We start from the raw sequence: 72,089 nt of genomic DNA, 5'->3' as shown, positions 1-72,089 counted from the left end.
TATGATCGTTACAAAAACTGCTCGCTGTGCAGAAGCCTTCAACCCGACGGGCCGACCCGTAACCCGAACGGGTCAGCCCGCCTAACCCGACAACCCGAATGGGTCAGCCCGAATGGCCCGATTTTAAATTCGGGCTGCGAAATTATAACCCTAACCCTGTATTTTTATCGGGTTATTCGGGTCGGCCCGCGGGTTCGGGTTACATTGACATCCCTAGCCGCTCTTACCACCTCCCAAACTTCTCAATCTTCTCCTTTCACAGGTACTACTCTGTATCTTCCTTTTACAGCAAATGTTAATATTCCTCAGGTTGTATGGCTCCTTGATACTGGAGCAACACATCATGTTTGTTGCAATCTATCATTGTTTGCATCTTCTTACCCTGTGAACAATGCCTCTGTGAACTTACCAAATGGTTCAACTGCTTCCATTTCACACATAGGAACAGTTTGCTTAACACCTTCAATAACATTGGAATCCGTTCTCTATGTTCCTTCCTTCAGCTTTAATCTCATCTCTGTTAGTTCTCTGACCAGTTCCCTATCTTGCTCCATAATCTTTACTCCAAACTCTCTTGTGATTCAGGAAGCTTCTCAGGAAACTGTGATTGGGAGGGATAATCGAATGGGGAACTTATACACTCTTCAAGTGGATTCCACCTCAGAAAACTCCATATCTGCTCAATTTTCTTCTCATTCTTGTGTCAATTCTGTAATTTCTATTGATGTTTGGCACAAAAGACTTGGACATTTATCCTACACCAAATTGAAATCTATGTCTGAAATTCTTGCATTCAGCAATAAATCTCATTCATTGTGTGAAATTTGTCCTATAGCTAAGCAGCAGCATCTGCCTTTCTCTAAGTCTGATTCTGTTGCTTCTAACCCTTTTGATCTCATTCATTGTGATGTTTGGGGACCCTTCAATCCACCAACTCATCAAGGATACAAATATTTCCTCACTATTGTTGATGATTGTTCAAGATTTGTTTGGACTTTTTTGATGCAAAACAAATCTGATGTATCCACCATCCTTAAACAATTTTTCAACACCATTTTCACCCAATTCTCCAAAAAGATAAAGGCCATTCGTTCTGATAATGCTCCAGAGTTCAACTTGGCTTCTTTATACAGTTTTTTTGGAACTGTGGTGCAACACTCATGTGTTGAAACTCCCCAACAAAATGCCCGTGTTGAAAGAAAACACAAACATCTCTTGAATGTTGCTAGGAGTTTGATGTTTCAGTCACATTTGCCTATTCAATATTGGGGTGATTGTATTTTAAATGCTTCATACCTAATAAACAGAACTCCTTCCTCTGTCCTCAATGACAACATGACCCCTTTTCAAGCTATTTTCCTTAAACCACCATCATATACACATCTGAGAATCATAGGCTGCCTTTGTTATGCTTCTACATTGGACAGAGGCAGAACCAAATTTTCTCCAAGAGCCACAAAGTGTGTTTTATTAGGATATCCTGCTGATTATAAAGGATACAAGTTACTTGAACTTGACACTATGCAAGAAATAATTACAAGGAATGTTGTCTTTCATGAGGATGTCCTTCCTTTCTCTCATCTATCTCTGTCTGAATTCCCCACTAGAGTTTAGAATTCATCACCTTTTCCTCAGAATACTCCTTTTCCTAATCTGTCATCATCTGGATTCCCCACTGGAGTTCAGAATCTTCCCTCTACATCTTCATCATCCTCAAATATCCACAATAATGCTTCTGATTCTACCACCACAAGAACAGGCAGACTCTCAAAACAACCTGCTCACCTCATAGATTACATATGCAATTCTGTGTCCTCTTGCTCCTATCCTATCTCTGCTCACTTCTCTCTTGCCAGACTCAGCCCAGATTATCTGAAATATATCATCCTCATGTCCTCCATATATGAGCCACCTACCTATAAACAAGCCTCAACCATTAAAGAGTGGCAATTGGTAATGCAAGAGGAGCTTTCAGCTTTCATAAGAACAGATACTTGGTATATAACAATCCTTCCTCCAGGAAAATTCCCCATTGATTGTAAATGGCTATATAAGGTGAAGTATAATGCAGATGCATCTGTTGAAAGATATAAAGCTCGGTTAGTAGCAAAAGGCTTTACACAACTTGAGGGTATAGATTTTCTAGACACCTTCTCTCCTGTTGCTAAACTCACAACTGTGAAGCTGATGCTAGCCTTGGATTCAATAAAAGGGTGGTCTCTGACTCACTTGGACATAAACAATGCTTTTCTGTATGGAGACTTGGAGGAGGATATATATATGACGCTTCCACCAGGCCTTGAAGTAGATAGGCTGTCTGTTGAGGGGGCAACTCCAGAATCTACACTTGTATGCAAGTTGAAGAAGTCTCTTTATGGCTTAAAACAAGCCTCAAGGCAGTGGTATTTGAAGTTATCAGAAGTTCTTAAGGGTTTTGGTTTGCATCAGTCAGCCCCAGATCATTCCTTTTTCTTCAAGTATGATGGAGCTGAGAAATTCTTTGGAATAGTTGTGCATGTTGATGACATCCTAATTGCTACATCTGATCCAGAGACAACTAATGACTTCAAAGATTTCCTCACAAAGCATTTCAAATTTAAAGATCTTGGAGTTCCTAAATACTTTCTTGGACTTGAAATTGCTGGAAATAAAAAGGGAATCCAGATATCTCAAAGGAAATATGTCATGGACTTATTGAAAGACACTGGTTTTCTAGGTTGTAAACCAGCTGCAACCCCCATGGATCACATAAAGAAGCTGCAAATGGAAACAGGAACAGTTTTAGATGAATCCTCAAAGTATAGAAGATTGATTGGAAGACTTCTATACTTGTGTATCACAAGACCAGATATTACTTTTGCTGTTCACAAATTGAGCCAATATGTATCAAAACCATGCATAGAACATTGGCAAGCAGCTGAAAGGATCTTGAGATATCTTAAGAAAACCCCAGGTCATGGACTATTCTATTCTAGCAATTCAAAACCGACTCTCAGCATATTTTCTGATGCAGATTGGGCTTCATGCCCGGATACAAGAAAGTCTATGACTGGTTATTGTCTCTTCCTTGGTAATTCTATAGTTTCTTGGAAGGCAAAGAAACAAAACACTATTTCCAGGTCCTCTGCTGAAGCAGAATACAGAGCCATGGCTCAAGCCACATGTGAAGTTGTATGGGCCGTAGCTATATTGGAGGACTTTGGGATAAAGATTGAGAAAGCAGTACCTTTATATTGTGACAATCAATCGGCCATATACATTTGTTCTAACTCGATATTTCATGAAAGAACCAAGCACATTGAGATTGATTGTCACACGGTTAGAGAAAAGTATCTAAAGGGAGTCATCAAGCCTCTACACATAAGGAATAATCTCCAATTGGCTGATATATTTACGAAGCCTCTAGGTGATAATGCTTTCAATTCTATCTTGGACAAGATGAACTTTCACAGCATATACAGTCCATCTTGAGGGGGTGTGTAGAAAATGAAGTGCATGAGACTACACATGAACATGCACGTATCTGAGCATGCACAACATGGAGCCTATGGACATAGGAAGCTTCTGGAGATGATGAGCTGGACTTCTGACGTGGAGTTAGTTAAATGTCAGTTAGGCAGATATTTTAGAGCTGAGTAGTATAAATAGTTAGCTCGTGTATTGTGTGAGATAAGTCTTTGTATTCCCTTTTCTGACTATCAACAAAATTACTCTTCTTTCTTCCATTAATGGAGCTTAGATATTTGGATTGACATTTTCTACACCAAGACCCACTTGCACATCGACTTCATATTTGAGAGCATCAAACTCATAGTTGAAGTTCTTTTTTGTTGTAATGACACAGCTAACTCCTGCAACTTTAGTTACAATAGTTTCCTTCACGAGCTTGTCCATAATATCTTCAATCAAGACCACTAAAATGTGAGGGGAATTTGAGAGGAAATCATCCGTGAGGTCCACTATTTCAAGGTGATAATAACCAATGCATTCCTTCACCTGTCCCAATTGTTGTTCATTGGTTGCTGAATCCTGGGTATTATCTTCATCAATTGATGCATTATTGAATATTTCCTCGTCGTATTCCTCATTGTCATCGACGTCCATGCCCTCGTCTTCGGCAGCGTCGTCAAATTTTACGGAAGGAGGAGGGGATTTGCTCATCTCTCCGGGGAGCTCATTGAATATACCCTCGTCGCATACGGGCTTATCATACACTTGCATCGACAATATATCCTCGTCGTATACATGCTTATCATAAACCGACATCAACAATATATTGGTGTTACTATTGTTCGGTTGTTCGGAGAGCTCATAGAATATATCTTCATCGTATACAAGCGTATCATACACCGACATTGAAAATATATTGCTATTACTATTCCTCGATGGTTCATCCGCATCATATGATGTGAACACGTCGATGAACAATGGATCATCTATCGAACAACGCTCCGGCGCAATAGACCTCATCGGGTTGGATTTCCCCCGACGCTTCTCCAGTAGGTCTCGAACCTGTTGTCGCTGTAGGTCTTGAACCTGTTGTCGCAGATCACCGTTCTCGATGTCGCGCTGGAGGTCTCGAACCTGTTGTCTTAGATCATCGTTCTCGATGTCGTGCAGCCTCTTCATTTGGGAGATCTCCACGTCCCCCACCACGACCACCGCCACGAGCATCGTCACGTCTACCGCCGTGTCTACGTTCAACCATTGATCATCAACCTGGATAGTGATACCAAATGACGCAAAAACGTACGGAGAATGACTGAACTGGTAGATAAAAAACTCAACTAAATGAGAACTCTGGAGTATAAAAACTCAATGTAAAATTAATAACCAAAGTCTGTCTTTTAAGTTCAACAATGAATCCTTTATATATGCAAAGAGAAGTCCTAAACTTATGGAAAATAAAACTAGAAGGAAAATAACTAAAAGGAAAATAAGAAAAAAAAGGAAAACCTAATTTGGTAGAAGGAAAACAATTAGAGCATCCACAATGGCAATAGGCCAGCCATAGCCTAGCCACAAACTCCTCCTGCCACATCATCAGGACAAGCAACCGGACAAGCAATAGGCTAGCCACAATAAACAAAATTATAAAAGTAACAATCACACAAAATACAGAATTCAGTTTACGACACAGACACGGGAAAATGCAATAATTTTATTTAAATTAAAAAAAGGTACATTAAAAAAATTACATAATAATAATAAAAAATAACGCCGTGCACTCCTCCACGCCCACAACTCTTTAATTAAATCCTTTTGGAGTCGAATATGAGCTTCCACTTGGCGCATGTCGGCATGTGCTTGGAGGCGGCCGACTTCATCGTGAGGTACCCCCACTTCGTACGTTGGGGGCAGCCACGCCGTGGCTTGGACCGGCTTCATTATCGTAGTTGGCCCAACTAGTCAGTTGTACACATTCATCTTTGACAATCATGTTGTGCATGATAATACAGGCGTGCATTATATCAACAATGCAGTCGACGTGCCAGAAATGCGTTGGACCCCTAATTGCCGCCCATCGAGACTGGAGCACACCAAATGAGCGCTCCACGTCCTTGCGCGCCGACTCCTGCCATTCCGCAAAGTAGGCCTTCCTCTCATCTGATGCGCATTTGATCATCTTCACAAAGACGGGCCACCTAGGGTATATCCCATCCGCCAAGTAGTAGCCCATATCATGATGGTTCCCGTTGGTGATAAAACTGATGGCCGGACCGACGCCGTGGCACTGCTCGTTGAAAAGGGGTGACGAGTTAAGGACGTTGAGGTCGTTGTTCGACCCGGCTACCCCAAAATATGCATGCCAAATCCACAGCCGGTAATCAGCTACGACCTCGAGGATCATCGTGGGATTCTTTCCCTTGTAGCCGGTCGTGTAGAACCCTTTTCAGGCAGCGGGGCTGTTCTTCCACTCCCAATGCATACAATCTATGCTGCCTAACATACCCAGGAACCCATGCTTCTCCCCGTGCATCTGCATCAGCTCCTGGCAGTCTTCGGGGGTAGGGCTTCGAAGGTACTGTTCACGGAATATTTCAACCATGCTCTGACAGAAATACTTCATACATTCAAGGGCAGTCGTCTCACTGATGTAGAGCTACTCGTCCCACATGTCTGCCGCGCCTCCGTAGGCCAACTGCCTGATTGCCGCAGTGCACTTTGAATAGGTGTGTGGCCGGGTCTGCCAGCCGCATCGTGCCTGAAGCGGAAACACATATATTGACGCTCCAAAGCGTCAACAATACGTATAAACAGGGCCCTGCTCATCCTAAAACGCCGCCTGAAAAGGTTGGCGTTAAACCACGGCTCTGGTGCGAAGTAGTCTTCATATAGCCGCTGATGTGCAGCTACGTGATCCCGCTCAATCACTGCTCGGCGGTGGACAACGGGTCGAGGTTGAGGTACCGCCGGCTGCAAGGCCCTTTGTATCAGCCGGTTTATCTCATGGGATGTATAGGCCTCCAACTCTTCGTTCATTCGCCATTCGTACTCCTCAGCATCCCACCACTACCACCACTATTACCTCCCGCGTTACTCATTTCGCGTTGTTGATCTTGTACAGAAATTAAGATAGAGAGAAAACTCGTTAAAACAAGTGGTGCGAATGAAAATGACGTGCAAATCGCGTATATATAGTGTTTCGAAAAAAATAAAAAATCGGCGGGCCAATCGCTCGCCGATCGGGAGCCTGCAATGGCGGCCATCGCTCGGGAATCGGCGTGCGCTCGCCATTTTTCTCGGCGATTTGGCGCTCACCTGCTGCAATGGTTCGGCGAGCGGACCGGCCAGCGCCGGGAATTGGCTAGCCGGTCCGCTCGCCGCCATTTTGGATGCTCTTACTCCTAATATTTTTCCTTCTGCTAATTCTATTAACTAGGAAATAAATAAAACATAAAATATAATTTACTTAGCCTCCAGGTCTTATATTCTATAACTGCATCATGGAGTAGTATATTTTAGAGATTAAATATCTCACTTTCATTCGACACGAATTTTAAGAAATGTCAAAGAAGGTGAGTGGAAAAAATTAATAAAATAAGAGTCATATTTTTGTATATTAATTTATGAAGTAGTGTGATAAAATGTTTGTGAAATAAGTTAGAGGAACGTAATCCATTTACGTAAAATAGAATATCAAAATTATATAATAGCAAACGACGGATGGAATGTTGATGGATTTATTTATACAACAAACATGTTACATTTAACTAGTCCATTTAAAAATATTATAAATCATATCTACATGACAAAGCATTTAAAAAATGGGAATGATTTAAGACATCTTTTAATGTTCAATTAAAGTTTTCAGCAAAATTTCGATCTTAAACTTTGATGAAATGAATAAGTTTGTCTTCAAATTTCGCATAAAGCCACATTTTGTAGAAAACATTTAAAAATTAAAGATTTTTTCATTATTAAAATAATTTCACAAATTAATTATAGATTATATTTTACTAGTATACTACTTTATCTAGAAAATCGAACACCACATTAGTAGCGTATGAATTTTATCTCATGTACCCCTTGCCCTAGGCTAGGGATATGTATATACAATTATACACATGATTTTCATTAAGGGTGGAGGAAAAAAGAAAAGATGGAATGTAAAGTGTATACTACGGCTATAGACTATAGAGTAGAGAGGTTGGAGAGTGTATTAAGGCATGCGCGGATGGGCCCACATGCGGTGCTGCTACACCATTCACATTTAAATCTACTAATCAAATGTATGTTTAAAGCAACCACTCTTATTCTTTCTCAATCTGGACTTATGTTTCATCAACTACATCATTCATTTCCTCACCAATGCTATTCCAAAGTGGATTTAGAAACAAAACAAGTCTGACAAAAAATAAAATTATGATTCAAATTGAAGATTTCCAGCGTATATAACAGCATCAGTTAACCGTATACTATGATTTTATAGAAAATGAGTAGTAACATTTAAATACAATAAATGTGGTAGTTTAATATGCTTGAGTGGACAACCTCTAACTAAGAACATGTAACTTAAATTAATTATGCAGTTTTATGGACGTTGATCTTATCAAAATTAGTTGCTAGTTATTGTTAGTGCAACTATGAGTTATAATTTTTGGTTATTTTAGTTCAGAACATATAATGCTGAATTCGTTGAATCATCAAACATTTCCATTAAAAATTTAAATTACTAGTAATAGAAATTTATGGGTTCCATTCTAAAATCAATTGGTGATAAGAGGAGTGACCCATTAGAATTATATAGTGGTTTCAGGTCTATGTGAACACTGATGTGGGATATATAGTTATTATTTTATATCTAATTTCAATTGTCAACACTCTCCCTCAAACCATTCAAGGTGAACTTGGAGGGGCTGGATTTTTTTTTCTGATCGATTGGACAACTGACCCAATTTTTTTCCGATCGATTGGACTACTAGCTCAAATTTTAAGCCAAGATCAGTCATTTTTTTGGATTCAACCCAGAAATATTGCTGGGTCAGTTAAATTTGACCCACAGTCGGTGACCCGCTCTGATACCATGATATAAATCCGTAGGTCTCATCCTAAAATCAATTGGTGATAGGAGGAGTGGTCCATTAGAATTATATTATGGTTTCAGGTCTATATGAACACCGATGTGAGATAGTTATTATTTTATATCTAATTTCGATGGTCAACAACTAGTATATTAGTTACATGAGAATAGATATTATGAAATTATTGGTTTTCGTCTAATCACCAATAAATTGATAATTTAGAGAAATATTCCGCTAACTTATTTATTTTGAGATATTGTTAAATTCGGATTTCGTCAATTTTTACGGAAAAATCAGTTTTGGAATGACTATACGGAATCCTGTCAAGGTTCAACGTTTTGCTGGGGTGTTATTGGACTGGCCACTGTGATTCAGCGAATTGCTGAGTTCACGAGTTGAGCGAATCCAGTGACTCGTTGGCTAGCCATTGTAATCCAGAAATTATCAACCACTCGCTAGCGAGCGTTTGTATTCGGTTTTAAGTTTTAAAAATTCAATTTTTTTTGTACATCTCATGTTCCTTTATTTTTGTGGTGATTAATAGGTGATAGTTATTCAGTTTTATGTAAGTAGTGTGATGCCAAAATGTGGACACTATTTGACATGATTTTATTGTAAGTGTTTGATCAATATAAGGATGTTGTCACTTATAGGGGTGGGAAATTATACCGAAATACCGGACTTACCGTACCAGAAAAATACCGAAAATACCGATTTTTCGGTATACCGCAGTTTCCGGTACGGTATGATACCGTACCGCAGTGTTTCAGTACGGTAATGGTATCAATTTTTCTATACCGCGGTATACCGAATCTTCGGTATATATCGAAAATTCGGTATACCGCGGTATACCGATAGATTATATATATATATATATATATATTAAATATGTTATAATATATATTATATTAAAAAAATTAAATGTAATATTTTGGATATATATTATATTAAATTTTAAAAAATGTATATTACATTTATATATATATATATATATTATATTAAATAAAAATTTAAAAAATTGAAATGTAATATATATATTACATCTTTATATATATATATATAGGGAGATGATCAAAATAAGTATGTGTTTAAATCCAGAAATGCAGACCAAATCTTGGCCCTAGGATTAGATGATCTAATGGTCAATAATTAACCAAAAACACGGAAGGTCATAATTAAGCAATTTTAGGTCATATTATAATATTTGGGTTTAATGTCATGCTAAGATCGTTTTAGGTCATGCTTTGTTAGCATGACCTAAAAATTACCTAATTATGACCTAAAAGTGACCTAATTATGATATTGTTCTGCGTTTCTGTATTTAAATCTAGTTTTGCATAGATCAAAACCCTATATATATATATATATACATATATATATATATATATATAGGGTAGTGATCTATGGCAAACACCTCTTAACCAAATAACTAGAGAACAAATAATAGCCGCAAGATCAAAAAAATCAAGGGCTGGTATTAATTTTTGAATTTAAAGAGAAATTAGTTCCCTCAATCACAAATTTAGTCCATAATAACAAGGCGGGGGTATTATGGTCATTGCATAGAAAAAAATAGGTTCCCTAAATTCTTATCTCTCGATCTCTTCTGCAAATTCAGCGGCCTAGAGCAATCCGAAAACAACGTAGACGCATTGGGCGGCGGAATCCGGGAGGATAACCGACAACAGAGCCGCGACCGCAGCGTAGCCGGAGGAGACGATCAGATGGTGCGCGAGGCGGTGGAGAAGGGGGAAACTGAGCGCAGCGGCGCATCCGAGGTAGTGCAGGGCGGAGGTGGCGACGGCAACGCGATTTGCGATTGGATGCGTGGCGAATGGGGACTGGCTGGGATCGTGAATCCACTGGTATTTGAGCTGGAGGAAGGCTTGGAGCTGTTGGGCTGGGGTGATCAGAGATGTAGCATTGTGCGGCGAGAAATGCGGCGGCGAATTTGCCGGAGATGGAGACGTAGAAGGCTTGGAGCTATTGGAATAATCTAAATAGCGTCGCTGAATTTGTTATTAACAAAAAATGGCGATGGTGAATTAATATGGAGTAGTTAGTGAGTAATTATAAATATAAAACAATTCTTAAAGTGTAATTTTTATTAGGAGTGATGTGTTTTGTAAACAAGAGTGAAGTAAAATCGTAATAAGAGTGATGTGTTTTGTAAACAAGAGTGAAGTAAATTCATAATAAGAGTGATGTGTTTTGTAAACAAGAGTGAAGTAAAATCATAATAAGAGTGATGTGTTTTGTAAACAAGAGTGAAGTAAAATCGTAATAAGAGTGATGTGTTTTGCAAACAAGAGTGAAGTAAAATCTTAATAAGAGTGATGTGTTTTGTAAACAAGAGTGAAGTAAAATCGTAATAAGAGTGATGTGTTTTGTAAACAAGAGTGAAGTAAAATCGTAATAAGAGTGATGTGTTTTGTAAACAAGAGTGAAGTAAAATCGTAATAAGAGTGATGTGTTTTGTAAACAAGAGTGGAGTAAAATCATAATAAGAGTGATGTGTTTTGTAAACAAGAGTGAAGTAAAATCATAATAAGAGTGATGTGTTTTGCAAATAACAGTGAAGTAAAATCATAATAAGAGTGATGCGTTTTGTAAACAAGAGTGAAGTAAAATCTTAATAAGAGTGATGTGTTTTGTAAACAAGAGTGAAGTAAAATCACGCTAAGAGTGATGTGTTTTGTAAACACATCACTATAAGCATATACCCCCTACATTTCTCTCATCTAATGTTCATTCCACATCCATTTCAGCTACCTTTTTCATTGACTCCCCCATCTTTGCAAAATCACCCCAAATTTTTTAATCACCGCACAAACTACTATGTTTCTTTCTGTTTAATTTAAACAGTAATGCAAAACAAAAACTCACTAGATCAGGATTAACAAAAGCACACATAATACCGTAAAACCCCCAATTATCAAAACACACATAAATAAAACTAAGAAAGATGAGTTAATCTCCTGAAAGCATTTAAACAGAAGCTTCAATTTCTAAATTTTTAACAGAGCTGCAGCAACATCAAGTAATTCAATTAAACGAGCAGAATCAAGTGTTTTCTAAGCTGAGCGGCGCGGCGGCGAAGGCGGTTTCGGAGACTACGGTGGCGGAGGTGGCGGTGGCGCAGGTGGCGGTGGAAGAAGATCCGGTGAAATTGGAGGAATTTCTCAAAAAATCGGAGCTCAGAATGAAATTGGAATTGATATCCAGATACGTCAATTCCAGTTTATGAATTTCAAAGTAATTTCCTAAAATACCCTCAGCATATTTTCTATAATTAAAATAAATAATATTTATTCCATTAAGATGTGTGGCTGAGATTTGTTCTCTAGTTATACACTTAAGATTAGTTATATCTTGATCACTATCCTATATATATATATAGGATTGTATTCAAATCCTTTTTACCTATTAAATTCAATTTCCTTCTTAATCTCCACCCTTTATTTCAGCCGATCTAATGGACAAAATAAGTTGATCCAATTATCAGATTGCATGCGTTTTTTACGTGTGAAGGGTAAAATTGAAATTCTCTCTTCTAGTTAGTTATGGTATGAGGCGTGAATTCCTCCCTCCACGCTGATTGCAGTTTATCAGCAAATCTTTTCCAGATTTAGTTCACTGCGTCCATAATCCCGCGTGTAGCCGAGTTCCTTTTGCAAATCGAAGTTTCTGTCATTGGTTAACAACTGTTTTGAATCTAAATCTAATGAATACGGTTCATCCCCGGTGTTTCGAGTATCAATGGAAGAAGGTAATATTGCAATTTTCGCCCATGTGTATTGATTTGGTTGCTGTCAATTTTTTTTTTGGAAATTCAGCCGCACGACCCAATATGTTTAAATCAGCGAATTCGTGTTTCATGTTTGTGTGATTGGGTACTGATTTATTGAATCATTTTAGTTGTTTAATGGTTTTGTTGTTGCTACGGTTCATTCAAGCTTATAGGTGTTGTTATTTCATGTTAAATTGGTTTTCAATCATTCCCGTAGTGTTGCAGATTTCTTGGCCCAGGTTTGTGGTATAATATGCGATTCCAAACATTTACGTATGTCCGCGAATTGGTGCCATCCGTTTAGTGTTTGATTTAATGTTGAATGACTAGGTATAAATAATTATACATGTAATGTATAAGTATGCTTATGTAATGCACTCGTTTAGGTTATATAATGTATAGTATATTCTCTATAATTTATCTTTACCTGAACATGTATACTATGTCGTGTTTGTAAACAGTACGGGTTGTACCTGCATGTTCTGAGTAATTAAAGCCTGTAGTTGGTCAGAGGTTCGAATCATTAGAGTTTGCACTCGCGTTTTATGATGTGTATGCTAGGGCCGTTGGGTTTGACACGCGCAAACAAGGTGTGATGAAGGTGGATGAAGTTACAACGTGGTATTATGTCGTATGCAATAGGGAGAGCCATAAGAAGTCCATCGACGATGACCAGTTGAATGCACGTTCCGGTTTCTAATTGAAGCGTGATAAGTCGTATTCTAGGCCTCGGTTACTGGTCAGTATGACAGGTTTAAATGATTATATTTGCAAAGCAGTTGCTCAAAGTGTGCAGGATAAGTGTTCTGGCCAGTAGGGAAGTTCCGGAGTGTTCGGGTAGAAAAAGCGCCAGCATGGTCTCATACTGATCCGTATACATGCTAAAACGGCTTGAGATGAAGAAGACGGATAGCTGGGACGGATTACCCACAATCAAGGGCAAAGAAGTCAAATTGCAGCGAGGATTTACCCTAAAATCAAGGGTAGCCTCCCTATAAAAGGTAGCCAAGTTGGAGAGAGAAAAAAGGAGGGGGGGGATAGACTTCAATTCACCATCATCTTTAGGTAGAGAGTTCTCTCGGTAATTTCAGTCTTTCAGCCGTGTCCACTTCTTGCCTCGCCGAGCCATGATCACCTGACGTTCAGAATGTTCCCGAGTTCCAGTCATCGTCCGTTCCAGTTAGCTAGATCGTAGTTCCAGTCAGAGATTTTATCGCCCGGAGTGGCAAACAATCTTTAAATTGCTTTCGTAGTTTAATTAGTTCTCCGTCTTTACGTTGGATTTCTGTTACATTTTGGGATTTTGTTGTTTTGAAATGCTTGCTTTGGATATCCGAACGTGTTAATGCTATGAAGTTGATTTCCGTTTCGTTCATTGTAGTGTTCTTTTCCTTCCTTGTCTAGTTAGCTTAGATCTAAGATTTCTCGGTGTTTTAAGTGCTAAATCTCTAAATTCTGTTACGTAACAAATTTCTTTAGGATAGGTAAACATGTACTATTTGATCTGGAAGTAGATCGTTGCATGCAAGGCTTCGTTTTATTTTCTGAATCGATCTTTCATGTTGACCAGCATGCAGAAGTCCAGTTTCAGCGTTTGATTTCAGATTTGATTTCTTAGTTTTAGATCTGTGTTCGCGAGTTGTTAATCTGCGTTTGCCGGGTTGGATCTGGAATTGTTATCTGAGTTTAAGTTGTGTTGTTGGAGAAGACGATGTCTACATCCAGATTGGGGACCACCTTACTTTTATTTACTTTTGCTTTCTTTTGTCCTTCACCTCTGGTTGTACCTGCAGATCTGTCAGCCTAGTCACCACTACCTCCACTACACTCTGAATATTCTGTTTAGCCAAAAATAGAAATACCGTCCTTTCCAAACAATTTCTGTTACACCATGTCCCCTCATTTCCACGTACACAGTTGCATTCCATGATCTGCTCCCCCATCCTAGTCAGTAGGACGCCACCCTTTAATTACTCGCCTAGGTAGAAACTCAACCCGAGCGTGGTAGCTAACCAACCCTCCAAAACATCACCGCAGTAGTTTAAACGCACCATCTCTGTGGGATTCGACCCTTACCTCCACTATACTGATCAGTAGAAGTGGGTTGAGGAATCTTTGAAGACGAGGTCTAGGCTTAGTTAGGATCTTTATCCTGCCAGTAGGATATATCCTCACTTGAACGACACCTACGCACCTCGTAACCTCTTCAAATGGCGCCGTTGCCGGGGATGGATGGCGTTTTATATACTATTGTGTGTGATACTTTGGCGTAAATATTGTGTATAATTTTTTCTCTTTTTCTTTTGTTTCAGTTTATGAGAAGCAGTTCGGATCCTAATCCGTGGAAACCGAAGATACTTCAGCGAGGATCCATACTTGTGACCACTCGTTCTGGCCTGTCAACAACTCTGTCTGACCTAGACACGAGTAGCGACGAAGAACAGTACACCATAGAAGGACCAATTCCCGTGGAGTTACCACTGTTGGAAGGCAATCCAGGAATGGCTGCCAACATGGACGAAGATCCAGAGATCGGTACGCTGAATGCGCATACCGAAGGAGAACCACCGCAAGCTATCGTGGTCACCCCGGGACAGACTGCTTGTGACGTGAAGCCTCATGTCATAGCGATTCTACCTACATACTGCGGGAAAAGCTATGAAGGGCCGTATGAGTTCCTTCACGAATTTTGTAAGATTTGTAGAGCGCAGAGAAGACCAGCAGGAGCGACTGAAGATGATTATAGGCTGAAAGCTCTGCCATTTGTGCTCAAGGGGGAAGCGAACACCTGGTTCATGCGCTTGCCCCCTGACTCTATTGAGACTTGGGCCGACTTCAAGTCAGCATTCCTGGGCGAGTTTTTTCCGTCATCTAAGACAAGCGCACTGAAGAGAGAAATAACGAATGTGAAGCAAGGATATGACGAGCCCTTGAGCGACTATTGGGCAAGATACATGGGTCTTTTGGAATCGTGTCCCAACCATCGCATGGCGGACATTGAAGTACATCATACTTTCTACGAGGGCATGAACGCGGTAACCAAAGACCTGGCCAATTCATCTTCGGGAGGAAGCTTCACGCAATTACGGGTCAGCGAAGCAAAGAGAGTCCTAAGGAAGCTACTGAATGCAAAGAAAGAGTATGACCATTCAAGGGAAGGATACAACCGAGAGCGGGCTGCTGTTGCATCGACTACTGATCAGGAGAACAAGCTGGAGCAGAAAATGGACTTGAAGATGGATGAACTGAAGAAGTCACTTTTGAGTGCCATCGAGAAGAGCACTCCACCACCTCTCCCAACTGGGAACTACAAGGGTGCAGAGCAGGGGAATCAAGGGGCCCAATACGAGCATCCGAATGACTTGATCAGTACGGAGCAAGCTAATGCTGCTGGGTATTTTAACCAGAATGGGAATTGGATCCAGGGGAGACAACGGGACGCACCATGGAGGGACCACCCGAATTTTCGATGGGGAGAAGGGAACCAAAACCAGAACCAAGGTCAAGGCCAGAACCAATATAACCCTTACCCGAACCAAAACCCTAACCGTGGACCAGCAAACCCAGACTTCCAGCCCAACTGGTCAGGAAGAAACCAACAAGCCCAAAACTATAACCCACAAAGCTCAAACTCGAACCCTGTTTACGTGCCACCCCATCAGAGAAATTTCCAAAACTACCAAAATCAACCAAACCAAGCATCCCAACACCATCAGAACCAGAATCAATTCCAAGCCCAGCACCAGAATCAATATCCTCAAGATCAGTACACTCCTCCTGCCCAATATAACCAATACCCGCCTAATCAAGGACAGCAAACCTTCCAGAACTATCAACACCAAGGGCAGGGTCATTTCCAAAACTCGAACAGGCCGAGGAGATCCGTTGAGGACATGATGAGTGAAATGCTAGCATCACAACAGAACATCAAAGGAGAATTGCAAGCCCATAATGAGGTCGTGCAGGGGATGCAAAATGCCCAGAAAGAACATAAGGCGAACATGGATATGATGAATAGGCAGTTAGCTCAACTGGCCAGTTCGATGGGTGATTTGAAGGGAAATGCAGGAAAACTCCCATCTACAGTCCAAATGCCCGAGAAGGCAAATGTGAGTAAGGTCACGTTGAGGTCAGGAACTACTTATGATGCACCTCAACCGAAACAGCCGAGTGAAGGATCGAATGGAACGAAGATAGGAGGCGAGACAATTTCAGCTGAGGAAATAGGGAATTTCATGCCTCGAATGCAGGATCCATTCTTCCTGGATGATACACCAAGTATAAGAGGTGAACCCGATGCCTTACTGACCAGGAAGGAACCTCCTCAAGAGAAAAATCCCAGAATGGAGGCTCGGACCCAAGAGCTACCAAAGAAAGTTGCTGAGGAACCCGTAGAAGAGAAAAAAGGGGAGAAACCATTCCCATTCCGATTTGTTACAAAGAGGAAGAAAGAGAACCCGGTCGACTACTTGTCGATTTTTGGAAGGTTGGACGTCACCATACCATTCCTCCAAGCCGTGAAACTACCCCCGCTCGGAAAATTCATTAAGGATTTCATAGCCGGGAAAGCTCAAAAAGATGGACAAATCATGGTGGAAGGGATCGCATCCGCAATTGTGCAAGAGAAACTGCCGCCCAAAAGGGCCGATCCAGGTATGTTCACTTTACCCATAACTATAGGGGATGTGAAGGTTGAACATGCGATGTGTGATCTTGGAGCTTCCATTAATGTCATGCCATTATCAATCTATAACCGACTGAAAGGAGTGAGGCTGTCAAACACTAGGGTGTTGATCCAGCTGGCTGATAGGTCGTGCATAAGCCCTGAGGGAGTTTTAGAGAACGTGTTGGTTAGAGTACAGGAGTTCACATACCCTGCTGATTTTTATGTGATCAAAATGAGTGAGCATGAAGCGAGAGAGTCTAGTGGAGTCTTGTTAGGGAGACCTTTTTTGAGAACGGCTAAGACAATAGTGGATATGGCCGAGGGGACTATTTGCATTGATTTTAATGGTGAGAAGTTTACTTTTGATATAAATGATGCCATGAAGAAACCCATTGATTCTGAAAATCTATGCTTTGTTGATGTGATTGACCCTCTAGTCCAAGATTTTCTTGAGACCGAACTATTACAGGAAAAACTCCAGGCTTTAGATGCTTGTGATCAGGCCGACGAAGAAGCTGCTGCGTGGTGTGAGTTGATCAGTAGCCAGGGGTTGACCGACGAAGAAATAGAAGGAGCGATCAAGGAATTCTGTCAAAAGTCGGCGTTCATTGGAGCCGCAGGGGCCAAGCTTCCAGTCAGTACGGAAGAACCTTCAGGGGAAGACTTAAAGAAAGACGGGGAGGCCCAGAAAAACCCTCTACCCGAAGACACACTTCCACCCCAAGTCGAGCTAAAAAAGTTACCATCGAACTTGAAGTATGCCTACCTCGGGGAGGAGAACTCATATCCCGTAATCATCAACAGCAGTCTAACAAAAGAACAAGAAGCGCGGCTACTGACTGTGTTGAATAGGAATAAGAAGGCAATCGGATGGAGCCTTACAGATCTAGTAGGGATAAGCCCCGACGTTTGCATGCACCACATCAGGCTAGAAGAGGGAGCGAAGGCTCATCGAGATGCTCAAAGGAAGGTAAACCCTAACATGCGAGAGGAAATTTTAAAGGAAATCTTGAAGTTGTTGTCGCTAGGGATTATCTATTCAGTGCCGGACAGTGAGTGGGTCAGCCCGATCCACATGGTTCCAAAGAAATCCGGGATCCAAGTTGTCAAGAATGAGAGGAACGAGCTGATTCCAACAAGGCTGGTCACGGGTTGGCGAATGTGCATCGACTACCGGAAGCTGAACAACGCAACAAGGAAGGACCATTTTCCTTTGCCTTTCATCGACCAGATATTAGAGAGATTAGCTGGGAAAAAATTTTTCTGCTTCCTAGATGGGTACAGCGGGTACTTCCAAATTCACGTGGATCCTGAGGACCAGGACAAAACCACTTTTACTTGCCCGTTTGGAACCTATGCATACCGTCGCATGCCTTTCGGTTTATGCAACGCTCCAGGTACGTTTCAACGATGCATGATGAGCATATTTTCCGATTTGATTGAGGAGTGCATAGAAATATTTATGGATGACTTCACGGTTTACGGAGACTCGTTCGACTCTTGCCTTCATCATTTGGACATAGTTTTGGAAAGGTGTCAAGCAAAGAGTCTGGTTTTGAACTTCGAGAAGTGCCATTTTATGGACACCGAAGGGATAGTCCTAGGACACGTAGTCTCAGAAAGAGGTATCCAGGTGGATCGAGCCAAGGTGGATGTCATATCCAAATTACCATTCCCTACTGATCAGAAGGGAATAAGGGGTTTCCTGGGACATGCTGGATTTTATCGAAGATTTATAAAGGATTTCTCCAAAATCGCCCAACCCCTTACCAGACTGCTTCAAAATGATGTGGAGTTCGTTTTTGATGAGCAATGCAAGGCAGCTTTCGATCTTCTCAAAGAAAAATTAGTATCCGCACCTATCATACGAGCTCCTGATTGGAACCATCCTTTCGAAGTAATGTGCGACGCCAGCGACTTTGCGGTAGGGGCCGTGCTGGGTCAGAAGATCGATGGGAGGAGGCACGTAATTTTTTATGCGTCCAAGACTCTAAATCAAGCCCAGCGGAATTACGATACCACCGAAAAGGAGATGCTGGCAGTGGTGTTTTCTTTCGAGAAGTTCCGGCCATATTTGCTGGGATCTAAGGTCGTAGTATACACTGACCATGCAGCCCTTAAGTATCTAGTTACCAAGAGAGAATCAAAACCACGCTTGATCCGATGGGTACTCTTGTTGCAAGAATTTGATTGGGAGGTGGAAGATAAGAGAGGAGTCGAAAACAAGGTGGCAGACCATTTGAGCAGAATAGTGCAAGAAGGAAACAGCGAGGAGGTGCACGACCAGTTTCCAGAGGAACACTTATGTGAGGTGATTTTTGCACCCAGAAAAATTGATTGGGAAGAAGTGTACAAACTTACTGGTCAGAATGATGCAGCAAAAGGAAAAGAGAAGGTAGGGCAGGAGCCATGGTATGCGGACCTGGCCAACTACCTAGTAACTGGAGAACTTCCAGAGGTACCAGGTGTTACCAAAGCCCAACGAATGAAGATCAAGAGTGAGGCAAAATATTATTTTTGGGACGACCCTTACCTATGGAGGGTAGGATCCGATCAAGTGATAAGAAGGTGCATTCCTGACTGGGAACAGCGGGATGTGTTGACCCACTGCCATTCGTTAGCATGTGGAGGGCACTTCGGATCCAAGAAGACGGCAAGGAAGATACTGGATAGCGGCTTTTACTGGCCAACTCTCAACAAAGATGCATACGAGTTCTGCCGGAGCTGTGAGCGTTGCCAACTGACCGGTGGAATATCTGCCCAAGATGAGATGCCGCAAGTACCGATTATTGTTTGTGAATTATTCGACATATGGGGAATGGATTTCATGGGGCCTTTTCCCTCGTCCTATGGCAATCTGTATATCCTAGTCGCGGTGGATTACGTCTCCAAATGGGTAGAAGCGACGGCCACAAGTACGTGTGAAGCAAAGGAGGTGGCCAAATTCTTAAAGAGTCACATTTTCAGCCGTTTCGGAGTCCCAAGGGCGATCATCTCTGATCAAGGTACACACTTTTGTAATCGTACAATTGAAGCTTTAATGAAAAAGTACGGTGTGCACCATAGACTTTCAAGCCCCTACCACCCGCAAGCTAACGGCCAAGCCGAGATCTCTAATCGAGAGATAAAGAAGATTTTGGAGAAAACTGTAAATCCTTCTCGGAAGGATTGGAGCGTGAGATTAGAGGATGCTCTCTGGGCATATCGAACAGCCTACAAGACCCCCATTGGTATGTCCCCTTACCGAATAGTTTTTGGAAAAATGTGCCACTTACCTGTAGGGATCGAGCACCGAGCATACTGGGCAGTACAGAAAGTGAATATAGATGCTACAGCCTGTGAGGAGGAAAGGAAGCTGCAATTACAGGAGCTTGAAGAACTTAGATTGGAATCTTTCGACTCGGCCATGTGGTACAAGGAGCGAACGAAATTATGGCATGATAGAAATCTGAGAACCAAGGAGCTCCATGTTGGCCAGAAAGTACTACTCTTCCAGTCGAGATTGAAGTTAATGCCCGGGAAACTCAAATCTAAGTGGACAGGACCGTACATAGTAACAGCCCTCCGAGCTAATGGAGCGGTGGAGATTTCAGGGAGTCTTTCTAACTCTGAGCCTTTTGTTGTGAATGGACATAGGTTGAAAATCTTTAGGGATAATAGTGAGGTGGGGGTAGTGGATGAAATTCCACTACTACCACATACTAAGGTCACATACTGATTAGTAAGATAGGAATTTGGAATTCCACGTGGCTAGTTTCATTTTGATAATATTCTGCATATACTGGCCAGGTAGGATTCCAAATTACCTAAGGAGAATGTAAATACTGTATATACGTAATTAATTTTTGCATGCTTGAAAATTTTCTAAAAATCCAAAAAATATATTTTCGGGCCTTAAATTAGGGTTGGGGTACACTTTGACCAAGAGATTACCTATTTAGTGTCACTCCAATTTGTATTTAAGTGCCATTTTGAATTATTTTCCGTAATAGGTAAGTATAGAGGGAAATTGTGGATAGGACGTAAATTTGAATTAAGCGTGTGCAGCTTTTGCAGGGTGGCAGTGCTGGAATGGTGTGGAGCAGAGAGAGTACACACGCTAGCCAATCAGGAACCAACGCCTGTCGCCCAACCACTTTTCACATGAAGCGGCATGACCGGTAACCACTGATAGCCGGTTGAAACCACCTGCACCTGCCATTTCTAATCCGAACTAAACCAACCGACCCTCCCTTTCTCCCTCAAAAACCCTCATTTCCAAAATACCTTTCAAGAAATTCTCCTCTATCCCTCTCACAGAACCATCGTTCTCAAACCAAACCCTAATTTCTACCGTCAAATCACAAATTACAGTCATGGGTAAGAAAGCTATCGCGAGGAAAATCAAGCCCCGTCGTGCGAACACCCAAGATACGCAGCCGCTGCGAGAAGATACCCCGGAGGCCCAACCACAGTCGAACCAACCACCCGCACCGACTGCTCAACCGCCGGCCACTATTTCTTTGGATGCCGTAATGGTATTCCTTCGCCAACAAGACCCGACTAGGGACTGGACGGCGGCATTGACCAATTTCGGCCACACGGGGGGCATAGGAACCGCACCCAGTGAAATTCCTCATGCACAGGTCAGACACGCAGAACTACAGTCGGAGGAAGGATCTCCCTCAGCCACCGCGGCATCGGAACCCTCGGTACCAGATTCGGCAGACCTGGAAGCTATCGCCGCGTTTTACAGCTCCGACTCTGAGGAGCGAAAGAAAAGGTCCAGCCAAGTAAGGGAAACCCAGGGAGAGAGTGGCGGAGCAAAAATGACGCCCGAGAAGGACCCAGTATTTCAAGAAGTAAGACGGCCAGAGATAGATCTGAACGAATCAGCCAGAAAACAGGGCCTCATGACGGACGAGGAGTTTGACTCGATAATGAACAGGGTAAACCGAAGAGAGGAGACAACTGACTTGGTGGCTGAGGGTCTGGACCTCGCACCAAGATCAGTAGGAGAGAATGAACAAGCTCTTAGAGAACCCATACCGAAGGATAAGACATCCCAGTCAGAAGGAGAAGAGGAGAGGGAAAAGCAGAGTGAAGCCAAGGAAGCAGGAACAGAGACAACAGAACCAGAGGTAGAGGCATCCACCCCAGGGGCACCTCCGGTAGTTAAACCGATCCCCGTCAGAAGGAAACTGGTAGTGAAGACAGGCTCCAAGGCAGAGCCACCCAAACCGCAGAGGAAATCGCAACGTTGTTTGGGTAAGTGGGCACCCAACAGGGCGAAACCGAACACGGCGGAGGATCCCCTAGAGATCGTGAGTGACGACGAACCCTGTCCGGCGCAAGAGGATCAGGGTGTGGAAGCCGAGCGGGTGGCTGAGGGACTGGACCTCGCACCCGAGTCAGTGAGCCCCGAACAATTGGAGAAGGAAGATGCCAAGAAAGAGTGTAGCTCCACTACCCAGGAGACGCCACCAACCGAGGCGGAAGAGGAAGCTAGATACCAAGTAGAAAGGAAAAGAAAGGGCAAGACCGTTGTGGAGAAAAAATCAAAAACCAAAAGAATGCGTACCCCGAACACAGGCATAGTGATCACTGAGACTGCCCGGAGGACCCCATCAAACCGGCAGACACAGAGCGATAGTGAGTACGAGGCCAGTGAAGAATCTGAATCAGATAGCGACACAACCATGGAAGAGGAGGAATACAAGGAGCGGGAACTCCCCAACGATCATCGAGAACTGTTGCATCCACCTGCCGAACCACTCCGGTATAAGCGTTGGACGGTGGAACTCACGGATGACGTTGTGGAAGAGATGAAGTTGTTTGACGACAAGAAGCTCCAGTCAGTTTACCGCACAAAGAACGCAAAAGGCAAGAAGGTTAAGTGTGGAAAGGTAATTCATCTCCCATCCTTAGATGAGATGCAAATTAGTGAATCGTTTCTAGCCCTTTTGCATGAGTTGGGTTTTGAATGGTTGTTGAGGAATGAGAAGTTAAGTGTCCCGGTCGATTTGGCCAAGGAGTTTTTCGCAACTTTTCGATTCGAAGTCACAACTGATTTGGATATAGAGTGTGTTAGCTTCAGGGTATTTGGAGGAGAAATTAGGATGAATCTGATTGAGTGGACTGTGAGGTTGGGTATATGCAGTTTGGAGGAGGCAATAGGACTTGAATGGAGAAACAGGGAGCGGGGGATTCCCCGCCGGCATGTGGAATTTGAGCCCCAGTCGGCTTGGGAGGAACTTACTCACCCCGGAGCAGGGCAGTTCCAATCCACGATCTCCCGATCGATCCACCTTAGCGACCCCGTTTTACGCCTGGTTCAACTTTTTTTAGACTACAATCTTTTGGGGCAGTCTAATTCGGCAGTCCGGACATCAATGACGGAGTTGTACCTTATATGGTGTGCAAAAAAGGGCAAGAAGCTGCACTTAGGGTTCTGGACTGCATACACATGTCACCTCGTCGCAACTCACCCAGCACGGAATATTTCCCTCTGCCATATATTGGGAATCTTCATGAGGAACAACATCACCGTTTCGGAGGACGAAGACCTAACCCCACTAACGATGGTGAGCGCCCCAGGATTGTTCGACACCCCTCTGTTCGTCCGAACGAACACGGTGTACATGAGGCAGGGCGTGCCCTACTTTTATGCGATGGGAGAAGAGGCAATACCCACTGCTCGGATAGCAACAGCTCAGGAAGCACCAGGACATGACCAGAGGCGAGACAGAATTGAACAATCTGTGGAAAAGATGGCTGAGGAAAATAGACAGATGAGGGAAGAGATGATTCGTTTAGCGTCAGCAATGGAACAGGTATTGAAGGAGTCTGCGGAGCAGAGAATACTGACTCAGAGGCAAGCCGCTCTAGAAAGGACAGTCACTGAAATGGCAGAGGAGAATCAGCAATTGAAGGCAGAGGTGATCAAGCTGGCAGGAGTTGTGGAAAGGATGTTGAAGGGCTCTGCAGAGCAGGATATGATGCATCAGAGGCAGGCGGCCATGGAAGCTATCGTATCAGATCTCGGGGAGGAAAACTCCAAGATGCAAAAAGCAATGAACAGAATGTTAGCCAGTATGGATAACATCTTAGAAGAAATGACCTACCTGAGGAAGGAGCAAGCTGCAGGACCGAGTGGCCATGGTGGCCGGACTGATGAACCACATATCCAAGAGACCGGAGTAGCAGATGAGCAAGAGACAGCGGACGCCGAGGTGCCGGCAAGAGCCGAGGAGCCGGCGAAGGAAAATGAAACTGGAACGGAAGAGGACAACCCGAAGGAACAACCTGCACCACCTGCCCCACGAAGGAGCAGGCGACTTCGATAGACCCCCCCCTACTGACCAAGTTAGTTTTTTTTAAGCTTTTTTAACTTTTCGTATTTTTGTTATGTTGTGGTATTCGGTTAGGTAGTATAATCTGTGTTTGCGAGCAAACCCCACTTCATAACACTTAGCCTATTCCATAGTCTAAGTGTGAGAAGTTAGGGTTTGTTTCTTGGTAGCATGTTTTCTGTGTTTCTTTTGTATATACGTGTTTCTTTGTTTAGTGGTTTTTGTCCGGTGTTCAAACCTCTCCCACTTAGCCTATTCCATAGCCTAAGTGTGAGAAGTTTCTGTTTGAGTTGTTATTTTTGTTTGTTATTTTGTTGTCTGTGTGTCTACCATACTGGCCAGTACTTTTTTTTTCCACTTCACAGCCTTATCTGGGGCAGACACTTGTGAAGTAGGAGGGGGGACGTAATGGCCAGTATGATGTATATATGTGTGTTCTGTGTTTGTGCTCGTTTTGTGTTTTTTAGGTCTAGTTTTTTTTATGTTGTGTGCTGATTTGGGCTTAAAACTCAACCGTCCTGAGCTGGAGGTGAGGGGAATTGAGGGAGATAAGACAAGCTGGAAAACCGAAACCACTCTCCTTAGTACCTCCTGACCAGTATGGATGATGTGAGTATGAGAGAAAAGCCCACACTTAGAGCCAAACACGAAAGCCCTCTAAAATGTGAGTTATAAGCCTTAAAGTGGAACCACTTTCCACATACACTTAAAGAAAAGGGAGGCTGCCACAATTTGCCTAGGGTGAAGTGATCACGGGTAGCAAATACTGAAGGCAGTAGGAACCCCCCCATAAAAAAAAAAAAAAAAAAAAAAGAAAAGAAAAGAAAACCACCACCTTTAGAACCCTTTTTTTTAACCTTTTATACCCAGATAAACACCCCTAGCCCCTGGGACTGTGTGTAAGGCATGAAACAAATGGAGCTTACTGGCTAGGAAGAAGTGTGAAAAAAGCAGAAACCAGCTGGGCAGGAAAGTTAGAAGAAAATCGACCAGGGAGACATTCCAGGTCCAAAAAAAGGAAGGGATAAGGGTGGCGAAGCCACGAAAAAAAAAAAGAGAGGAAGAAAGAAAGAAAAGAAGAAAATGGTCAGAGATTTGACCACACAAAAAAATGAAGGAATAAGGGTGGCGAAGCCACAAGAAGCCTACTAACCAGTTGGAAACTCAAGCCAGAAGCACCAGCTAAGAAAAGCAACTGATCAGAAGCCTGATGCACACAATCCCCCTTCATAAATTAAATAGAAGTTTTTGAACCTTAGAGCCTTAGGAACATCTACCCAAAACACTACAACCCAACAGCCCCGTTACAAGCCTTAAAGTCCTTCAGTAGCTGCACGTGAGATCTAAGTCCAAAGCAATTGTGGTTGAGCATGATGAGAGAATTCAGTCCTAACGTTCCTGGTGAGGTGCGAGTGACTGAGTGAACCTAGTGGTTGACCGAGAGTGTGGGCGATCTTGACAAGCAGATGTACTGACTGGGAGAGAAAGAGGGGGGCGGCAGAAGTTCAAGGCTGTCTAAGGCCGGATTGCACCTGATCCCGAGGGGAGGGATGGTTGAAAATGTAGCCCAATCTGTTAGTGTTTTATGTATTTTTGTGTTTGTGTTTTCTTTCTTCTTCGTCGTTGTAGTCTAGAGTCCAGTTTTAGGTAGAGTCGGGCAGGGAAGTAACCAGGATAGAATGCGACTTATTGCTTTTTGTTTGTTCTTCACGCTTGAGGGCAAGCATGTGGTAAGTGTGAGCAGTTTGATAAGTCGTATTCTAGGCCTCGGTTACTGGTCAGTATGACAGGTTTAAATGATTATATTTGCAAAGCAGTTGCTCAAAGTGTGCAGGATAAGTGTTCTGGCCAGTAGGGAAGTTCCGGAGTGTTCGGGTAGAAAAAGCGCCAGCATGGTCTCATACTGATCCGTATACATGCTAAAACGGCTTGAGATGAAGAAGACGGATAGCTGGGACGGATTACCCACAATCAAGGGCAAAGAAGTCAAATTGCAGCGAGGATTTACCCTAAAATCAAGGGTAGCCTCCCTATAAAAGGTAGCCAAGTTGGAGAGAGAAAAAAGGAGGGGGGGGATAGACTTCAATTCACCATCATCTTTAGGTAGAGAGTTCTCTCGGTAATTTCAGTCTTTCAGCCGTGTCCACTTCTTGCCTCGCCGAGCCATGATCACCTGACGTTCAGAATGTTCCCGAGTTCCAGTCATCGTCCGTTCCAGTTAGCTAGATCGTAGTTCCAGTCAGAGATTTTATCGCCCGGAGTGGCAAACAATCTTTAAATTGCTTTCGTAGTTTAATTAGTTCTCCGTCTTTACGTTGGATTTCTGTTACATTTTGGGATTTTGTTGTTTTGAAATGCTTGCTTTGGATATCCGAACGTGTTAATGCTATGAAGTTGATTTCCGTTTCGTTCATTGTAGTGTTCTTTTCCTTCCTTGTCTAGTTAGCTTAGATCTAAGATTTCTCGGTGTTTTAAGTGCTAAATCTCTAAATTCTGTTACGTAACAAATTTCTTTAGGATAGGTAAACATGTACTATTTGATCTGGAAGTAGATCGTTGCATGCAAGGCTTCGTTTTATTTTCTGAATCGATCTTTCATGTTGACCAGCATGCAGAAGTCCAGTTTCAGCGTTTGATTTCAGATTTGATTTCTTAGTTTTAGATCTGTGTTCGCGAGTTGTTAATCTGCGTTTGCCGGGTTGGATCTGGAATTGTTATCTGAGTTTAAGTTGTGTTGTTGGAGAAGACGATGTCTACATCCAGATTGGGGACCACCTTACTTTTATTTACTTTTGCTTTCTTTTGTCCTTCACCTCTGGTTGTACCTGCAGATCTGTCAGCCTAGTCACCACTACCTCCACTACACTCTGAATATTCTGTTTAGCCAAAAATAGAAATACCGTCCTTTCCAAACAATTTCTGTTACACCATGTCCCCTCATTTCCACGTACACAGTTGCATTCCATGATCTGCTCCCCCATCCTAGTCAGTAGGACGCCACCCTTTAATTACTCGCCTAGGTAGAAACTCAACCCGAGCGTGGTAGCTAACCAACCCTCCAAAACATCACCGCAGTAGTTTAAACGCACCATCTCTGTGGGATTCGACCCTTACCTCCACTATACTGATCAGTAGAAGTGGGTTGAGGAATCTTTGAAGACGAGGTCTAGGCTTAGTTAGGATCTTTATCCTGCCAGTAGGATATATCCTCACTTGAACGACACCTACGCACCTCGTAACCTCTTCAAAGCGCCGACGCTTATTGAAGTCCATCGACAAAGGCGCTCTTCGAGACCTTCTCTGCCTTCGGAACTGTGCTCTCTTGCAAGATCGCAGTCGATCACAACGAGAACTCGAGGGGCTATTGCAGTTCGACAATGAGGAAGCCGCGCAAAACGTACACATAATGTACATATTGTATAGTATAATGCGTAGTTTAGTTTCTGTAATGCATTATTTGTGATATGTAATGAACATTTATAATGACGCGTTTAATTTAAGTTGTGTCGTGTTTCGATGTTTGGCGCACGTTTCTTGTTTTCCCTAAGGGTTTAACAAGCCTAGGGGCTAGGGTGTAGTATGTTTTAAGTCTAAAAAACGTTGTCCAAATACACGAGCTGTAGTAATTCGTCTGGGGTTGCACATAATGTATATTTTGTATAGTATAATGCGTAGTTGAGATTCTATAATGCATTCTTTGTGATATGTAATGAACGTTTATCCTGACCCCGTTTAATTAAGTTGTGCAGTGTGTCTTTGTTTGGCGAACGTTTCTTGTTTTCCCTAAGGGTTTGATAAGCCTAGGGGCTAGGGCGTAGTATGTTCTAAGTCTAAAAAAAGCTTTCCAAATACACGAGCTGCAGTAATTCTTATGGGGTTGCACATAATGTATATTTTGTATAGTATAATGCGTAGTTTAGGTTCTTTAATGCATTCTTTGTGATATGTAATGAACATTTATCCTGACCCGTTTAATTTAAGTTGTGCCGTGTGTCGTTGTTTGGCGAACGTTTCTTATTTTCCCTAAGGGTTTGATAAGCCTAGGGGCTAGGGTGTAGTATGTTCTATGTCTAAAAAACGTTGTCCAAATACACGAGCTGCAGTAATTCGTCTGGGGTTGCATATAATGTATATTTTGTATAGTATAATGCGTAGTTTAGGTTCTGTAATGCATTCTTTGTGATATGTAATGAACATTTATCCTGACCCATTTAATTTAAGTTGTGCCGTGTGTCGTTGTTTGACGAACGTTTCTTGTTTTCCCTAAGAGTTTGACAAACCTAGGGGCTAGGGTGTAGTATGTTCTAAGTCTAAAAAACGTTGTCCAAATACACGAGCTGGAGTAATTCGTCTGGGTTTCCACATGCATAACGCGTAGGTATATTTTAAAACAGATATACATAATGTACATATTGTGTAGTATAATGCGTAGTTTAGTTTCTGTAATGCTTTATTTGTGGTATTTAATGAACATTTATCCTTACCCGATTAATTTAGGTTGTGCCGTGTTTCGATGTTTTACGCACGTTTCTTGTTTTCCCTAAGGGTTTAACAAGCCTAGGGGATAGGGTGTAGTATGTTCTAAGTCTAAAAAACGTTGTCCAAATACACGAGCTGTAGTAATTCGTCTGGGGTTGCACATGCATAGCGCGTAGGCATTTTTTAAAACAGATATACATAATGTACATATTATGTAGTGTAATGCGCAGTTTTAGTTTATGTAATGCATTATTTGTGATATGTAATGAATATTTATCCTGACCCGTTTAATTTAAGTTGTGTCGTGTTTCGATGTTTGGCGCACGTTTCTTGTTTCGATGTACAACAGCAATCACGTGATGCATAAAACAGGATAAATAATGCATTCAAATAGCCAAATAATGTATAGAATCACTCAAGTAATGAACATACAAATATTTCATTCATTCTTAGACTCATGTACAACAACAGTCTAATGATGCATAAAACATGATAAATAATGCATACAAATAGCTAAATAATGTACAAATATTGCATTCACTCTTAGACTCATGTACAAGTTCCGTAAGGCTTCCTTCTGTCGTTGAGTTAAACTCTTTATACAATTCAGAAACTCTTCCGGAGTTGTACTAGTCCCGGCTCTGATAATAGTTCCCGGAATTTCTTGGCAATTCCTACTGGCAGTATATCATCGACCGCCTCGTTGATGTCCAATCTTAGCTGCTTTGATGTTGTACAACATATAGAATAATAACATACAATTAGTTACATAATGTACAGACTGAATAAAATAATGTGGACAGTTAAACTGCATTCACTTATACACCCTTGTACAGAAACATCAAAATAATGCCTAAAAACTGATACATAATGCATTTTAATAATCAAATAATGTTCAGAATAAATCAACAAATGCACCATGAATATTGCAATTACCCATTGTCACATGTCCAACTACAATCACATAACACATAAACCATGATAAATAATGCACTAAAATAACTAAATAATGTATAGATCCGGTCAAGTAATAAACATACAAATATTCCATTCACTCTTTGACACATGTACAACAACAGTCAATATAAGGAATACCAAATAGATATATATTGTACAGATAATTGCAACTAATGAACATCAAAATTACAATAAAAACTTTACCAATGTCCAACAGCAGTCATAATGTATTCATATAGGTAAATACTGCAGTAATATATAGTTATAATACAAAGTTTATAACCATCAATGCACATACACATTATCCTTTTACTCTTTGAGTATATAAAACAAAAGTAAACATAATTCATGCATATAGGCAAATAATGCAATCAAATATGCACGTAATGCAGAGATTATATGATGTAATGAACAAACAAATATTCCATGTGTTGTCTGACATTATAAAACAGAAATGACCATAATGCATGCACATAGGCAAATAATGTAGTCACATCGGCAAATAATGAAGAGATTATATCAAGTAATGAACAAACAAATATTCGATCTACTCCTTGACAATATAAAACAAGATTGACATGATGCATGATACATGATATATAATGACTAAAAATAGACAAATTAATGCACAGACTCATTTAATTAATGAGCAAACAACTTTTGCATTCGTTAATTCAACAATGACCAACGACAGTTTATTGAAGGGTAGGGTTTACCTTTGCATATAATGTATTTAAATAGGCTTATAATGCATATATTATAACAAGTAATGCACATACACATATTCCATTTACTCTTCGACAATTAAAACACCAGTTATATGCTGCATGATACAGGATATTTTGATGCATATAAATACTGATATGATGTGCAGATCCATTACAGTAATGAACACACTAACATGACATTATTGTATACAATAATGTCCAGCAACAGACAGATAGTGGCTACATATGTTAAATTAATGCACACAATTAGGAAAATAATGTACAAACTCGATTAAAACATGTGGGCATAAAAAACCAAATATATCAAACACAGAAGCAGAGCAACAGTCCAGGTATTCAAAATGCAAATGAAAACAGGAGCTCACCCTCTTTCTGCGATTGTTGCGAATTTGACGGACGTCCTCTTTTAGATATTTTGAAAATTGCACAAGACACCAAACAAATAAAGCCCTATAAAATTTCATCAACAAATTTGCGCGGGTGATGGTAATCCGGTGAGTCGTGGTGTGGGTGATGTGTTACGTGCGAAAATTGGGGAAAAGGCTTGATGACACTCGTTCAGTAATCCATTAAAATAACATTCGACAAAACCTAAATCCTCTGACGAATCTTGTGCAAAACCGGAACGGTTGTTGGACCCTAAATCAGACACCGACTGCAGTTCTGAGTAATCGGAGCAACCTTGCGAAGGGGCGGCTAGGGTTTTGAAAGGGTTTGGAAATTGGGGAGACGAATTGGTAGAGAGATTGTGAGTTAATAGGGTAGGTGATGAATGATGTGTAGACTAGATGGAAGGGCATGGGTATATCACGCTAAAATTTCGCAATTGCTGTTTTTGGAGGATTTTGAGTGTACAAATTTACTACTTCACCCCCATGATGCATGAAAACCACCAAATAATGAACTACGGGATCATTATCTATGCATGTCGTCTGGATCGTCCATCCTCCAGATCCAACGCTACAAATTGAGAAGGAACTTAAATCTAAGGGGAGAAAAGGAGTTTAACACTACCATATATATATATATATATATATATATATATATATATATATATATATATATATATATATATATATATTACATTTATAAATATTTTGGATACAATAGGTTTTTTTCGGTATACCGTTACCATACCGCATACCGTTATTACGGTATGGTAACGGTATCAAAAATTATCATACCGAATTTCCGGTATACCGGAAATTCGATACGGTATCAGTATGGAATTTTGACATACCGTAATTTCCGGTATGGTATGCGGTATGGTATGCGGTATGGCACGGTCGGTACGGTATACCGTACCGACCCACCCCTAGTCACTTACAAGTTCACACAACTATCAAAAGACATAATGTGAATGTTGTGCTCTGTACCACAAATATTTTACTAATGTTCAAAATAGATTAATTGAAACAAGACGTTGCAACAATAAACTCTCTTGTCTAGACTTCTTTAATGTGAATGTTAGGACGATAATGTGTGTTGGTATTTTAATGCGGATATTAGTCGGCCCATATGAATGTTAATATTTGGCATGAGATAATTATCACGTATTTATCACCACATGTATGTTGATAAATATGTGATAATTATCCAGATTTCATGTAAGTAACTAATGTGATGCCCACAGGTGGACATTACTTGACATGATCTTATTGCCAGTGTTTGATTACTACAAAGAGATTGCTATTTACAAGTTCATATTATTGTCCACAAACTTGATATGAATGTTGTGCCAGTACCTCGAGATGTTACCATCTTGTTTAAATTTTATTATGTGAGCTTGGCAATTATTTCAGTTTTGATTCTCTGTTCAGTTATGATGTTTGCTTGTACAATTTTTTCCAATATGAGTAATATATCAATTTTAAATCGGTTAAATTTAAGGATTAACAAAATTACATTTTGACTACTTTGGGTTACATAGACCTGGATTACGCACTAAGGACCGAAAAACTTGCTTCTCATACAGATAATAGTACTCCTGATTAAAAGAGAAACTATGAAAAGTGAGAATGCTCGAATCGCGTAAGTCTAATGATCATTAAGTATAGTATCCTGGAAGCTTTTCGAGGCACTATATTTGAAGATATCACTAAGGCCAGTGAATATCTTGCCAAAATTAAGGAACGTTTTGTGAAAAACGTTAAAACTGAGACTAACATGCTTGATCTCAATAAAGTATAAGAGCAAAGGCAACATAAAGAAGCACTTTATGCGAATGTCTCACGTTGTTTTACTTAAGCTTGAATTCTAAAGAATTGCTTGTGCATTTGGTGTAGCACAACTTGTCAATACCTCAAGAAATAAAGTAAAGGACATTAAAAGAAAGTCTATTGAGAATGCTACTATGGATAAGGGTGCATTAGAAAAGAAACAACATAAGAAAAATGATAGTTGTTTCCTTTGTGGTAAATATGTATATCAAAAGAAGAATTGTGTTAAAATCTCGTATCACGTAGAAAGAAAGGTGCAATTCTTGCTCTGCTCTGTTTTGAAGTTAATTTGACTTTAATCCCTAATGATATTTATGGGGTAGATTCAGGTGCTACTACTCACATAATGTTATCAATGCAAAGCTGCTTGAGCTATCGAAAACTGATTGATGGTAAAAGATACATCTAAGTGTGATATGGAAAATCGGTAGAAGTATAGACTATTGGGCATTGTTGATTGTTATTAAAGACTGAAATTTTTCTTGTTTTGAAGTATACTTTTATTGTTGCCCAATTAAAGTGATCCATTAAAGATTATATTTTGGGCTAAAGTGTATTTAATTTGTTATGGAAATAAAGTGTAGATACTATATGAGATTTTCTATTTGTTGAGGGACCAGATAGAAATAAAAGGGTCTTATATTTTATACTCCCTCCGTCCCTAGTTAGTTGGAGCATTTCTTTTGAGCACGAGATTTAAGATATTGATGTGTTAAAGGTTAAAGTGGAGAGAGTAAAGTAAGAGAGGAAATAAAGTAAGAGAGACGAAGAGAGAGTAAAGTATGAGAGGGGATAAAGTTTTTACCAAAAAAGTAAATAACTCAACTACCTTGGCACAACCCAAAAAGGAATACGACCCAACTACCTTGGTAATGCGGGAGTATAAATATAAGCTACTCCCTCCGTCCCATTCAAGATGACCATCTTTCCTTTTTTGTTTGTCCCAATCAAGATGGCCACTTTCCAATTTCGGTAATAACCTCATCTCTCCTCTCTCTTAATTAAAATATTTAACTAATTTTTTCCTCTCTATTTTATTCCACCTAACAACACTTTCTAAAATCTCGTGTCATTCAAGAATGTGGCCATCTTGAGTGGGACGGAGGGAGTAGGTTATAGTCCCCAGACGTCAGCAGAACGATTCGATATCTTTGTATTCCCTCGGCAGACTATTGTAAATAACGTCTCTGATCGTCTGGAAGATCCATAACCACGATAAAACAATTATGTCATTCAATTCAATATGGATCAAGATACACCTCCGCTCTAGAGTTTCTGCTCCTTCTCTGTCGTTATTGATTAATCATCATAGAGAGCTTTATGTAATTGTTCATTCAATTATATTCCAAAACAACCCTCCCAAAATAGACAAACCAACCCCCGAGTCTAGCAAGAAGATTTCTCATCAATACGTCAAATATCCACCTTCCCAACCCCAAAATCGATCGGAAAAGAGAGATGCCGACCGAAGTTTGAGAAAATGACAAAAATTAACTAAAGCAAGAGATGAAAACAAATAGACACTGGGCGCCGCCACAACCACCGGGTCTCATACAACGGTACAGCAAAAATGGAACTCAGGATTGGCTAGCTTTTAAAGACTCGACGGGTTTTTTGTCATGAGTTAAAAATAAATGGGTGATATGAGCATAATATCTCAACTACAAAACACACCCTTATACAAAATCTTCTTACATATTTTTGGAGGACTGCTAAAATATATTTTGGGGCTTATACAAAATACACACTTGTGATATGAATACATGAAATGATCAGATTCATCAAGAATAGTAAAATTAGAATTGAAGCATTAATTATTGCAAAAGAAGTTAAACAGAAGAGGAGGGGTTGAATATTTTTTGGAGAGAATCTGAGAAGCAACAATCTTATTAGCAGCTTCTGTATAATGAATTCCATCCCAGCTTATATGGAAATCGCCCTTCTCACACACATTGTAGCCGGCAACAACAAGGCACCGAATCTTCGGATCGTAGTTGTAAGGCGCCCCACCATGTCCGCAACATGCCATTGTTGGTTTCTCCAAACCTACATGCACATTCACATCTTCAGATTATGTATCAATCTTCTTCTTTTTAAGAATTGGGATTTTTTTATACAGTATATATATTTGATGGTTCATTGGAAAATCAAATTAAGGCGAGGGTCTGACCGTAAGACGAAGAATTTGCAACGAGATTGTGCTTGATGGAGTAGATGTCGACATACACAATGACAGAATCCTTCATCTGGAGACGCAGGTGTTGACATAGGTCATTTAACTTGGAGTTGAAGGCTCTTGCAGCTTCATTCAACATGGTAATGCACCCGTACTCATCCACTTCACTACTGTTTGGTTTTCGTATGCCTAGTTGTTGCGGTACACAACCTAATGGCCCCGTGTTGTGCACCCAAAAATTCCTTCCTCCGAGTTTATATATGGCCTACAGAATTTATGTCGTGACGAATTCAATCAAGATTTCTATTCGAGGACAGAGGAAGTATTATTTTACTATGTTAAAATGAGTATTCTTACCTGGATAGCATCCTTAATCCCAGAAATAAAAGAAGGGATTGTTTCAAGGACTTGATCATAGGGAAGAGGGTTAAATGTAAGTGCAACAGTCAAATCATTCTGTCCAATGTCCAATATGTAGAGTGCATTCTTGAATCCTTCTTTGTCCAACACATCTTTTCGACCTGATTCATATAATTTGTACTTGAATTTTTAAAATTATCTTCAAATACACAAACTTTCAATTATTATGATTTTTCCGTGTTACACAATCAATGTATTGAATGTGTGCAAATTTACAACAAACGTGTGGAAAATCAAAATAGTTTGAAAGTTTAATTGTGTATTTAAAAATGATTTTTTTTACTAGTTCATATATCTAAAACAAAATTGGATTAGTTAAATTGTAAAGAGTGGTAAGTAGAGCGTGTACCTTTAGAGTGGAGTTGGAGAGAGCGATTGTGGAAGAGACTAAACTGATTGATTTGAACGCCTAAATTGAATAGAACATTTGGTGGAAGAATAGAGGCTCCACTCACAGCCAAATTTACCCCATTTGAGATATCAGGTTCTAGTGGATTGAGGTAAGCTTTCAGATAACTTGTGTGCAAACTCTCACCTATGAAGAAAATAAATAATATTTAATATTTAAATAATAATATACTCCTATAAGTTTAATAATTTTGATACTATTACTAAGTTTAGTTTATCTAAGTACAGTAGTATATTAGCTTGACCTTTTTAAATAAATGATTATATTTTGATGTGATAAGTATCTAACTATTTGCTAATTGTTTACTGTTAACTATGTCAACACGAAGATATTTGTATGTCAACTGAATTTTGTTGACATACAAATGTTTTCGTGTTGACATGTAAATTAAATAAATATAAACACGAAAGCATTTGTATGTCAATAAAATTAGTTGACATACAAATGTCTTCGTGTTGACATCTATAATATACGTTGATATAATTAGTAGTTAGCAACCTTACATAATCCTAGACATTCAATTTGAAAGTTAATTTAAAACAGGGAGTTGATTGTTGATGCAATAATGAAAATAGAAAGTGATGAGAGGTTACATAAAAAGTCGAGGATTAGACGGCCATCGGATAGTCGGCCGGTGGGCTGATGGAAGAAGGCACGGCCATAAGGGTCTCCGAAGCTGAAGCCGTTTGCGGCCGCGAATCCGCCCGTGTCGGAGTTTGAGTCGCCGAAGTTGAAAATCACGGGTTGTTTGCAGCGTTTAGATGAAACCAAAGGAAGACAAAACACAAACGCTAGGAAGAAAGCTTTGCTAAAAAAGGCTCTCTTGTACTTGTAACAACAATCCATGTTTGGCATTTTACAATGAAAAATCTACTTAAAGATAATAGGTAGGTAGGTTTCACAATGTATGCAGCCACTGCCTAAATATAAGACAGATGAATGAATAATATATACGACCATTTTGTCTTAATGTGACAAGTTGAAGTATGTGATCTAGATCTAAATTCCAATTGACTTGAGATACATGTGACAAGTTGCAACGGTCAACCATACTTAAATCCATTTTAAATAATTTATAGTAACTTGTTTAAGAAATTAGGAGTTCTTATTCGGCAAAATAATCTCCAAAAAATAAGTTATTCGATCGGAAATAATCATTGAAAAATAATAATCTTTCTTTTTAATAGAAACAATTGATTAAATTTGTTCCGGTTAAAAAGATGAGGATAAAATATATAAGTTGTAGATGTTAGGATAAAATTGAATATTAAAGGTTTGGATAGAACAATAAATTTGTTCACGTTATAAGTTGAAAATATTAGGATAAAATTGAGATAAAAACTAAAGAATCATAAATGACAAAGATTGAGGCAAATTTGTTAAATCAATAAAATTTTTATCCAAAACTGACAACTTGTATACTCTATTATAGGAGGTTTAAATTGTGTAATATAGTGGGGTGGACAGAAAAAAATATGGGATCGATTATCCAAAAGATAAGATCAATTCTTCAGAGCAAACATTAATAGATTATATTAAATTAATTTATTAATCAAAACAAATTCTTCCCGTGGAATCTCTCAAATAAGCCTGGCCCCTGTCTAACTCCACAATTAGCACAAACGATTTAATATTGAATAAAATCAGCTCCAACATCAGTTTTAATTTTGAATAATACAATCAAGGATGTAAGCTAGAAGTTGTTGCGGTTTGCTTTCTTTCTTTCAACACTATTTTAAACTTACTGGTGATATTTTTATAAAATTTTATTGTTTCTATAAATTTTAACTTGACAAATAATATCACGAACTTTGACTGCAATTCTCACCAATTAATTAATTGTTGGTTGAAAATTTACTGTGATACAAAGATATACTAACCAGGCGTAATACAACCCAATGAATAATGGAGAAATTAAACGGAAATAAACTGAATTGAAATTACAGAGAATAATTTGAAACAATAAACAGTAAAGATGTAAGCCGAGTCGAGGAGTTCCATTTCCGCAAGACGAGATACGCCCTGGTAGTGCTCACGGTTTGGCGTGTCGTCCCCAAAGATAAAACGGCTTCGTCTCTGAAGTAGCAGCACCGCTAGCAGCAGAGCTCCGACGAACGAGAGTAAGGCGGGGGCAGAGCTTCGGCGGGAAGATTATGCAGAGAGGGAGAGAGCGTGTATGCAAGAATGCTTGTGTATGTTCTATTTAGAATGCAATGGATGCATGCCTATTTAAAGGCCAAGTCCACCCGCAGGGGCATTGATGGAGTCAACAACCATTATGTGTGCTATGATGGCTTGACTGTAACCGCTGGGGGTTATTGACTGATGCACTAGCCATTGGGAGCTGAAGAGACACGACGCACATGGACATACTACACGACTGGATACATCATGGACTGTCGGGGTCCATCGGGGACCTTTTGTCTCCCGTTATGCGTCGGGGTTCAGCGGGACCTTTTGTCTCCCGATATGCGTCGGGGTCCAGCGGGAACATGACGTGGACCAGGACCCGTCGGGGATAGCGTGGAGTTTGGGTGGTCTAAAAAGAACAAGCAGGGCTTGAACTACGTTCAACGACCAGCTCCAAAGAACAGCACAAGGCACAAGGCACCCGACACCCGGCGCCCAGGTCGCTGTGCGCGGCTCGCGGGCGGCGGCGGCGCGCGTGTGGGCTCTGTCACCCGTCTTATTCCACAATAATTATTACACATAATAATTTATCTTATTAAATACTTCATTAAAGAAGTTTATCATCCCCGATGTGGGATAATTAACGCTTAGATAATTAATCCCTTAGTTTTTCCCATAGCTCATTTCTAGCTTATTATGACCAACTTTAATATATTATTTCCCACTCACCGGGAATCGGATTTGAGAAAATGAATATACTACGGTCATCTACTCGGAACGTAGATCGACGCTATTGCATGTTTTTTCACAAAATTAAATGTCTTGTAACATTTATTATTAGTCAAAGTCATTTAACCAAGCACGATTCCAACATTAATGTGGAAAATTTTGCATAAATGGCTTGACTGGTTAGTTAGAAAGTTGACGCAAACTATGAAGAACCATTGAATTGAGAGAGTGAGATGGGGTTGAAGATGATGAAAGAGAATGGAAGAGAAAAATCTTAATTATGAGTATTAATGATATGTTATTTATGTTCTAATCAAAATATTAAGTGATATTCCACATCATCAATTAAATGTCAACTCGCCTTCCATGTTTTTTCAATAAGCCTGAATATATTGTCGATGATTGACAATCCGATCAAATTTTTGTGATATTATTTACAAGTTTAAAGATCATGAAAAAACTAACAATTTCTGAAATGGTAGTATGATATTACAAGCCAATAAACCCTAATGTTTAATACTTCAACGGTTCAGAAAATACTATACAATTTGTCATTGTAGGACTCTACATTACGATGCATGTACATTTCTTTATTCATACTCCCATTTTCACAATATTTACAAAAAAAATAAAACATAATCAACGCTAACTAGTACTTCGTATAAAATATCAAAAATGAAGCTTTTTTCTTTACTCCCAAAATGTGCATTATTTTTGTGGGGTGTAGAAAGTATATCGAATTAATTTGAAAGTCAATTAAAAGTTTATTATTAATCATGAATTATGTTTATTTTCACTCATTTGATATATTTGAAATTATATTAAATTTAATAGTGCTTAAATTGCTATGAAGCAAAAAATGTAAATGTATATAAACATATTGTATGATACAATTATTGCACAAGTATCCCAGTATAAGAAATCAGAATTGATAGTAGCAGATAAAAATAACTGATTAGTCTAAATAAAGCAAAAGCCGGGATAGCTCAGTCGGGAGAGCGTCAGACTGAAGATCTGAAGGTCACTTCACTATTTTTAGTCTATCATGTAATTTGTGTGTCACTTCACTATTTTTAGTCTATCATCATTTACTATTTCTTTTGTTGGCTCTACATGATGTCAAACGTTATATAGTCCATATCCATTTATTTATATGTGATAGAAAGTATAATATTTATGTTTATATATTTTGTTTTTAATTGTCTATGGTCATTTATCTATTTTTGTTTATGTTCATATAAGTGTATCTGTTTTTTGTGGTACATGCAATTATGTTCATTTGGCTGTACAATGGGTTTGAATTTTGTATAATCATATATCTATTTATATATTTATTGTTTATGTTCATATACTAATGTTTTTTATTTTGTTCATTTTTGTAATTGTACATTATCTGAACCGACACATATAATCTATGTCCATTTTTTTTTTCTATAATGCTAGGTACTCCATTTATTTTCATTTGGTATAATTGGTTATACAAATTATAGAGTGAACTACATAAATGGTACCTGATCTTTCACTTTCGCACATAAATGGTACCTGATCTTTATTTTATATAGTTTTTGGTACTTTTTAATCACATTTTTGGTACATGGTGCAATTTTCACCCCAAAATGCACTTTAAACGAATACATTTTTTCATTTATGTCATAAATGATAATTTGGGCATACACAAAATTAGTACTAAAAGTGATATTATAATATCTTCTCTCATTCTCCTCACTCTTTATACTATTATTATTAATCAATATTAATATTATTATTTTAATGTTAAAAATGAATAATTAACTATCATTCAAATATACTTAATTATAATTATAGTTATTATATTAATATTATTGTTATTATACTAAAAACTAGTAGTAATTAATAAATAATTATAGTATAATTACTTAAATTATTAATCATATAATATTATATAATAATAGTAATAATAATAATTATTATTATTTTATATTAAATTAATAATTAATGGATATAGTCTTAATAAAAATTTAAAATTGTGAATTGTATTCATGATATAAAGAGTTGAATAATTTTAGTTAGGTGTTTCAACCCTAAAATGAGTATAAAATAATTTAATAAAAAATATTCAGTTGATTTAATTAATTTATATAATTAATTTAATTAGGTGTTTTGTTCTTGATTATATTATGATACAATTAAATGTACGTATAAAATACTAAAAAGAAAGAAGAAAAAGAAGAGAAAAGAAAAAAGAAGAAACATAAACTAAGGAGAAAAAGAAAGAAGAAAGGAAGATAAAATACTAAAAAGGAAAAAGAAAATGAAGAAAAAAAAGAAAGAAGAAAAAACTAAAGAAGAAAAAAAGAAATAAGAGGAAGAAAAAAATCACATATTTGATACCTATTTAATTGAAATTTCTAAAATTATCCTCCATAACAAAAAAATCACATATTTGGTACCTAGGGTTATTTTTGTCATTAGGTACCAAAAACGATTTAAATTAAAGACCAGGTACCATTAGGTACCATTTATGTGCGAAAGTGAAAGATCAGATATCATTTATATAGTTCACTCTAAATTATAAACTAAAATGTTTAAAAAATTATCTTGAATTCATTAAAAAATCTCATATCACCCAAGTCCTTCAGTATTTTCAATTTAAATTAAAAAACGACTACTACTATACGCATTTTGCCAATCTAATTATTTTATACTACGATTCTAAATTCCTTTTGCAACATCCCAAAATCTATTTTTTTAAATCCGTCAAATAAGTGATGTCACCATTCATTACCAATTATTTAATTTCTCACATATTGTCTTATGCTTCGATTCCTATATCATTATTAGCATTTAATACTTTCGCATTTTAGAATTTTCCTCTCTCATACTTATTCATGTCTTTTCGTTTACTCTTTTCAAATCTTTATCAAACTCATATTTATTTATACGACATTTCATACAATTAAATATTATCACAACCTCTCATATATCACCATAATAACCATATAGAAATACATATACTTTACACTATACTAATTTGCTTTTCGTAGGTCATATACCATATCCGAGTAATAAATCAACATCATATGTCACGCAACATATGCATCAGCGACAAATCACATCCCTATAAACTAATAAAAGCCACAGTTAATCTCATCCATATAGACACATTTAACCTTGAATATCATTAATCCAGCCACATCATATAGTTAATAAATCACATCATATAGCCCCCTGTCGTGCTCGGCAATAACACGGGCACACAGACTATCAACATATAGCCCAAATAGTGGGCAACATATAGCCCATATAGGGCGAGAATCACATCATGTCAACCGTATAGCCCGTATAGGGCAAAAGCCATATAGTCCTCATAGGACGAACATCACACATCCGTATAGCCCAATAGTGGTCACCATATAGCCCGTATAGGGCGAGATCCGTATAGTCTTCGTAGGACAATCATCATATTTTCGTATAGCCCGATAGTGGGCACCATATAGCCCGTATAGGGCGAGATCCGTATAGTCCTCGTAGGACGAACATCACATTTCTGTGTAACAGTACTGCAGTGACATACCAATTATATCCGATGTAATTAACCAAGCACGGGCAACACCAAATATATCAATAAACGCGTTTTAATTGAAACATCTTCTTTCATACTGATTTCTCTACAGACCTTATATACTACTTACAGTTATTCACAGATCATACATTATATGCGATCATATACCATATTCCACAATCCTAGATCCTGCATCGTATATTTATGCTCATACTTATTTTATACGCTTTTCCATTTATTCTTAAATATTACTAAATGACCTCAAAAAAAAGTTCTCAATTTAATCGTGTAGCCTCCCCATTCAATTATTTACCATACTCATAAATTTAATCTTATTTTCCATCATCAAGACATTAAATTAATTCATGAACTTCACTGTTACTATTCACATCATATATATGATTTGATGAATGGAAATATATTGAAATTAATAATCATGTTAGCATTTATATTGCAGAACTAGATTCCAATTCCTAAACAATGTAAATCAATTTAATAGCTATATAATCTATAGTTCCCCTGTATTTTATATTTGCTAACTAATATACAATACTTCTATCAACATAAAAAAAACACAATCTTTATGCTTGATTTAGACTTCTAGTAGCAATAGATCAATCACATTTATCCTTCCATTTCTCTCTATATATAAATAACCAATTTACAATATCAACTTAAATAAACCTGAATAATATTATTTAGATCTCATTTAGATTTTAATCCAAATCTAATCTCTGTACTAAAAGAACTGAATAAGTTCTCAACACAAGCCTATCTCATAGTCTAAATCGATTCTCATTCAAATTGAATAACTAATAAAACATGCTTATTATCATTCTTCTATGAACCTATATCATCAACTATTTTAAGAATCAACTCATACCTCCATGAATCCTCAAAATAACCATAAATTTTAAGCTAACAAGTTCAACCCAATATATATTTATAAGATAGATTAAAGTAACAAGATACCTTGATTTTGCCCCACACGATCTCATATCACACTCTTCTTGAAATGTAGCCTAGAGATCATATAAAAAAATTCCCTTTTATTGAGGAAGAGTGGAGCCGGAAGTCCCCCCTCAAATGAGGGTGTAGAAGGCTTATATATTCCTAAACATGTTTCTAGAATTCTCTACCCCTTTCTCTTCTATTTACTATACACACATGTATATCCACTCTTTTCAATATTACTCCTATTTATCATTGTGGAGGTAAGGGTGGACAAATGTCATTACCTAATTTAGTCTATTTATTTAACTATCCTCTAGATCATTCTAATTACACAAAGTGTTGGAAACTCATTTTCCCCAATTCCTCCACATCACGCGCCTACCATCAAAATTGGAAAAGAATAATATATAAATTCTTCAATTAACACTACATTAAAAAGACATCATATTAATATTTTGATTATTCCACACTATACATTTGTAGAACCTCATTTTCGGCTCATTTCGTACATAGAAGTAGAATTTGCTTTATATCCTTTAGACTACTAATTTATACACACATATATAGATTACTGAATGTAATTTAATTTAAAATATACATTTCTTCTATAAAAAATAAAAAAAATATACATTTCTTCTAATTCTATTTTTGAGAAGTTACATCTTTAACCCTACAACAATTCGACAAGAAGCAAGGACTATTTTTCATGGACAACGTGAGTGCATTTGTCATGGTCTCAAAAGTTGATTAAATTATAGTCTGCCCCTGCAGTTTTGAAAATCAGTTGAAAAAATTATAAAGTTTGGATTTGGGTGATTTGGGTGCAATTATTCACGAGGAGTATTTGTTTGTTTACATGTTATATTGTTGAGGTATATTAACATAATGAAGTTGTTTTTAATATGAATTGACAATATTGTTTACACTTTTACTCATTAGTGGTGATATCCACACATAAATTTTCACCTGCTAAATCAAATACGATTTCACAAACATTTTATACTAGGATGATCAAATAAATCCAAATTTCATGATTTTTCAATAATTTACCTACTAAAAATATCATAAATATAGCATCCTATAGTAAGTATATTACACCTTTCAACTAAATTCCAAAAAAACTTTACTTTACAACTCATTATTAATGTAATTAAGAATATAGAGGAACTCCGAATAAACAAAAGAATAGGAGATTCCTTTTCAATAAGAGCATGGTGGATGTCTCGGCGGACGTCGGACTGGCGTGCCGGACGTCGGACTGGCATGCCGGACGTCCACGCGGGACGTCCGCCATTAGGCAGCATGCATATGGATACGGATGTCCGCTGCGGACATCGGAGTTCCGCGGCTTTCCAGGACGTCCGCCATTGCGTTGACACGACGGACGTCTCGGCCGACGTCCCGAATTTTTTTATTGTTTTTTATGGATGTCCGTCGGGATGTCCTTGGGGATGTCCGCCATTGTGTAGTGGATGTCCTTATGACGTGGCAGTGCAGTGGGATGTTCTTATGATGTGGCAGAAGGTGTTTTTGGGAAGTTACATCTTTAACCCTACAACAATTCGACAAGACGCAAGGACTATTTTTCATGGACAACGTGAGTGCATTTGTCATGGTCTCAAAAGTTTGATTAAATTATAGTCTGCCCCTACAGTTTTGAAAATCCGTTGAAAAAATTATAAAGTTTGGATTTGGGTGATTTGGGTGCAATTATTCACGAGGAGTATTTGTTTGTTTACATGTTATATTGTTGATGTATATTAACATAATGAAGTTGTTTTTAATATGAATTGACAATATTGTTTACACTTTTACTCATTAGTGGTGATATCCACACATAAATTTTCACCTGCTAAATCAAATACGATTTCACAAACATTTTATAATAGGATGATCAAATAAATCCAAATTTCATGATTTTTCAATAATTTACCTACTAAAAATATCATAAATATAGCATCCTATAGTAAGTATATTACACCTTTCAACTAAATTCCAAAAAAACTTTACTTTACAACTCATTATTAATGTAATTAAGAATATAGAGGAACTCCGAATAAACAAAAGAATAGGAGATTCCTTTTCAATAAGAGCATGGTGGATGTCTCGGCGGACGTCGGACCGGTCCGCCATTAGGCAGCATGCATATGGATACGGATGTCCGCTGCGGACATCGGAGTTCCGCGGCTTTCCAGGACGTCCGCCATTGCGTTGACACGACGGACGTCTCGGCCGACGTCCCGAATTTTTTTATTGTTTTTTATGGATGTCCTTGGGAATGTCCGCCATTGTGTAGTAGATGTCCTTATGACGTGGCAGTGCAGTGGGATGTTCTTATGACGTGGCAGAAGGTGTTTTTGGGAAGTCCGTCGGGATGTTCGCCGGGACATCCGTCCCACTGTGGATGCCCTAAGAGCATCCGCAATAGAGGCGAGCGCACCGGCTCGCCGATTTTTGGCGCTCGCCGAACTATTGCAATCGGCGAGAATTTCGGCGAGCGCACGCCGATTCCCGGGCGCTCGCCGATCGGCTCGCCCCTATTGCAGCCTCCCGATCGGCGAGCGACCAGCGAGCGCAATTTTGTTTTATTTTTTATTTTTTTTATTTTCGAAAGTCTATATATACGCGATTTGAACTTCATTTTCATTCGCACCACTTGTTTTAACGAGTACTCTCTCTATCTTAATTTCTGTACAAGAGCAACAACGAGAAATGGATCTCAACAACAAGCCTACTCAAGGGACGAGCGGGTCTCAAACTCCCATGGTCCCTGTTGGAGGTGGATGGGGTCAGATGCTCGGGTACTACAACAACATGTACCCTTGGCAGCAGATGATGCCCGGAATGGCATCCGGGGGTGGTATGCCGGGATGGCAGGGGATGCCGGGGGGTCCGGCGATGCAGGACGGGCCGGCGGTTCTGAGGGGGCAGGGGGTACCGGGGATGCAACCCGGGATGCCGATGATGCCGGGGTGGGCACCCGAGATGCAGATGACGCCGGGGTACCCGGGGATGCAGGGGACGCCGGGGGGGACAACGTCTATCACCCCAGTCTTGATTTTGCTACTGCTGCTTCGCACACATCGACCCCAGCGAAGACGCAGTTCACTAGGTGTGATACTTTCTCCTTAGAGGAGTTGGGGATAGATCTCGGGGATGCGGACACTTCCGTTCAAACGGGAGGAGTAGGGCGGGGTCGGGGCGCGGGCAAGAAGAAGAAGGGGAAGAGGATGGTCGGCGAGTCGGCGCAGCCGGCTGGTGACGACAACCAGCCACGGAGGAAGTGGACGGACGTGGAGAACGTCGCGTTGTCCAAGGCGTGGGTGAGTGTTTGCGATGACCCCCTCGCCTCGAACAATCAGAGGATCCTCAACTTGTGGGCTAAAATAGCAGCAGCCTACAAAGCATTTTGCCCGGAGGGGAGGATATGCAGAGGGGAGGAGTGCCGGAAGGCGTGGGACCGAATCCGGTCTGGGGTCTCCCGATTTTCGGGGTTGTACACCAACGCCCTCCGAATGAAGTCCAGCGGCCAAACTGACGAGGACTGTAGGAGGGAGGCGGATTCCCCGTGCCCGGGCTTTACAAGGACTTCACCTACTGGAACTGCTACGAGGTGCTAATGGATTTCGAGAAGTTTCGGGCAGGTGTCGATGCGGGCTGGCCGAAGAAGCAGCGCCTCGAACTATTCAGGTGATTACGCCAGCGGTAGCAGCGGCGGTTCCCACGACCTCCCGAAGATGGTCAAAGGCGGGCGCAACGCGAGCGCCAGAGGTCCCAGGAGGTCCAGTCGGCATCCCCCCCTGTTGGCAGCTCGACAGCCGACTTCTTCTTCTTGGCGCATCAGCAAGCCCGGGCTTAGATGATCAAGATCATATATCAATGGAAGAATGCAACTGACCCCGAGGAGAAGAGTTTTTTTCACGCCGTGCTCGTGAGTATGCGAGAGGATTTGAATCCCGGCGCGACATAGGTGGGGGGCTCTGACGCGGGCTCAGATGCCGCAGATTTGGGCGTCCCGGATAGCGGCGACGACGGCGAGGAGTGAGGCGGCGGCGGAGGCGGGTGGCTCGTGCGTGGATTAGGAGTTTTTTTTAAGTAATGTAATTTTTTTTATTTGACTTTTTTTTAATTATTGTACTTTTAAAATTTTAATATTATTATTGAATTTTCCCGTATATGTGTCGTAAATTTAATTCCGTATTTTGTGTGATTGTTTAATTATTTATTTTTAGTGCTGATGGTGTGACTGAGCTATGACTGGACTATTGCTTGTCCAGTTGCTTGTCCTGCTGATGTGGCAGGAGGAATTTAATGCTGCTGATATAGCAGAAGAGTTTGTGGCTGGGCTATGGCTGAGCTATTGCTCGTCCACGAACTATTGTGGATGCTCTAACATGAAAAGTAAAAGTCCAAGTCCGGCGGCTTTCCGGTTGAAATATAGAGACACGAGTCGCAGAGGATCACACATCCAACGGTCCACAATTAATACGATCATCATTTTAGTAAAAGCAAGTCTTCGTCGCCGGCTTCGGATTCTGGATCTTCTCTTCTCTCACCCGCTTCCCCGCCCCCCCCCCCCCCCAAATTAATTGTGAGCTGCAGAGGTTGGCTCGCTTCAACACTCAACACTTTTGCTGCATTTTGCCTCAATCGCCTCCGATCGGTTCAGTGTTTTTGTGTTTTCTGGTGAGTATATCAACTCGTTCACTGATTCCTGCTCGTTTTAATCCCAATTTCGCCGCATCGTTGCTTTTTTCTTTCAGTTGGAACTGTTACTACTGATAATTCAGTTATTTCATGTATTCAATTTTCTTATACTTATTTTGCGAGATCTGATTCAATTTTTCCGTGCCTAATCGAATGCCAATTTTTCTTTGTTGCATCGTGATTTCCCCCTCAAATTCACTTTCCACTTGATGTGAGTTGAATTACAATCAGATTAGGTGGTCCTCAACTCCATCTTGTGATTGCCGGGTGGGAGGGGGAGGCACGCAATGAATGTTTTAGGTGATAACTTTATTGACAAAATTGGCTTGATAGCATAACCTGCAATTGGAAGCATGCGAGTCAGAGAAACTTTGAAGAGCTTACAGCTTAATTAGATAGAATTTTGACTTCTGGAGTCAATGAGGCTACACAGGCTTTTGGTCTGAATGCACTTCTCTCATTGACGTTGCTACCCCATTGGTTATCTTGAAGAAGTGTATATTAGGTCACATTTTATTCTCGGGAAAGCTGACTAGAAGCAATAATTCGTTGAGTATTAGCTTATTTTGGTGATTTCAGTTACTGACCTTGTGGCTAACATTTTTTTTCCATCTAAGTTAGTATTTGTAAAACATGTAAACTTACATCAGTAGTTCTCTTGCTCAGCGGATATCGTGACATTTGAGGAGATCATTTGGTTAAACGGAATATGAGTTGTCTTGGCTGTTGTGGAGATGATGAGATCAATAGAAATGCTGACGGTGGAGGCCCGTACCCAGTAAAAACCTCAGCTGGTAATTTAGCAATCTTTAGTCTTTCATGCCTTCCACATGAAATATATTAGTAGCTTATTTGCTTTTCTTCAGCATGATTCCTTCGGTTCATTTTTGTCAAGAAGAAATGTAAACCAAGAGTTTTTTGGTAGGCAATGCTGGGAATTATCACACTGCTGAAGCCACATCTAAAGATCAAGCTGTGAAAATACAGCCTATTGCTGTCCCATCAATTCCCGTGGATGAACTCAAGGAAGTTACAAGTAACTTTAGCACAGATTCTTTAATAGGAGAAGGCTCATATGGAAGAGTTTATTACGGAATTCTTACTAATGGTCGAGCTGCAGCCATAAAGAAGTTGGATGCCAGCAAACAACCAGATGATGAATTCTTAGCTCAGGTCCTTTTAAAGATTATTACTAATTCTTGTGCTAGGAAGAAAGTATTTGATATCTAACATGTCATGCATTTGAACTTTCAGGTATCTATGGTGTCAAGGCTGAAGCATGATAATTTTGTGGAGCTACTTGGTTATTCTGTTGATGGAAATCAACGTATTCTGGCATATGAATTTGCATCTAATGGATCTCTTCATGACATTCTTCACGGTTTGTTAATTACCTAATGCAAGTCATTATCTTAGTTTCTTTTGTTTTTTTGCCTAATGATTGAAATAAGAATTTTCATGTATAACACATAATCACAATAAGCCTTGATTAAATGAGTGTGGTTGCTATCTAAAGCATCTTGTTTATGTTTTTCTCCCATTATATCATTGCATCGTGTTGTGTAAACAGTTTTAAGATAGGCAAGCATGTGCTAACTATTTACTCATAGAAGTAGCGAGAGATTCTCTATGATTTGATGTCTTGGGCATTCTTTAGTGGCATTTGGTTTAGGGCCAGAAGTTCTTTAAACTTCATATGCTGCATATAATTGATTTCTCTCTCTTTGTCTCTCTCGGTCTCTCCATTGTCATAATTATTTGAACTATTGGTGAATCAGTTTATCAACTAAGTTTGCTTTAGATGGTAGTCATGCTACTGAGTAACTATAACAAATTTTCTCCCTGAACCCCATGGCCAAGACCACCTAAAATGGAGGGAAAGGAAAATAAATGATTCTATATTATGAGGTATAAGTTGCAATTTTAAGTATCTAATTTTATTTTCAGGAAGAAAAGGTGTTAAAGGAGCGCAGCCTGGTCCTCTTCTTTCTTGGGCTCAACGTGTTAAAATTGCTGTAGGTGCTGCTAAGGGCCTTGAATATCTTCACGAAAAAGCAGACCCTCATATTGTCCACCGTGATATAAAGTCCAGCAATGTACTGATTTTTGACGATGATGTAGCTAAGATTGCTGATTTTGATCTATCAAATCAAGCTCCTGATATGGCAGCACGTCTTCACTCTACTCGTGTCCTTGGGACATTTGGATATCATGCTCCAGAGTGAGTTGCTCTCTGTTTTTCACGTACACACTTCTTTTCACCTACCCAGTTTACTTCTCTGATCATATACATGTGCTACAAATAATGTGTTCACCTCTTCCTTTTTTTGTGATATGGCAGATATGCTATGACTGGACAGCTGAACTCAAAGAGTGATGTTTATAGCTTTGGTGTTGTCCTTCTGGAGCTCCTTACTGGCCGCAAACCCGTTGATCATACATTACCTCGTGGGCAGCAAAGCTTAGTAACATGGGTACTGTACTTGCCCGCGTTCCATGCCTAAATTGCGCTACAAAACAGTCTTGGTCTTGCACTATTTTGCATTGTAACTCTGTTATTGGATGTTTCAGGCTACACCTAAACTGAGTGAAGATAAGGTTCGGCAATGCGTTGATGAGAGACTACAAGGAGACTATCCTCCTAAGGCTGTCGCTAAGGTAATGACCGAATCTCCTTATAAAGTATAGTGAATTACATTTTCCATGTGGAGCTAATTTGTAGCTGTCCAATATTCTTGCTAACTTAATTGAGGCTAGATCAATAAAAACCTCATTTAATGTAAAACTATGAATCATTTGCACTCGACATATAAAGTAGTAACTGCACTTTTACAGTCCCTAGGAGGCGCTGTTACAAGGCAATCAGCGGTAGTTACTTAATACGTTAAGTGCAGTTACCCTATATATTTAGGCATGACAGTGATAAAATGTGATGAGGATTTGATATATTGTAATAGATGGTTTGTGGTTACATGTTGAATGCAGATGGCTGCTGTTGCTGCCTTGTGCGTACAGTATGAAGCTGATTTTCGGCCAAATATGAGCATTGTGGTGAAAGCGCTCCAGCCTCTGTTAAATACTCGTGCTGGACCTACTGGTGAAGCTGGATTGACATGAACCCTGAATCAGAAAGATATCCCCTCTCTCTCTCTCATGTTCGTGATTGTTTAAATTAAACGAGTCCCCTGAGGCGTGTATTGTTTCCATTGTTTTTCCCTCGCCAACGTATCGTGTATTATAATAGACTTGAAAATCTATGTATTTGACATTCTTTCAATATGTGATACTCCATTTGCCTACCATTTTCATATCATTGTAAATTTTGTACATTACAAATATCGAAATTTAGAATTCTAAATTTGATTACATGTGCAATGAGTATTTGGTATGTTGAAGATGGGGGAAATGTTAAGTTGGTGAACTAAATATGTAACAGTGTTTAGCTTGAATTTATTTGAAGATGCAGCCTCTAGTTTCAAATTTAATGTTTAATACTTCCATCTATCCGCGAATAGGAGTTCCATTTTTTTCCGATACGAGTTTTATGAAATGTTAAGAAAAATAGATAGAAGAAAGTTAGTGGAATATGAGGCCTCTTACTCTTACCATTTGTAGTAATAATGAATCGAGGCTCATATTCGCAGCTAGAGCAAAATGGCAAAACAAAACTTCTGGAAGGGAGTATCACATAAATATTTGAATTGCAATTTCATAGCCTTTTCCTCTATTTTGTCTTTGTCGTAGTCCAAGAAGTCTCTCAATTATGAATTTCAAGAAAATTACAAATTCATAAAATCACAGATGCGTAACTGGTGGTGCTGAACACTTGAAAGTCTATCAATCGTGTTTATAACAAAAATAATTTTTAATCAAGAGAATAATTTTTTGAAAAGTAATTTTTATAGAGTAGTAGTACAAGAAGAACAACTGTTTTTAAGTTTATGTGAGGGATGTCTCACACATATTTTTGTATCAGTCTAATTGAAACATAAAATTTTTTACAAGGTCATGGCAAAATCAATACATCCGAGGACAAGACTCTCCTATTCCCCATTTGTGTTTTAAGAGTAGTTTAGAATTGTTATTTTATCTTTATGAATGATTAATATAAGTATTTTCATTTGTATTTAATATTTACTCCCTCCGTCCCTGAAAATTTGTCACCTATTTCCTTTTTCGTCCGTCCCTAAAAATTTGTCACATTTCACTTTTACCATTTTTGGTAATGGACCCTACATTCCACTGACTCATTCACACTCACATTTTATTATAAAACTAATATATAAAAGTAGGACCCACATGCCACCAACTTTTTCAACTCACTTTCTATTATATTTCTTAAAACCCGTGTCCGGTCAAATGGTGACGAATTTTGGGAGACGGAGGGAGTATTATGCAACAACACAGTGCAATGGAACAGGAAGGGGTATCCTAAGTGATTAAACATGGACTGAAGTTCAAGGGAGAAAGGGATTGAAACAGGGATGAGCCTCCTTCTGTCTTTGATAAGCCCTAATAAATATGATTCAAACAGAGTTATGTTAGGTTAGGTTAGGTTATGCAAACAACATCAACCATACAACCACTTGATTTACCCATTCCAATACCATACCTCGAAGCAGTTAATCCGCAAGTGCTCCAAATATGATTAAAAGAAAAGGAGCCGATGCAGCTCTCATACCGCCTCGTCCACCCTTTGAGTTTGGGACACCAGTCCTCACCACCTTAGAGTAGTAGGGTGCTGCTGGCCAACGACAACAACAAATATAAATGCCACTCTCACTCTATGAAACCAACCAGTTGACCTAATAGATTACCTGTTGGAGCTCTTCTTCTGCTTCCTCCTGCAATTCCCATTCATAGGGAAGTCAGTGTATGTGGTTTTTAACATCTAAAATGATGCAACAATCTTATCTTCGATCAACAATCCTTGTTTCTACTTGTGAATTGATTAGAGAATCCACCAACTACCATTACTCATAACCCTATTTCAAGATTGTCATTTTACCAACAAAGCCAGTTCATTAGGAGCTGAGTTGAAATCTACTTCCAACTCATAACCTACTTTCAAATTTTCCATTGCACCAACAAAGCCAATTCACAAGGAGCTGAGTTCAGATCTACTTTCAACTCATAACCTACTTTCAAGATTGCCATTGTACCAACAAAGCCAATTCACGAGGTGCTAAAAATTTTCCCACCAATTTTCATATAGTTATCCCACTTGCTTTCTAAACTAGGGAGCCTTTACTAAGAAAGATAAGTACCCCCTCCGTCCCACTCAAAATGTCCACATTCTTGAGTGGCACGAGATTTTAGGAGGAGTTGTTAGGTGGAGTAACTAGAGTAGTTGAATATTTTAATAAAGAGGGGGATTTATATCCAAATATAGAAAGTGAGTGGGACAAACTAAGTGGCAAGGTCAACAAAGTCAATCATGAAAAATAAACACTCTTTACCTATCTCCTAATCCTATTTTTCTCAAAACAAACATACTACAAATGATTCCAAATCATAATTCCAATTTCACATATTGATCATGATGAACAGCAAAAGTTGCCTGAAGAGTTCAACAAGGTATGCGCTTCTGAGAGCTGCATTCATCAATCAACAATTAGTAGCCTGGCCATCAAAGATTGAATACCCCAAATAAAATTTGACAAACCAATTTGAAATTGGAGTCGGCTTGGGCTTTCAGATGGGGCGTAAATCGATCGGGGTGAGTTTCCCAAACCTTCCTTCAGTAGGCAGACTTAATCTGCAAACCAAATTAAAATTAGAGTTGAAGTTAGGTTTGGATTGATAGCAAAAGTGTTTTGTGAAACTGAGATTGGGAGGGGACGAAATTAGGGGGAAATCCCAGCAAGATCTTGGCCTCGTCGTTTTGCATATGACCATCCACCATAGGAATAGCCCAGTAATAGCCTAGCCACAAACTGCTCTTGCCACATCATCAACACTAAAAATCCTCCTGCAACACCATCAAAACAAGCAAATAGCCCAGCCATAGCCTAGCCATAGCCTAGCCACATCACTTAAAATTATATAAAATAAATAATTAATAATCACACAAAATACGGAATTAAATTTACGACACAGATACGAAAAAATTCAATAATATTATTAAAATTTAAAAAGTACATTAATTTAAAAAAAATACATAATTAAAAAAAAAACTAACGTCGTGTAGTCCCCCGCGCCCATACTCTTCAATTAAATCCTTTTGGAGTCGAATATGAGCCTTTGTTTGGCGCATGTCGGCATGTGCTTGGAGGCGGCCGGCTTCATCGTGAGGTACCCCACTCCGTACGTTGGGGGCGGCCACGACGTGGCTTGGACCGGCTTCATTATCGTCGTTGGTCCAACTAGTCAGTTGTACACCTTCATCTTCGACAATCATGTTGTGCATGATAATACAGGCGTACATTATATCAGCAATGCAGTCAACATGCCACAAACGCGTTGGACCCCTAACTGCCGCCCATCGAGACTGGAGCACACCAAATGCGCGCTCCACGTCCTTGCGCACCGACTCCTGCCGTGCCGCAAAGTAGGCCTTCCTCTCATCTGATATGCATCGGATCGTCTTCACAAAGACGGGCCACCTATGGTATATCCCGTCCGCCTAGTAGTAGCCCATATCATGCCGGTTGCCGTTGGCGACAAAACTGATGGTCGGACCGACACCCTGGCACTGCTCGTTGAAAAGTGGCGACGAGTTGAGGACGTTGAGGTCGTTGTTCGAACCGGCTATCCCAAAATACGCATGCCAAATCCGCAGCCGGTAATCAGCTACGACCTCGAGGATTATCGTGGGATTCTTTCCCTTGTAGCCGGTCGTGTAGAACCCCTTCCAGGAAGCTGGACAGTTCTTACACTCCCAATGCATACAATCTATGCTGCCTAACATCCCCGGGAACCCATGTTGTTCCCCGTGCATCCGCAAAAGATCCTGGCAGTCTTCGGGGGTAGGGCTTCGAAGGTACTGATCACTGAATATTTCAATCACGCCCAGACAAAAATACTTCATACATTCAAGGGCAGTCGTCTCACCGATGTGGAGGTACTCGTCTCACATGTCTGCCGCGCCTCCGTAGGCCAACTGCCGGATTGCCGCAGTGCACTTTTGAATAGGTGTGTGGCCTAGTCTGCCAGCCGCATCGTGCCTGAAGCGGAAATACAGATATCGATGCTCCAAAGCGTTAACAATACGCATAAACAGGGCCCTGATCATCCTAAAACGGTGCCTGAAATGGTTGGCGTTGAACCGCGGCTCCTGTGCGAAGTAGTCTTCGTATAGGCGCTGATGTGCAGCTACGTGATCACGATGAATCACTTCTCGGCGGTGGACCACTGGGCGAGGTCGAGGTACCGCCGGCTGCAAGGCCCTCTGCATCCATCGATCAATCTCACGGTTCGTATAGGCCTCTAGCGCTTCTTTATTATACGATCGTACTCCCCACCACTACCACCACTACTACCACCGGCGTTACTCATTTCTCGGTGTTAAACTTGTACAGAAATTAAGATAAAGAGAGTACTCGTTAAAACAAGTGGTGCGAATGAAAATAACGTGCAAAGTGCGTATATATAGTGTTTCGAAAATCTAAAAAATAAATTAAAAATCGGCTAGGCGATGCGCTAGGCGATCTGGACGCTGCAATAGCGCCGAGCGAATCGCCCAGAGCATCGAAATCGCCTAGCGCTAGGCGGTTTTTTATTCCGAAATTGGCTAGGCGGTTGCAATGCACCGCCTAGCGCCGGCGCTCGGCTAGGCGGTGCGCTAGGCGCCATTGCGGATGGCCTAATGCTGGACTCGATTCTCTTTCAAAATGGAAAATCAGAGCTCGAATTCGGAGGCGCCGCTTTTGATTTGGAGATGAGCGGTGCGCCAACCTCCACATCCACATTTTTCTTCCATTTCAGTGATGAACTATTTTTTTTCAATAAAATAAATTAAGTCGAGGTGTAGCCTAAGAGCATCCACAATAGTGCATTAGCGACCGGCGAGCTGCTAGTCCGCCGCGCTAGTCAACCACTGCGACCGGCTAGCGGGTGACGGACGAGCGCGACGGACAACCTCTCGTCCGTCGGATATGGCGCTAGTCCGCTATTGTGGGCTCCCGACGGACAAGCGATTTTTAATTTTTTTTCAAAACTCTATATATACGGCTCGTTGCACTTCATTTTCATTTGCACAACTTGCATTAACAAGTTTCTCTTCTTTCTCTCTACATTACTGTCTACATTCCGAAATTGCTGATGCAGGTGGTAGTGGTGGGGTTGCTGATGACGTACGCCGGCGAATTAACGAAGAGGTGAGGCCTATACGTCCGCAGATATAAATCGCCTGATACAAGCAGCTTTGCAGCAGCAGCAGCCGGCGGTACCTTGGCCCATCCATCATCGAGCTCTAGTTCCCCGCGACCACGTCGCTGCACACCAACGGTTGTATGACGACTATTTCGCTGAGCAGCCGCGGTTTGAGGACTACTTTTTCAGACGGCGTTTTATGATGTATCGGGATCTATTTATGCGTATCGTGAGCGCTTTAGAGCGTCGGTACAAGTATTTCCGGTTCAGGTTGGATGCGAGAGGCCGACCCGGTCACTCGCCTATACAGAAGTCCACTGCCGCAATCAGGCAGTTGGCCTACGGAGGCGCGGCCGACATGTTCGACGAGTACCTCCACATCGGTGAGACTACTGCCCGCGATTGTCTCAAGTATTTTTGTCAGGGCGTCATTGAGATATTCAGGGAGAGGTATCTTCAGAAGCCTACCCCCGAAGACTGCCAGGCTTTGATGCAGATGCACGGGAATGTGCACGGGTTTTCGGGGATGTTGGGCAGCATATATTGTATGCATTGGGAGTGGAAGAAATGCTCCGCCGCCTAGAAGGGGGATGTACACGACCGGCTTCAAAGGCAAGAATCCTACGATGATCCTCGAAGCCGTAGCTGACTACCGGCTGTGCATTGGCATGCGTACTTCAGGGTAGCCGGGTCGAACAACGACATCAGCGTCCTCCAGTCATCGCCCATTTTCAACGAGCAGTGCATGGGCATTGGTCCGGCTATCAGTTTCGTCGCCAACGGCAACTAGTACGATATGGGCTACTATTTGGCGGATGAGATATACTCTAGGTGGCCCATCTTTGTGAAGACGATCAGATGCCCAACAGATCCAAGGAAGATCTACTTTGCGCAACGACAAGAGTCAGCGCGCAAGGATGTGGAGCGGACATTTGGTGTGATCCAGGCTCGATGGGTGGCGGTGAAGGGTCCAACACGGTTGTGGTATGACGACTGCATTGCTGATGTCATGTATGCATGTATTATCATGCATAACATGACCGTCGAACAAGAAGGTCCAGAACTGACTGACTAGACCAATGAAGATGCTGATGCTGCCGATCCAAGCCACGGCGTGGCCACCTTCTATGTACGAATGGGGATACCTCACGAGGACGCCGATCGGGTCCGTGCATTTGCCGACATGCGCCAACAAGAAGCCCATATTCGACTCCAGCAGGATATAATTGAAGAGTTGTGGGCGCGGAGAAGTGCACGTTGATATTTATAATGTAATTTGTGGAAATCGTTGTTTTTTTGTTGAATTGTACTTTTTTTATTTTGATTATGTATGTTTTTTATTTCCTGCGTACTCGTGTTGAAATTTTAATTCCGTATTTGTGAAATTGTGATTTTGTTTGTTGGGATGTCCTAGTGCTAGTCCTAGTGCTTGTACACTATTGTGCAGTGAGATCTCCTAGTGATGTGGCAGTGCAGTGGCTAGTCCTAGTGACGTGGCAGGAAGTGTTTTTGGCTAGTAGTCCTAGTGCTAGTCCGCCGGGATATCCGCTCTATTGTGGATGCTCTAAAAATGCCGAAATTTAAATAACTATATTCATTACTAATTTATAATTTCTAATTTCATGAAATTGGAATATTCACAGTGCAGTCTAGCTTTTAGCTTTTAAGCTTATCATATATTTTTAGGTAATCGCGTGTGTATATGTACATACTTTCACCAAATTCTGATTTTATAAATAAACAACAAAATCTAGCTAGTGGGGAGTTGAAGGTTAATGTCATTGTGGCTAATTGAATGGGCATATAAATTCATTCAACTATATCGTTTTATTAATACATCAGTCGTTTAAGTCATACCAAACATTTTGCTAGGAAATGATGGACTTAAAAAAAGGGGACCCGTCATATTATATAATAATCACACTAAAAGTATATTAATGGGCCAAATGGGAAAGGCATGGTACATGAAGTCACACCAAAATTATTAAGAGATTAAATATTCAAAAGGAAGAGGCATGGAATATAGATTACAAGTCAAAGACTAATATGAAAGAGGCTGGGCTGGTGGCATCAAAGTATTCAAAATCAGATGTTAAACCAGAAGTTGAGTGTGGCGCCTTAGACCACTCGGCCATCCTGACTTTATGTTTTCTTCATGAATGTGTATAATTACCATTTACAATTAACATAAAGACTGAAACATGCTAAAAAAACACGCTCCTGTTTAATCTACCTTACCTCATTGGCTCATCCCCATTCAATGTAAATATTATCCCATTCCACAAGCGATTGGATTGGTCACGTTGAATGTGAACGATCTACTTCATAATTCCTTTATTCCCTTTTCATTGCAGCTTAGTTGACAAGCTCTGTCTACGGTGGATCACAAATGTCCATTCCGGTGGGAGGCTGTGGCCAAGGACGTCTACTTATAGTTCGTTTGAAGTAGTGCATTTTTGGATGAGAAGGCCTAAGTTGCTCTGTTTATTGTTGCATGTTTATTTGATCATTGATGGATGTTTCTTCATAGTTCAGATCCATCCCTACTATATAAGACATTAACATTTTTGGATACTCTAGGATTTCATTTCATAATTATTTCTTTTTTTCTTAGGTGGCTTCAATTTCCCACATAAAATAATACTCCATCCGTCCCAACTAAGTTGAATCATGTCTCAACATAGTTGGGACGGAGGAAGTATTAAGATATAACTTAAGATTAAGTTATGAAATTATTTTAGTCGAAGAGAGTTGGCTATGATTAATTATATTAAGATTAAGTTGTGAAATTATTTTAGTTGGAGTGCTATGACTAATTATCTCATGATTATCCATTTAGAATTGAATTGTGAGATTGAATCTCATGAACCAAACAGCTACATATTTAATTCCGAGATACAATATTGCAAACCGAACACCCCTTAATGCACGAGATCATACAAATTTTTTGTCAGTGCTCTGTTTTCATACCTGAAAGTTTGTTTGAACTTTGAAGGAGGTGTTCATGTTTCTTATAAAAGGGAAACACAGAGTCTGTGGCAAAACCACATTAACAACTCAAAAATTGCGTAAACTAATCGTATGCTATAAATAAGAAGAAAATGTAACAAATAATGTGTCAATCCAATAAGTCCAGTTTGTATATGCAGACATTAATTAAATCCCACAATGAGTGTAGTGTATAAACAAAACAAATGCTATAGAGGATTCTGGAGCAGATGAGGAAGAGTGATCTTGCCGGAGTTATTCTGGTCAAGTTTGTTGAACTGATCGCATATCTGCATAATATCCTTCTCTTTAATCTTCCCCATCTCCTTCAATTTGTAGATCACATACTCCGATTTACTGCCCCAATTTCAACCCCATCAACACATTGAGAAAAATAAATTAAGAGGAAGCACGAATTGGAGATGGGATTCGTCTTTACCTAATGAAGCCGTTGTTGTTGAGGTCAGCAGCGAACAAATCCTCCACCGTGATTTCCCGATGCAGCGCCCAATTCGCAATTTTCCGATGCCTCTTGTCAACCCTAGCCTCCGCCAGGTACAGAAACGCACGCGCCACCGCCAGCGTCGACAGCAGCAGCCACACCGATGCAAACAGCCTCCCCGTTATCGTCTTGAACGCCTTGTCGCCGTACCCCACCGTCGTCACCGACATCACCGATAGGTAAACGGAATCCACCCAATTGAGGCGCTCCACCAAGTGGAGGAACAGGATTCCGATCCCGATGCACAGCACCACCACGCCTAGGGCTAATCCGACCTTCAATCTGATCCTCATCCTCCCCTTCGCCACATCGACTATGTAATTCCTCGCTGAGAAGCCCTTCTCCGGCGCCGGCGCCGGCGAAGGCTTGATTCCGGCGAGGATGATGTTCTCCTGCAAATCCAGCACGTAATTGACAACGCCGCTGAGGAGGATATCGATGAATCCGAATCCGACGAGCACGAAAACGCAGGCGAACACCTTCGCGATGGGGGTGGTGGGGGCGATGTCGCCGTAGCCGATCGTGCACATGGTGACGATGGAGAAGTAGAGCGCGTCGACGACGGGGTGAGTCTCAATGCCGGAGAAGTGGTCGCGGTTGAAGGAGTAGATCACGATGCCTAGGGCTAGGTACAAAACAAGCAAAATTGCGGCTTGGCGAACAAGCGAAGGGGAATCGGATTCGAAATTGGCGTCGCCGTCGGCGGGATGAGACCGGTAATCCTTCATGACGACCATCGCCGGGGCGGTTTTACTGCGCTGCATCTTCTTCCGGCCGCAGGAGGAGGGCGGAGGCTCGGTTTCTTCTTCGTCATCGTGTTGTTGGTAAAAGTTAGGGTTTGCGTCCAAGGATTGGGTTTGGGAAAGGGGAGAATGGAGAGTGATGACGAAATCACAGAGATTTGGAGATGAGGTGGATATCAGTAAGGGCTCCGCCGCTTCCATTCATCAATCGATCACTGAGTTTTCGGCTGAGGAGGAAAAGGGGGCGGCGAATAGGAAGGGCTGCCTGCGCCGCTCAATTTACAGCGGAGTCTTTTTCGAAGACGGAAGAAAAATCCAATGAGGGAAGAGAGAGAAGATTGAATAAACATTTTATAACCACAGCCCCACCCGAGTGGGGACCACTACACGTCATATTACTGACTTGCAAATCGTGCCACGTGACGTGGCGATTTCAATTCAAATATTTTTTATATTTACAGTGAACGAAAAATAAATATCCACAGAAAACGATTTACACAATTTTCCGTTAATAAAAAAAGAAAGTCATATATTTAGATAATTGCATATAGTACATAATTGTAATAATTTTGTCAGTATCACAGTTTCCTTAATTACTACTCTCGCAACATGTAAAAAAATTATGTTAAATGAATTAAATAAAAGAACAATAAAGTAAAAAATGAAAAACGATAAAGAGATGAAAAGAGAATAAAGTAAGAGAAGTAGTGTGTTGACTTTTGCTAAAAAATAAAATGACTTTACTATAATGGAACATACCAACATGGCAAAATGACTCCACTACTACGGAACGAGGGGAGTAAATTTGTCTACTTTAGTATGCACTTTTAGTTTGACACGGATTTTTAACGCATAATAGTGAGTAATTGGTAAGTAAAAAAGAAAGAGAAAAAAAAAATGATTGAAATATTATCAGTGAAAAATATGTATTACCTTATTAAAAGAGAAAAAATTTCCTTAAAAAAATTTAAAAAGTACATACTTTAATGGGACATACTAAAGACGAAAGATACGTATATTCAGATTAATGATTCATTTACTACATTAATAATTTATACCTTATGATTGATGATTTCGTTTAAATATTTTAAATCAGAATGAAAACAAGTTAGGAGAGAATACATGAGACAAAATAAAAAACTAGATTTATATAACTATAAACTCTCAGATATTCCATCTGCCCTACGTTACTTGAGTCACTTCTTTTTTACAATTATTTTTAAAAAGTTATAATAAATTGTTAAAGTAAAAAAAGAAAATAATATAGAGAATATCTCTTCTGTGCATTATTCTCCCTACTAATTTACATTCTCTTTATTTTAATTATTTATTACTCTATAATTTTTCCAAAACAATGTCAAAAAAGAAATGTCTAAAGTAACGTGGGACGGAGGGAGAATTATAAAATAATTAAATATTTTAAAAAATATATAGTATAGTAGCATATAGTAAGTTAAAATTATTTTAGAGTTAAATTTAGTAATCTGCTTACGTAGGGTGTTAATTAATATTACTATAATTAATTAACAATCTAATTCAATATTTCTTCCTTACATGGCATGGTTTAATCATTAAACTATACTAATATCCTAAGAGTGTCCACTATAGGTGGACACGGCTGAGGCCGAGGGAGGTGGCGCAACCGCGCCTCCCTATAGTGGAGGATGAGGGCGTATGGGGCGGGGGGGGGGGGGGGGGGGGGGGGGGGGAGGGGGGGTGGAGGATGCGGCTCCCTATAGCAAGGCCCGGAGAGCCACGGCCGTGGACAACTTTTTTTTATTTTTATTTTTCATTTTTTTTAAAAAAATTAATGTTAAATTATGTGCTTTTTTTAATTATTTTTGTCCGATAATTTTTATTCGAATTGAACAAAAATATACCAACAATTGATACAAATCTTATGATTTGTGACTGTGGACAAGTCCACTATTGGCCGGACAACTGTTTTTGTGGCTCTGGACAACTTTTGGTGGCTTGTCCACCAGCCTTGTCCACACCATAGTGGACACTCTAAAAAAAAGAACTAAATAAAGCTATCACCATAATTTATGTAAATTTAACTTTTATTATCTCAAAGATTTAATCATATTTGAAGTATTTGTACTTTAGGACTTATATCATTTTCATCTTTATTGACTTAAGTGTAGGGATGGAGCCAGGAAAATATAATAAGAGGGGCAAAAATATTAACATACAAATAAATAATTATAAAAATAATATATATACATTAAAATAATACACTTCCTTTGTTCCGTGGTAGTTGAGGACTGCACTCGTTTTGAAAAAATGATACTCCCTCCGTTGCTTAAATTTTGTCACACTTTGACCGGGCACGATTTTAAGAAATGTAATGGGAAGTGAGTTGAAAAAGTTAATGGAGAATGTGCCCTACTTTTATTTATTAGTTTTATAATAAAATGTGAATTGTAATGAGTTAGTGGAATATGAGGTCCACTACAAAAAATTGTAAAAAGTGAAATGTGCCAAATTTTGTGGGACGGATGAAAAATGTGACAAAATTTAAGGGACCGAGGAAGTAATAAATAGTTAAAATGAAGTGACAGAATAAGGTAGATAAGAGTCTTATATACATTATTCTCTCTCTTGCTTTACTTTTTCTCCACTTTAACTATTTATTACTATCATTTTCCTAAAACGAGTGCAGAAAATGAAATGACTCTGTGTCAACACAGCATCAACTGTTGACAGTGTGTTGACATTTTTTGTTACTATTATTTTATCATCCTTTAATATTTTCTTATCGTCCAGATCATAGTTTGAAATTTTTATAATATTTTGAGTTTGCATTTGATTACTTCCTTTATAATTTGATATAATATCTACGTGTCTATAGAAAAATGAGGTGGGGAATTTGTCCCTTCTCTCTATACTATACTTCCGTCCCTGCTTAAGGGCTATTTTAGTCTTATTACCTCTCTCATTTCTTCTCTCTCTGCTTCTTTCCTCTCTCTTTCATTAAGAGTGCACCATAAAAATAGCCCTAAACTTTGCTTAAACTTTAAAAATATTTCAGGTGATTCTTTTATATCATCTTTATCATATTTTTATTTGTTTTTAATATTAATTATTTTAAAAAATATATGTCACGACCGCCCTTTTGGGTAAATAAATACGGGCGATCGTGATTAAAAGAACTTAATAAACAGACGAAGGAAACTAGAGTTTCAATAAAGAGTTTGACCAATAATTAATATTTAATAAAAAGGGCCAAGAGGTTGACATTATCCAAATAATTAGGTTCAAAGCTAAATGAATGATGAGTAAAAACAATGTCTCAGCGGAAGCGTTCAAGAGAAAGAGTGACGTCATGTGTGGAGACACAACGACACTCATAGTTCACAACTAACCAAAACATGCTTCAATTTTAAATTGCTCAACACCACCAATTGCTCGTCGCCGCTCAACCTGCACATAGGGAAAACACATGCAGAGCTGAATACTATAAAAATACTCAGTGGGCTCATGCCGAAAACAATTGATAAAAGTTATGACATCCATGCCACAGTGAACTCGAGTTTTAACTTGAGAAAATAATCGAGTTCACAAAAACATTATCATAGACTGGCCAGTTAAAACAATCTCTCCACTTTCTCAACAATCCATCAATCACAACATTTCCATAGTGCGACGAAAGTGTGGCCACACTATTCGCCCACGAGACCGGCCGACTAGCAAGGATGGCTCACGATCCCACCTGTGTACACTAGCCTGATAGGGTTTGCGGCCCTACTCAGACCCGAATTCGTTTACATAGCCCTATAGCCTAATGGAGCGAACTCACAAACTAGGCATCATGCAACAATCTTATCATCAAGCAAACATTGTTTGGCATGACATAATAGTTTAAACCACCCTTATTACACCATAATCATACTTTTGAAAACGTTAAAGAGTTTCAGTAAAAGAAAGTCCACCTCGACTGCTTAATTCACCGGCACTTTCTTCCCCTTAGTATCACGTTTCACTTGCGATGATTCACCTTTATCATTTAGATAATACATAAATCAACACACTTTTCAAACAAATGAATAAAATGCATGCATCCTAAGTAAAGTCTTTTATCTCGTTTGTCTCATTTTTCGATTATTCGGCGGCCACCCAAAATTCCTCCGTTGGCTCCTCGTACTTTACACCACGATGTCAAATAAATTCCCAAAATTTATTCAAGCGCATAACTTGAATTATCACAACTATTTCCCTTTGTTAAGAAAATTATGTATATATTCCGGGCTTGAGATATATAATTCATACTTCAAAATTAATTCGGGATTTAATTAAATAATTTCGTCATGATTAATTATCAGCCCAAAGATTTATCTAAAAGCCCCAAAGCTTAATTATTTCCCCACCTTATATCTCCAATCTTAATTTTTAAAACCCAATAATTTAAATAGAGCCCAAACTAATAAAACATCCCATTTAATTGCTGAGGCCAAATCTCTTAAAACAAAACAAGAGGCCCACTTATACTCTACCATCTCCACGCCTCTCTCCCCCTCTCTGCCTCTCGACATCAAATTAGGAAGTTTCCCCCAAATACCATCGCTCCTCCAAACTCCGCCAGCCACTGCCGATTCGTCCTCGGCGTCCAGCCACCGCCGCCGTCAGCAGCGTCCGTCGGTCAGCCTCCAATTCGAGAGGAGTCCACGCGGTGGGAGGTCATGATTCTCCGTGACAGCGAATCGCCTCTGATTTAGACAGCAGCGGTCCTAGCCGTGGGTCGTCATTGCTGCTGTCGGCTTCTCCGCCGGTTCCGTCGCCCCAATTTTCCCCGAAAGATAAGTTCCCTTTACCAAATTATATTCTTTCGCATTTTCGATCGATTTCAGCGGGTGTTTGATTGGTAATGTTCAAATAATTGAGTTATTGTTCAGAGTTATGTGTGGAAGGATTGGATGATGATATGCTGCGGAAAGTTCATGACTTGAAATTGGGAAAGGATTTTACCTCGATAACACAATATTGGTTGTGAAATTGTAGGACCGAAAGGAGTAGCCCACTAGGTTTTGCAGATTCGGTTTCTGTCACAATTTGCATAACGTTTGATTTTCGAAAAAAAGTGCGAAATTATGCTATGAATGGAGGAATACGAATTACCTGTAATTCAATTGATTAAGCTCTCGGTTTCTTGAGTAGAAGTTGAAAGTATGAGTTTTGTTTTTCTTGCTGCAGAGATAGGAGAAGGACGAATTTGTGAAGTGAATAATATAGAGGGAGAGTGGTTAAAGATATGGGAGAGATTTAGGGGTGATGGGAGAAACGGTTTTAATCGTGGGTTGAGGGGAGGAGAATTCGAATTCTTCTATTTTTTTATATATTTTTTTTGATTAATTTGGATTTGTTTGGTATTTATTTGCATATCACGGAGGAGGAAGATCTCATCACGGAGGAGGAAGATCTCATCACGGAGGAGGAAAATCTCCGCAGAATCTTTAATTAAAATTTGAATTAATGCAGCTTGGTGACCAAGTCAACAAAGAGAAGATTTAATAGATTAGTTTGATTCACGGTCCTTTGTATTTTATTTAAATTGTGCAACCCACAATTTATTTATCAGATTTTAGTATTATTTATTTAATTTATCGGATCCAACACGAAATCGAGTCCAATAAATATTCCTCACGGAAAGGAATTATTTAAATTCGCATTGTGATTTACTTCACAATTTCTAGCTCTAACAATAAATTATCAATTATTCACAACCATTTAATTTCACCCACATCAATTATTCAAAGCAACCACGTCACATATTCAACAAAAGTGACCCAGTCAAAATTCCAACTCAACATTAGGTCACGAAAAGTATTCAACAACAATTCCACTCGACAATTAATCCACAGACTTTGCGACATTAAAAGCATTAAATGCAAGTACTTTCGGATTAAAAAATGAGGTTTAGAAAAACGGGGCGTTACAATATATATCCAAGACACACGTCAAATTAAAAATCATAACAAGAGCTTTAATTTAAAACTTTATTTCAAAAATAATTTTTCAAATAAAAAAGTTATTGACTAATAAAATGAAGTCCTTATAATTTAAGTCCATCCGATTGTTTCAACCATTCCTTGTTCATTTAATATTTTCTTAATAAGTCCTTAAACTTTTTTTTAGTCAAGTCTAAATACATGGTGCTATTTTTTGTATTTAATGGGTAGTCTTTAAAGAAAATGTAAACGGTACATTTAGATAATTCATTAAAAATCATATTTCATCGAATATATCACAATGAATAATTTGCTAATTATGATAAAAAAATAATATTATGATGAATTTGAGACAATTTTGAATTATAAAAACATAAAAGTGCGTATATTTTGTCTTTGATATTCCCTGAATTTTGGCGTAGATCATGCACTGCTACCAACGAACATGTGAGTTCGTCGTTAAAGTCACAGTTTAGGACAAAGAGAGTAATTATTTTATTACATTAATAATAGCAAATCGGATTTGGTTTAGGACAAAGAGAGTAATTATTTTATTACATTAATAATAGCAAATCGGATTTGGTTTAGGACAAAGAGAGTAATTATTTTATTACATTAATAATAGCAAATCGGATTTGGTATTGAAGTGCATGTCGTATCTTGATGCTAATGGCCTAGCTAATGTATATCATAGAAATCACAAGTCATAATTAAAATTAAATGTTTCAAGGTTGCTTCAGAAATAATGATAAAAAATTCCAGATTCAACCATTCAAAGTATCAAAATGATAAAAAAAAAGTTTCACATGGATCCTTACAGTATCCACTATAACACACCCGCGACGATAGCCCCGGCGGGGGCGAGGACGGGACGGCTTATAGTGGGTGGGATGTCCGCCCCGGGGCGGATGAAAAAAAAGGGGGCGGACGGGCGGTCGGCGATAATTGTGCGAGGAAGCGCCGGTGGCGATTTGCCGCGCCTATAGGCGCGCCGGTCGCCCCTTCGATTATTTTATTTTATTTTATTTTTTTCAAAAATTACCCTATAAATACCACTCCTCCACCACCCATTTTACACACTTTTCACACACTCTCCATTCATTCCCTATCTACACTTTCACTCTCTAAAAAATGCACGGTGGAGACGACGAATCACTCGACTCGCACGAATCCGGATATGGCGGCAATCCTTCCTAGCCGTCGGGATATGGCGGCTATCCTTCTTAGCCGTCGGGATATGGCGGATATCCTTCTCAGCCATCGGGCTATGGCGGCTATCCTTCCCAGCCGTCGGGATATGGCGGCTCTCCGTCCCAGCCGTGGAGTTGGAGTCAATCTCCCCCGCCGTGGGCATCGAGTCCAACACCTCATTCATCTCATCCGTGGAGGTCTTCTCCCACGCCCCAACCTTTTCAGCGGAATCGGAGTCGCTCGGTGTTTGGAGATTTTAGACCCAACCTCGACGCGCTTAACCAGCCGCGACCAGTGACCCATTTACAATCTAGCCAATGTCCTTTCACCGAAGCAGATCAAGACGCACTGGATACCATGATGGGTCTGCTCAGTTCCGGCGTACCGGATACGCCTGCAGCACGCGTGGAAACGCCCGTTCATACGAGACTCTGTGGGTCCGAAGGGGCGAGTGGAAGCAGTGGCGGTGGCGGCGGAAGAGGCAGTCGCGGTGGCAGCGGAGGCAGCTCAGGCAGCCGCGTCGGCAGTGGCAGCGGCTCGGGCAGCGAGGCAGCGGCGCCGAATGCCGGTCACAAACGGGGTGTCCACTACTCCAAAGCGGAGTCCATTGCTGTGGCGAGGGCATGGGATGCCGTCACATCGGACCCCATTGTGGGCACCGATCAGAACGAGTGGAGCTTTTGGAAGCGCATCTTGTTGGCATACAACGAGTTCAAACCTCGAGGCACCGTACCGCGTGATGCAGAACAACTCCGCAAAAAGTGGTATAGGATTCTGCCGGCCACCAAGCAGCTCGCGGGCATATACCAGAACTACCTGCTCCATGCTGAGAGTGGCCGAAGCGAAGCCGACGTGAAGGCACTGTCCATGGGCCAATACAACACGGAGGGCTGGCCGAAGTTCACAACGTGGGAGGAGTATCAAGTTCTCGAGCACTGTCCGAAATTCAAGGTCATCTGTGCGCAAAAGCAGCACGGAGCTCCTGGGCCGAAGTGTACTAGACACAACATTGCCGGGGACTACAACAGCGGCAACGGCTCGCAATCATTCGACCTGAACGACGAGCAAGCGGAAGAGCCCTCCGCTACACACTCTAGGTGCGCACGCCCTCCGGGACAACAGGCCTCTATCCGACGCGCTAGAGAAGCTGGAATTTCCTCCCGCCGATCGTCGGCCGCGTCTGGATCGCGTACCACGCAGCCCGCTCCTATACCGCCGCAGAGGGTCCCGATTGCCAGCGCGGTCTTGAGGGATAACTTATATGTGCAGCTGATGCAACAAATGCATGAAGTTTGCAGCAAATACGAGGCCGCAACCGACCCGTTCATCAAGGATATATACTCCGACCTCATACGTCGGATCCAGCACCGTATATGCTTAGCTGATGAGGGTCCTGGGGCAACGGCGGCCGGTAGCAACAAGGGAGACGGAGAAGAAGAGGATGAATCGGACTCCGGCACCGATTAGACGGTGGCGACGTTTTTATTTGTATTTTATTTTAAATGTTCGTTGTATAATTTTACCTTTGCCAATACAACGAATATTCGGTCCCAATTGCCTCGTTTTATAATTATTTAAATTCCGATGATTTTAAAACTAAAGGAAAAAATTAAAATGAAAATTGGTTATAAAATTTCGGGGCTATTGGAAGTGTCCGCTATAGTGGCGGAAAATTTTTTTTTGGGCGCGGACAAAAAAGACTGAGACTGTGGACAAAAAAGGGGCGGAGCTATTGGGGGCGTCCGCCTTATAATGGATAGTCTTACAACTTAAATAATACAATTTGCAATCGTGAGACTAAAAATAATGCACCATTTTTAAGGTAATACATTTGCTCAAATTTATTTAGCGTCATGCAATTCCATAGCTCATAAGGAAGAGGTACGTTATATTGTTAACTCACTGTTAAATTACTAATTACAATTAAATAATATGCATTAGATTTTTTAAATCAAGGGTCAAGATCATTCAACTCTGAGTATCAATAAATTGAAAGAAAATGTCAATTAACAACAAATTAGCTGTAACTACTTTTAAAAAATATCTCAAAACATAAAATGCATATAATTATCTCGATTTAAACTATTTTTTTCACACAACATATATCAAATTAAAGATAATTTTATAAGGATTCTAACGAGATCCTACATGCATACGTTTCGATGTCAAAATTTGACACTCCCTCCGTCCCACAATAAGAGTCACACATTATCATTTTGGTTCGTTTCACAATAAGAGTCACCCTTCATTTTTACCATAAACTAGTGTTACCATCCGTGCTATGCACGGGACAAAAGATTTTCAAAGAAAGAAGATATATTTACAACTAATTAAATATACTTAAAGAAATTATAGAAAAAATCTAAAAAAATTATTGCAAATCAAGAATAGAAACTATTTAAATGTTGTATCATAAGATTATACAGATTTAAGAAATATACTACTACTTCTACCTGTATCAATCCACTATAAAGAAACATTTCACAATAACAATACAATTGAATTATACAAATAAAATATCAGTTATAAGGACAGAAACAAAGGGCATGCGGGAAAGAAACAGAAATAGAGTAGGATATACAAACAAAGGATTGAGAATTACTAAATACCAAAGGAAATAAAGAAAATTATTTGAAAAATAAATAGTTTATTTTACAATCGATCAACAAAACATAGAATTCAAACATCTTTTTAATAAAATCGTTAGAAACATTTCTCTTAAAGCATAATAGAGTTATAAAGATATACTTCATAATCTACAAATAAAAAATGAATGCCCATAAAAATTCATAATATTAACATATTTATAAAAGAAAATAGAAAACACTACCAAACGTTATGCATAATGCACTATTTGAATAGAAGCTCTTGAATTTTGTCACTATCATAATAATATTAACAAAGTTTAACGATAAAAATAGTTATTAAAGTATTATACCTATAGTCATTAGACCTTACATAAATACAAAAATTAATATGATTCAATCCAAATAATGATAAAAAAAAATACCTCGACATTGATTTAAAGATGACGAAACAAAATTGCTCTCATTCGCAGAAGATGTGTCAAGTTCATCACGAACAACGTCACTTATAATAATAGGACTTTCAACGGATCCACCAACATTTGCTTCAAAAAAAATTAATTATTAGTACAATGGAATTAGAATTCAAGGAGTACTATTATAAAAAAAATATAACAAAACCGAAATATTCATGGTGTTTTAAAATTTAACATAATTATTCAATTAAAGCATAATAAAATTATAAAGATATACTTCCAAAGAAAATGGCCCAAACATAATTTATAGAACTACCCAAATAAAATGGACGAATACAACAACCCAATGAAAATAAACAAAAGGGCCAAAAGTTAACAAAGTATGTCAGCCCAAACTAATTAACCCAATACTAAACAAAATAAAATACTCCATCAGTCTCATTAAATATGCAACGTTTGCTTTCGCACACTTGTTTTGAAAAAATTATAATAAATAACTAAAGTAGTGAAAAAATAAAAAGTAAGAGAGAGAATAATGTAGAGGAGATTCCCCTTTATATTATTCTTTTTTTTACTTAATTTTTTCTCCACTTTAACTATTTATTATTATTTTTTTCAAAACATGTGTGAAAAAACAAACGTTTCATATTTAATGGGACAAAGGGAGTATTATATACTCTGTAGGCATTTAAACCATAATTTATCTAAATTAATACACTTAGGCATTTAAACCATAATTTATACAACATATAAATACAATTTCTTCCATTCTCCGCCGTCTGCACCGCCGTCTGCAGTCTCTGTAGAAACCATAAACCTAAGAGCATCAGCAATAGCGCCCGTCCCGGCGGAATTCCGACCGGCGTGCCAGAATTCTGCGGCGGACGTCCGCCATTGTGCATGGTATGCACGGATACGGAATTCCGCCGAGGACACCGCAGTAGCGCGGCGTTTACACGGAATTCCGTCGCGACGCCGCGCGGATGTCCGCCATTGAGTTGACTCCCACGGACGTCCGTGCGGAATTCTCGTTTATTGCATTAATTTTTTTAAAATTTCTATATATACGGCTCGTTGAACTGCATTTCATTCGCACCACTTGTTTTAACAAGTTTCTCTCTCTACATTTTTTTATATATCCGGAATGGCTGGTAGTGGTAGTGGTAGTGGTAGTGGTGGGCATTCTGAACACATGATGCGTATGATTCATGCACGTGTGCGGGAATTAGCGGAGAGGGAGGAACAAGCTGCCTTGGCGCCGGCGGTACCTCGACCCATCCATCGTCGAACTATAATACCCCGGGACCACCTCGCTGCCCACGCTCGGTTGTATGAGGATTACTTTGCGCCGGAGCCACGGTTTGGGGAGAACCTGTTCCGGCCACGGTTTAGGATGTGTCGTCCGTTCTTTCTGCATATCGTGGGCGCTTTGGAGCATCGATATGGGCATTTCAGGGTGCGGGAGGATGCGGCTGGTAAACCCGGCCACACGCCTATTCAGAAGTGCACTGTCGCAATCAGGTAGCTGGCATACGGAGGCGCGACCGACATTTTCGACGAGTACCTCCACATCGGCGAGACGACTGCCCACGCTTGCCTGAAATATTTTTGTAAGGGCGTTAGGGAGATATTCGGGGATAGG

The 72,089-nt window shown here is 39.8% G+C and overlaps 3 protein-coding genes and 2 long non-coding RNA genes across 8 annotated transcripts; 1 reads left to right on the top strand and 4 right to left on the bottom strand.

Annotated features, from left to right (window-relative positions):
* Positions 1-34,359: 34,359 nt before the first annotated feature.
* On the bottom strand, positions 34,360-36,594 carry LOC121804278 (GDSL esterase/lipase LIP-4-like). The gene is made up of 5 exons (XM_042203783.1): positions 36,294-36,594; positions 35,641-35,826; positions 35,229-35,392; positions 34,866-35,136; positions 34,360-34,741 (listed from the first exon to the last, which is right to left on the bottom strand). The coding sequence occupies exons 1-5, from the start codon at positions 36,553-36,555 to the stop codon at positions 34,506-34,508; spliced, it is 1,119 nt and encodes a 372-aa protein (XP_042059717.1). The 5' UTR covers positions 36,556-36,594; the 3' UTR covers positions 34,360-34,505.
* Positions 36,595-41,679: 5,085 nt separating this feature from the next.
* LOC121796882 lies at positions 41,680-43,253 on the bottom strand. Its single transcript, XR_006049792.1, has 2 exons — positions 43,073-43,253; positions 41,680-42,098 (listed from the first exon to the last, which is right to left on the bottom strand). It is a non-coding gene; the product is annotated as an uncharacterized LOC121796882 (long non-coding RNA).
* A 4,262-nt stretch (positions 43,254-47,515) lies between these two features.
* LOC121744744 (pto-interacting protein 1-like) lies at positions 47,516-51,063 on the top strand. 3 transcript variants are annotated; one of them, XM_042138381.1, is made up of 8 exons: positions 47,516-47,740; positions 48,415-48,555; positions 48,687-48,934; positions 49,016-49,142; positions 49,709-49,982; positions 50,103-50,235; positions 50,333-50,419; positions 50,747-51,063. In XM_042138381.1, exons 2-8 carry the CDS (start codon positions 48,471-48,473, stop codon positions 50,876-50,878), a joined length of 1,086 nt encoding a protein of 361 aa, XP_041994315.1. In that variant the 5' UTR covers positions 47,516-47,740; positions 48,415-48,470; the 3' UTR covers positions 50,879-51,063. The 3 variants fall into 3 exon arrangements, with proteins under 3 accessions (XP_041994315.1, XP_041994300.1, XP_041994308.1); XM_042138366.1 differs by having other exon boundaries at positions 47,517-47,740; positions 48,428-48,555; XM_042138374.1 differs by lacking the exon at positions 47,516-47,740 and adding an exon at positions 47,818-48,339 and having other exon boundaries at positions 48,428-48,555.
* Positions 51,064-52,071: 1,008 nt separating this feature from the next.
* On the bottom strand, positions 52,072-53,775 carry LOC121744761. Of its 2 annotated transcripts, none has more exons than XR_006038656.1 (3): positions 52,579-53,775; positions 52,374-52,505; positions 52,072-52,273 (listed from the first exon to the last, which is right to left on the bottom strand). It is a non-coding gene; the product is annotated as an uncharacterized LOC121744761 (long non-coding RNA). The 2 variants fall into 2 exon arrangements; XR_006038655.1 differs by having other exon boundaries at positions 52,374-52,502.
* A 5,363-nt stretch (positions 53,776-59,138) lies between these two features.
* On the bottom strand, positions 59,139-60,614 carry LOC121744738 (two-pore potassium channel 5-like). The gene is made up of 2 exons (XM_042138352.1): positions 59,502-60,614; positions 59,139-59,419 (listed from the first exon to the last, which is right to left on the bottom strand). The coding sequence occupies exons 1-2, from the start codon at positions 60,506-60,508 to the stop codon at positions 59,272-59,274; spliced, it is 1,155 nt and encodes a 384-aa protein (XP_041994286.1). The 5' UTR covers positions 60,509-60,614; the 3' UTR covers positions 59,139-59,271.
* Between the last annotated feature and the right edge of the window lie 11,475 nt (positions 60,615-72,089).

The sequence above is a fragment of the Salvia splendens genome, chromosome 1, assembly GCF_004379255.2.
Source record: "Salvia splendens isolate huo1 chromosome 1, SspV2, whole genome shotgun sequence".
NCBI classification, from domain to species: Eukaryota; Viridiplantae; Streptophyta; class Magnoliopsida; order Lamiales; family Lamiaceae; genus Salvia; species Salvia splendens.
Note: the sequence above shows the minus strand (reverse complement) of the source record. Positions and strands in the feature narration are given on the sequence as shown.

Bases quoted from the DNA above. Each gene is read 5' to 3' on its own strand.
- LOC121804278 (XM_042203783.1), bottom strand. From the start codon at position 36,555: ATGCCAAACATGGATTGTTGTTACAAGTACAAGAGAGCCTTTTTTAGC. The intron at 35,393-35,640 runs GTACACGCTCTA...TATATGAATCAG, and splicing joins TCTCCAACTCCACTCTAAAG to GTCGAAAAGATGTGTTGGAC. The intron at 35,137-35,228 runs GTAAGAATACTC...TAAATTCTGTAG, and splicing joins GGATTAAGGATGCTATCCAG to GCCATATATAAACTCGGAGG.
- LOC121744744 (XM_042138381.1), top strand. From the start codon at position 48,471: ATGAGTTGTCTTGGCTGTTGTGGAGATGATGAGATCAATAGAAATGCT. The intron at 48,935-49,015 runs GTCCTTTTAAAG...TTGAACTTTCAG, and splicing joins ATGATGAATTCTTAGCTCAG to GTATCTATGGTGTCAAGGCT. The intron at 49,983-50,102 runs GTGAGTTGCTCT...GTGATATGGCAG, and splicing joins TTTGGATATCATGCTCCAGA to ATATGCTATGACTGGACAGC.
- LOC121744738 (XM_042138352.1), bottom strand. From the start codon at position 60,508: ATGGAAGCGGCGGAGCCCTTACTGATATCCACCTCATCTCCAAATCTC. The intron at 59,420-59,501 runs GTAAAGACGAAT...AAATTGGGGCAG, and splicing joins AACAACAACGGCTTCATTAG to TAAATCGGAGTATGTGATCT.